Here is a 72,089-nt window from a genome sequence, read left to right as displayed (position 1 = left end):
ATTTACGAATAAAACAGGTAATCAAGGTAGATATGGAAAAGTAAGGTTGGTAATGCACCAATTAGGTTTCCACTTGACTCCAAATCACTTAATGTAGTATATAAAAGCAAAAGCGATAAAATTTGTAAAACACAAGGTAGGGTTAAATGCATCTGGGGCTTGCCTTCGTTGATGGAAAAGTCCGGTTCCTACGACGTTCCACAAGTATTCGATGCGACCTCAATAGACAGATTAACCTCCTTCGCAACTTGATTAACTACCATGTGTTCACCTTTGTTCACTACATGTAGTAACAATGCCATGTTTAACATGATGCGGAATATGAAACATGATGCTCGATGATGGATGCAAAAATTAACAATTCGAATACAACTTTCCTTCGCGGTACAGTTACAAGTCAAACTAACCAATTCTTTTTCGTACTACTTACATCAATTGCCAAAGATCATTACCAACTAATGACCCAAGGACATCACTCAATCAAAAATTCAATCAAAACCTAAATCATTAAAAGTTACTATTTGCTTTTACGAATTAATTATTTCATTAAGAATTATGAAATAAATCAACTTGTTCCAATTGACCTCAAAATTTTTGTAAATGTCATCACATGATAACTAAGTGGCAAAACAATTTTCATAATTTTTGGATAAATAAATAAGCCTAGAAAAATCATAGAAATTCATTTATTAATTAATTGAGCAATTTTTATCACATTCAAAAATACTGTAATTCAATATTTCATATTTTTCCTAAATAATATTCATCACAGAGAGGCCACACAAAAATTTTCATAATTTTTGGAGCTCTAAATAAATCTACACAAAAATAACAAAAATAGACACTATTCATTCAAATCTGAAAAACAGAAAATCCATTTTGAACTGCACAGTCGCTGACATTGGGTCCCACCTGTCATCCCTAACCTCTTGCGCTGACCATGGCGGCGACGACGCTGACCGACGCTAACTCGCTGGCGGTGAGTCCAACAGCGACGGCCAAGGTACCAAAACGTTCACAAAGACAAGGCGCACTTACTGATGTCCCTATTAGCACTAATTACAGCCCTACACTAGCTCAACACCGGCCATGGCGGATGCGATGGCACGGCGATGCTACACCTGTGAAACAAGACCGGTAACGGTGAAACAAAGAGTCCAGGAAGCATCAGTAGCTCACCACGAACACATTGGAGTCAAAGACCGGGCCGAAGGAGCAACAGCGACACGGGTCAACGTTGACAGCGGCCACGACGGAGTGAAGCTCGTTGGTGGTAGTGTTCCTTTGACTGCAATGGGCAAAACAATAAATCAACAGGGTATTTAGCACCACGACATCGAGACAAAGTCGTAGGTACACCAATCAAGGGCAACGGCTCACCGAAGGGCTCTGGCCACGATGACACGCCCGCGGCGGTGAGGTTGCCGACCACGAGGAAGAAAGGCATGGACAGTGGGTTCTCAGCAATTTCAGGTGACCAAGGTTGGCTAGCTAGGTTCGCAAGGAAGAGACGGAGCTGGGACAGCCTTTACCGAGACGGCAACGGTGCTAGGTCGACGGTGAGAGCTCGACGGAGCTACGGCGGTGGTGACGGGAAAAGCAGAGGAGTTGAAAGGAGGAGAACAGCGACGGTGACTGGCTTTATAACACAGCCAAGGACATAAAGACAACACGCAGAAGCTTCAACATGCCAGCGCGGAGCCAAATGCGGCCGCAGGCATGCCTGGAACCGAGAAGAAGGTCGCCGGCGGTGTAGCTTAGGCGGTGAACACTGTTCACAGAAATTATAGAATTGCCATTCATTTTCAAATTCAAATTACTCTCAAATTTGTATAACAACTCAAAAATCTCCAAAAATAAAAGTTGTTCAAAATTCAAAGTTCTACAACTTTGCTTTTATAACCAACCCCTAATTCGGACTACATTTTGAAATGAACTTTCGAATTCAAATAGGGGACATTTAACGAATTACGCCTTTTCAAATTACTTCAAATTTTTCATAACAACTTTGAAAACTCCAAAAACAAACTTTGTATAACTTGACAAGCTCTACACTTTTGCTTTTGGGCTCAACCCCAAAATATGCTTAGATTTTGAAATGAGTTTTCAGGGTAGGATTTAAATATTGAAAATCAGGGTTTTCTTGAAAATTCAAATCCAAACCAAATTTTAAACTTGATTCAAACAATACAATTCAACACATACCACATAAATATAAACTTGTTTTAGTGAATGCATATCAAAGTTTGCAATATGACCAAATGCCTTGCAATGCATATGATAACATGTCCTATTTTTAGTATTTAAACACCCGGGGTGTTACAATCCTTCCCCCTAAAAGAAATCTCGCCCCGAGATTCAAAGCCATAGGGTAAGTAATGGAAAAGGAAATGTGTTAGTTCAAAACATCCAAAACCTATCTATAAAATAGCTGAGGTCCCTTTACAAAACACAATTTGTAACAACCTAGCTCAACTAACATTACTCTATATTGACACAAGAAACTCTGGAAATTTTTCTAACAAGTAATCTTCAGATTCCCAAGTAGCTTCTTCTTCTGAATGTTGATTCCATTATATCTTGTAGAACTTGATTGTCCTTCTTCGAGTAACATGATCTTTCTGATCCAAAACTCGGATAGGATATTTGGAATAAGTCAAATCTGGTTGAAGTTCCACTCCTTCAACCTCAACATTCTGCTCAGGCACTCGAAGACACTTCTTCAATTGAGAAACATGGAACACATCATGTACAACTGTGAGATGTTCTGGTAATCTCAAGCGATATGCCACTTTTCCATACCTCTCCAAAATTTGAAATGGTCCAATATATCGAGGTGCCAACTTGCCTTTAACACCAAAATAGGTAACTCCCTTCATTGGTGATACTTTCAGATATACAAAATCTCCTTTGTTAAATACCAATGGTCTACATCGTCTATCCGCATAACTCTTTTGTTGGGATTGAGCTATCTTCAAATTACTTTGTATTTGCTTAACCTTGTCTTCTGTTTCTTTCACAAGGTCAACCCCAAAGAACCTTCTTTCTCCAGGCTCAGACTAACTTAGCGATGTTCTGCATCTACGACCATAGAGTGCTTCAAATGGAGCCATTCTAATGCTTTCCTGATAACTATTGTTGTATGAGAACTTGGCTAAAGGTAAGCATTCGTCCCACTTAGTGGAATAGTTAAGGACACAACACCTTAACATATCTTGAAGTACTTGATTGACTCTTTCAGTCTGTCCATCAGTCTATGGATGATAAGCTATACTATATAGTAGGTTGGTACCCAATGAAGAATGCAATTGTTTACAAAAGCTGGAGACAAACTGTGTACCCCTATCAGACACAATAGTCTTGGGTACTCCATGGAGACTCACAATTCGCTCTAAATACATCTTTGCATACCGTATAGTGGGATATGTGTTCTGAACTGGAAGAAAATGTGCTGACTTGGTTAGTCGATCTATAATAACCCATATTGAGTCAAATCCCTTTGATGTCTTGGGTAGACCAACAATAAAGTCCATACTTATGTCCTCCCACTTCCAAGATGGAATAGGTAATGGTTGTAATTCACCAGCAGACCTCAAATGTATAGCTTTCACCTTTTGACAAGTATCACACTTTGCTATGTATCTAGCAATCTCTATTTTCATTTTAGTCCACCAAAATCTTTGTTTCAAGTCATGGTACATCTTGTTACTTCCTGGATGGATAGATAATCTAGTAGCATGTGCCTCTTCTAGAATTGACTGTCACAACTAAGGAACCTTTGGTACCACCAGGCGATCCTTGAACCATAACACATCTTCATCATCTATGCTGAAGCATTCTGCTTTTCCATTCCTGACCCTTTCTTTGATATGGGCTATACCCTTGTTTTCTTTTTAAGCAACAATAACTTGATCTCGAATAGTGGCTTCAACAATTATGTTGGTCAAACTACCTTGTTGAATTACTTCTACATTCAACTTCTCCATTTCTTGACATAAGGTCAAACCCATTGTTCTCACTGCCAGACAATTGCAATAACTTTTGCGACTGAGGGCATCTGCAACCACATTTGCTTTACTAGGGTGATAATGTACTTCCAAGTCATAATCTTTAATCAGTTCTAACCATCTTCTTTGTTGCATGTTCAACTCTGACTGAGTAAAGATATACTTTAAGCTCTTGTGGTCTGTATAAATATGGCACGTATTACCAAGTAGGTAATGCCGCCAAATCTTCAGAGCATGGACCACAGCTGCTAACTCTAGATCATGAGTCGGATAGTGTTCTTCATGTTGCTTAAGTTGCCTAGATGCATAGGCAATGACTCAGCTTTCTTGCATCAACACGCATCCAATACCAATACCTGAAGCATCACAATAAACATCAAATGGCTTCTCGATATCTGGTTGGGCAAATACTGGTGCAGTAGTCAACAGTCTCTTTAAAGTCTGGAAAGCCTCTTCACAATCAGATGACCAGACAAACTTGACTTGGTTCTTCAACAATTCAGTTATGGACTTTGATACTTTAGAGAAATCTAGAATAAACCGACGGTAATACCCCGCCAATCCTAGAAAACTCCAAACTTGATGAACTGTGGTTGGCGGTTTCCAATCAAGCACATCCTTCACTTTGCTTGAATCAACTACAACGCCTTCAGCTAACAAGACATGTCTAAGAAATTGTACTTCCTTAAGCCAAAAATCATACTTGTTGAACTTGGCATATAGTTGATGTTCTCTCAAGTGGGTCAGAACAATTATGAGATGTTCCACGTGTTCTTCCTTATTCTTGGAATATACTAGAATGTCATCAATAAACACCACTACAAACTTGTCTAGCTCAGACATGAATACTAAATTCATCAGATACATGAAATGAGCTGGAGCATTTGTCAAAATAAAAGACATTACCAAGTATTCATATAATCCATATCTTGTGGTAAATGCCGTTTTGGGAATATCTTCAGGCTTTATCTTGATTTGGTGATATCCTAACCTCAAATCTATCTTGAAGAAAACTTTAGCTCTGGCCAATTGATCAAAAAGCAAATCTATCTGAGGTAAGGGATACTTATTCTTGATGGTCACTTCATTCAACGGACAATAGTCAACACATAACCTCAGGGTCTCATCTTTCTTTTTCACAAAAATTGCCGGACATCCCCAAGGTGATGAACTAGGTTGGATAAACCCCTTCTCAATCAATTCTTGTAACTGAGTCTTCAACTCGGCCAATTCCTTGGGTGCCATCCTATAAGCTCTCTGAGAAATTGGAGCTATTCTAGGTTGCAATTCTATGTTAAACTGGACATCCCTATTAGGTGGTAGACCGGGTAAATCTTCAGGAAACACATCCGGAAATTCATACACTATCGGGATATCTCTAATCTCTTTGACAACAGTTGCACAAACCTTGCCCACTGATCTTCTTAAGGATGGAAGTTGGATGAGAAGTTGAGAATTACTATCTAGCAAACTCACCCTTATAGTTCTATTCAAAGCATCTATAACAGCCTTATGCTGATACATCCAATTCATTCCCAAGATTACATCTATATCCTGATCCTTAAGGATAATCATGGTAGTGGAAAAAAATATACCCACCCAAGTTTACGGGTACCTAGTATACCATTTCCTTAGTACATAGACGTCCCCTAGGCGACTATATAAAGAAATTTTCCTTTGTTGACCCAATAGAAATTTCATGCTTTACCACAAATGTTCTATTGATGAATGAATGAGATGCACCCGAATCAAAAAGTATAACTACAGGGTGATTGGCAATAGGAAACATACCCATCATCACTGGCTCCCTTCTGGAATTTCCCAGCATGAATATAGAACACCTGTCCTGTCTTCCTCTCATCTTTGCCCTTCTGAGCATTCTGATTGGGGTTCTTGTTTGGTGCCTGACCCTGTTGTTGATTGATAGGGGCCTTCTGATAATTTTGATTAGCCTGTCTAGGATACGGACATTCCCTAGAGAAATGACCGGTCCTTCCACAATTGTAACACAAATAATTGTGACCCTAGGATGTTGGAGCATTGCCACCAGGAGCATTGGTCTATTGTGAATTCAGGTAGGTTATAGCAGGACGGACATTTGACTATTGCCCGGCTTGGGACTGCGGTGGATGATAAAGAGGACGATTATGATTTATTGGATGATAAATCACCCTCTGCCTCTTTTGATTTCCCCCAAAAGATCCAGACAGCATACTCTTTTTCTTCTTAAGCTCCTTATGCTATCGATACTTTGCCTCTAAAGCAATTGCAATATTTACTGCCTCATGATAAGTGACATTGGTACAAGTTGTCATCATAGTCTATAGCTTGGTATTCAGACCTCTCATAAACCACCTCTTCTTCTTGGCATCAGTATTGACATGTTCAGGTGCATATTGTAATAGGTGATTGAATCTTCCCACATACTACATCATGGTTTGATCCCCTTGCTTCAAAGCAAGGAATTCATTCAGCTTCATAGCCATAACTCCTTCAGGGATATAATGGGCTCTAAAGGTAGTACGGAACTCAGCCTAAGTTATTGGAATGTTAGCTGGTTGCATAGCCACTAAGTTTGCCCACCAAGCACTTGCTGCTCCTCGAAGTTGCTAGGCGGCAAACATAGGTTTCTGATACTCTGTGCATGGAATAAGATCAAATTTCTGCTCCATGGTTCGAAGCCAATCATCAGCCTCCAATGGTTCATCTAACTTGGTGAACATTGGTGGTCTTGTGTCTATAAAATCAACATATGTAGCCTCCTGCCTGTTATGATGGCAACCACGGTTTCCTTGCATCTGATTCTGATTACTTTGAGCTATCTCATGAAGCAAACAAGAATTTTCAACCATCACATTGACAAGTGCGGCTATAGCATCAGCCAGATTTGTTGGAACTGGTGGCGGATCTAGAATACCGTTCTCATCTTGTGAAGTTCCCAGAATATATGAACCCCGCGTACGACGCATCCACTCATAACAAACCAAACTTTACTCACAAGTCTTTATTGAATTGCACAAAAGCTTACTCCAGACACATTACATAGAGTTTACTAATATAAACACAAACCCGCATGAACCTAAACAAAACTACTTAACTTAACTAGAACTAATTATTATACAACTCTACTCCTTTCCTCGATTACTTCAAACTTCAGGCTCGGTATCCATTCTAGAAATATTACCGCCTTCATTGTCACTTTCATCGATCATTACTAATTCTTCAGGATCTTCTTCTTCTTCCTCTTCTAATTCATCATCATCGGCAAGGATGACACCAGGGTCCATGGCATCAGCTTGGGGTTCATGATTTGGATCTAGTAGATTGCTTAGCCTATGAACTTCCTCATGCAGATAAGTATTATGTTCTTCTAAATCTTCTACATAGAATTCTAGCTCATGAGTTCTAGCTCTAGCTACATTTTCTCTATGCTAGGCTTCATTTCTCCCATCCACCATATGAACTAACATACTCTCACAGTTCCTATGCGTAGTGGTGAGACGCCTCAATTGATCTTGTAGTTCTCCTACTTGGATAGTATCCAAAGTTCTGTCTCTTGTAGCCTATGCTAACTCAGCCGAAAGCCTCTATATCTCTGCCTAGGGATTAGGCCTAGAGCTGCTACTGCTAGCACCATCATTCCTAGGGTCAAGTTGGTGACGAGGAACTCCTTTGGGTCCAGTGGACTTACAGGGCATCATCTTGGTACGAGCCATACTGTAGGAAGCCAATTTAATCCAAGTAAGACCATTTGATCAAAGTCTAAAGAGTAGCTAGGATGGATTACATTACTCAAACCAGACTCACTACTCATCTCCAGACTTAGAGGTGAAGGAAGTAACGAGTGAATTAATCATGATGCATGAATCGTTCTTATGAACCAAAATCATCAAAGCTTATAATGCACATAAACAACATTTGTTTTTTATACAGGGCATAGTAAGATTACTACTCCACCACACAACACCTTTTTAATCAAATAAGGAATGGTGAGAAAGACATAAGATAAGCCAGAAGCAATTTGGACCAAATTAACAAGTTAAGTTTAGTCATCCCAAATCGTTTTGAAATTTTTGTAAACCAATACAACAAAGACTTTGTAACGATCGTGCTCTGATACCATTCTATGGTAGAACCTCCTAAATTATAGGACCCACATGCACTTGTCACTGTCCAATGACCTTTGACAACTATGCATATGTTCCTAGTAACTTAAGAAGTCTGTCGGATGTCCTCGGGGAACCCCGAATCATTCATGATTTCTGAGCAGGATCACATTATAGAGTCATTGCAGTATTACAACATTTATTCAAACATATACATCAGAGTAAAAACAGTGGAAGTCTTATGATAACTTAGTTTACAAACCAGTGGTAATGCACCAATTAGGTTTCCACTTGACTCCTAATCACTTAATGCAGTATATAAAAGCAAAAGCGATAAAATTTGTAAAACACAAGGTAGGGTTAAATGCATCCGGGGATTGCCTTCGTTGACGGAAAAGTCCGGTTCCTGCGACGTTCCACAAGTATTCGATCCGACCTCAATAAATGGATTAACCTCCTTTGCAACTTGATTAACTACCATGTGTTCACCTTCGTTCACTACACGTAGTAACAATGCCATGTTTAACATGATGCGGAATATGAAACATGATGCTCGATGATGGATGCAAAAATTAACAATTCGAATACAACTTTCCTTCGCGGTACAGTTACAAGTCAAACTAACCAATTCTTTTTTGTACTACTTACATCAATTGCCAAAGATCATTACCAACTAATGACCCAAGGACATCACTCAATCAAAAATTCAATCAAAACCTAAATCATTAAAAGTTACTATTTGCTTTTATGAATTATTATTTAATCAAGAATTATGAAATAAATCAACTTGTTCCAATTGACCTCAAAATTGTTGTAAATGTTCACCACATGATAACTAAGTGGTAAAACAATTTTCATAATTTTTGGATTAATAAATAAGCCTAGAAAAATCATAGAAATTCATTTATTAATTAATTGAGCAATTTTTATCACATTTAAAATATATTGTAATTCAATATTTCATATTTTTCCTAAATAATATTCATCACAGAGAGGCCACACAAAAATTTTCATAATTTTTGGAGCTCTAAATAAATCTACACAAAAATAACAAAAATAGACACTATTCATTCAAATATGAAAAACAGAAAATCCATTTTGCACTGCACAGTCGCTGACATTGGGTCCCACCTGTCATCCCTAACCTCTAGCGCTGACCACGGCGGCGACGACGCTGACCGACGCTAACTCGCCGGTGGTGAGTCCAACAGCGACGGCCATGGTACCAAAACGTTCACAAAGACAAGGCGCACTTACTAATGTCCCTATTAGCACTAATTACGGCCCTATACTAGCTCAACGTCGGCCATGGCGGATGCGGTGGCACGGCAACGCTACACCAGTGAAACAAAGACCAGTAATGGTGAAACAAAGAGTCCAGGAAGAATTAGTAGCTCACCACGAACACATTGGAGTCAAAGACCGAGCCAAAGGAGCAACAGCAACGTGGGTCGACGTTGACAGCGGCCACGACGGAGTGAAGCTCGTCGGTGGCAGTGTTCCTTTGACTATAGTGGGCAAAACAATAAATCAATGGGGTATTTAGCACCATGGCATCGAGACAAAGCCATAGGTACACCGATCAAGGGCAACGGCTCACCGAAGGGCTCTAGCCACGATGACACGCTCGCGGCGGTGAGGTTGCCGGCCACGAGGAAGAAAGGAGTGGACAGCGGGTTCTCAGCAATTTCAGGCAACCAAGGTTGGCTAGCTGGGTTCACAAGGAAGAGACGGAGCTGAGACGGCCTTTACCGAGACGGCAACGGCGCTAGGTCGACGGCAAGAGGTCGACGGAGCTGCAGTGGTGGCGACGGGAAAAGCAGAGGAGTTGAAAGGAGGAGAATGGCGACGGTGATTGGCTTTATAACAAGGCTAAGGGCACAAAGATGACACACAGAAGCTTCACCATGCCAGCGTGGAGCCGAACGCGGCCACGGGCGCGCCTGGAACCGAGAAGAAGGTCGCCGGCGGTGTAGCTTAAGCGGTTAACACTGTTCACAGTAATTACAGAATTGCCATTTGTTTTCAAATTCAAATTACTCCCAAATTTGTATAACAACTCAAAAATCTCCAAAAATAAAAGTTGTTCAAAATTCAAAGTTCTACAACTTTGCTTTTATAACCAACCCCTAATTCGGTCTACATTTTGAAATGAACTTTTGAATTCAAATAGGGGACATTTAACGAATTACGCCTTTTCGAATTACTTCAAATTTTTCATAACAACTTTGAAAACTCCAAAAACAAACTTTGTATAACTTCACAAGCTCTACACTTTTGCTTTTGGGCTCAACCCCAAAATATGCTTAGATTTTGAAATGAGTTTTCAGGGTAGGATTTAAATACTAAAAATCAAGGTTTTCTTGAAAATTCAAATCCAAACCAAATTTTGAACTTGATTCAAACAATACAATTCAACACATACCACATAAATGTAAACTTGTTTTAGTGAATGCATATCAAAGTTTGCAATATGACCAAATGCCTTGCAATGCATATGATGACATGTCCTATTTTTAGTATTTAAATACCCGGGGTGTTACATTCATCCCATAGGCTGCAACCTTAAGAGTTCGGGCATGGCCCGTGAGGCTCAGCTGATCATAATCATCAGTAGAGGTGGGGTGCGATCGGTCAAAATGTTGAAGCAAAGTTACATAAGATAATTAAAGGAACAGACCACTCTTTCATTCGAGTAAAAAAGTATTTACCATATGATAGTAAAAAAGAGGTGGTATCATACCCCCGTGGAGCCCCCGAGTGACCCAGGCCGAAAGTGTTTGGGCCAGGGTGCTCTATAGGAGCAAATGTTGAATGAAAAAATGGTAAGACCGAATTTTTAAGGGAAGAAATGACGTAATTGTTCGATGTTTGAAGTGTTGGTGAGAACGTTGCCGTTGTCGTCCTTTAGTCGGTAGGCTCCCGGTCGGATAACTTTGGTCACCGTATAGGGTCCTTCCCATGGCAGAGAGAGTTTGTGCTTCTCCTTGGTCAGGTGGGTCCTTCAAAGCATGAGGTCTCCAGCCTTGAGGATCCTTCCTCTGATTTTCCTCTTGTGGTACCTGCGGAGAGTCTGCTGGTAGCGAGCGGAGCGAATGACAGTCATCTCATAGGCCTCCTTGAGTAGGTTGACCATGTCTTGCTGAGGCTCTATGGCTTGGTCATGGTCGAAGGCCTTCACTCTAGGGGCGCCATGGTCGAGGTCGGAGGGCAGCACTGCTTCAGCTCTATAGGCCAGGAAGAAGGGTGTGAACCCTATGGATTGGTTCGGTGTCATTCTCAAGCTCTAGAGGATCGCTAGGACCTCTACATCCCATCACCCAATGTACTTGTTGAGTTGGTTGAAGATGCATGGCTTAAGTCCTTGGAGGACCATGCCATTGGCACGTTCGACCTGACCGTCAGTACATGGATGTCTGACCAAGGCCTAGTCGATCCTGATGCTGTATCAATCACTGAAGTCTAGGAACTTCTTCTCAGTGAAGTTAGTCCTATGGTTAGTGATGATATAGTTAGGAACATTGAACCATTAGATGATGTGGAGGAAGAATTTGACTGCATCTTTCGAGTGGATGTTGGTGATGGGCTTCACCTCTATCCACTTGGTGAATTTGTCCACTGCTACGAGTAGGTGAGTGAAGCCACCTAGGCCCTTTTTGAGGGGTCCTACCATGTCGTAGCCCTAGACCATGAATGGCCAGGTGATGGGGATGGTTTGGAGCTCCTGTGCCAGCAAATGAGTTTGCCGAGCGTAGAACTGGCATCCCTCGCACCTGCAGATGACCTCCTTTGCATCTCGTAGTGCGGTGGGCCAGTAAAAACCTTGGTGAAAGGCTTTTCTGACCAGTGACCTCGGGGCCACATGCTGTCCACAGATTTTGGCATGGACCTCAAGGAGGAGTTGTTTCCCTTGGTTGGTTGGGATGCACTTCATGAGTACCCCCGATGGACTTTGCTTGTGGAGTTCATCACTGATGGTGATGAACGTCTTGGCGCATCGAGCAATCCATCGAGCTTCAATCCTTTTAGGTGAGAGAACCTCATTGAGGAGGTAGGTGAGTAGCGGTGCTCTCCAGTCAGTTTGATTGAGTGCCAACATGGCGATGTCAGTGGATGATGTTGTCATGGAGGCACTGGGGTCAGAGCCCTTGAGCGCTGGTTTGGCATCGGGGTCGAAGCCCCTGAGTGCCGCATTGGCGTCGAGGTGTGTCTAGATCAGACCTTCTAGGATGTGGGCGGACGGCTCATGGAGGTCATTGATAAAGACCCCACTTGGGGATGGATCCTGCCTGGCGGCCAACTTTACGAGAAAATCAGCGGCATCATTGTCCTTTCATGGGATGTGATGTAGCTCGATCCCCTAGAATTTTTCCTTGAGCTTGTGCACCTCTTGGTAGTATGCTACCATGAGGGGGCTTTTGTAGGGGGACTCCTTCATCACCTGGTCGACGACTAGCTCCTAGTCACCATGAACATAGGGTCATGTAGCACCAAGCTCGATGGTGATGCGTAGTCCATTGATGAGGGCCTCATACTCCACGACATTGTTTGAGGCTAAAAAGTGGAGGAGGATGGTGTAGCAGGGCCTACTCCTGTCCGAGGAGATCAGAACCACTCTAGCCCCAAGCCAGGCGCCATGATGGACCTATCAAAGTACATCGTCCAATACTCGTGGGTGACATCTGGGGTCGGTAGCTAGACCTCCATCTATTCAGTGACAAAATCCATGAGAGCCTAAGACTTAATAGCAGTACAGGGGATATACCTGATGTCGTGGCCCATGAGTTCGAGTGCCCACTTAGAGATCCATCCTGTGGCGTCATAGTTGTAGACGATGTCTCCTAGCGAGTATGAAGTGACGACCGCGACTTCATGGTCGGTGAAGTAGTGCAGGAGCTTTTGAGTCACCATTAGCATGGCATATAGGAGTTTCTGCACCTGGGTGTACCAGACCTTGGGGTCGGTGAGTGCCTCCCCAATGAAGTATACGGGCCATTGTACCTTAAGGTGATGTCCCGGCTCCTCCCTTTCTACAACTAGGGCGACGCTCACCACGTGGTTGCTTGCCGCAATGTAGAGGAGGAGGCATTCTCCCCATTTGGGAGCAACAAGGATTGGGGCCAACGTCGGTGATGTCTTGAGGCTCTTCAAGGCCTGCTGTGCTTCCTCAGTCCAGACAAAGGCGTCCATCTTTTTGAGGAGCTTGTAGAGAGGCATCCCCCATTCACTGAGCCAGGAGATGAATTGGCTTAGGGCGGCCAAACATCCGGTGAGCCTTTGTATGCCCTTGATGTTGTGTATGGGGCCCATGTTGGAGATGGCCATGATTTTTTAGGGTTGGCCTCGATATCAGGTTTAGACACGATGTAGCCGAGCAGCTTCCCCTTTGGAACCCCAAAAACACATTTTTTGGGATTCAGTTTGATGTTGAACCTTCAGAGGTTCATGAACATTGCGGCCAAGTTTGTGATCAGGTCGCAAGCTTGAGCCGTTTTGACCACTATGTCATCAACATAGATAGCGATTATTGGTTTTAGCCGCTCGGTTTGATTAGGCTAATTCAGCAGGTCAATTTGATCGGCAAAGCATTGCTGCATGCACCTTTGGTAGGTGGTGCCAGCATTCTTTAGACCAAAGGGCATGGTTACATAACAATACGAACCATATGGGATGATGAATGAGGTTGCAAGCTGATTAGACTCTCTCATTGTGATCTACTGATAGCCTGAGTAGGCATCTAGAAAGGAGAGGATCTCGTATCCCAAGATGGAGTCAACTATCTGGTCTATGCATGGTAAAGGAAAGTGATCCTTTGGACATGCTTTGTTGAGGCCAGTATAGTCAATGCACATTCTCCATTTCTCAGTCATCTTTTTATTAAGAATAGGATTAGCAAGCCAGTCGAAGTGGGATACCTCTCTGATGAATTCAGCTGCCAGGAGTTTGGTGACCTCCTCACCTATGGCCTAGCGCCTCTCGCTGTCAAAGCGACACAGGTGTTTCTTGGTGGGCTTTGAGCCTAGGATGAGGCATAGTGCATGCTCAACGACCTCCCGTGGTATGCCTAACATGTTAGATGGTTTCCATGTGAAGACATCATGATTGGTGCATAGGAAGTTGATGAGCTCGCATTCCTATTTGGCTAGGAGCTAGGTTCCGATCCGCACCACCTTAGTTGGATCAGTGGAGTCGATCCCCACCGCCTTAGTTTCCTCGAGTGGGCAGAAGGTCATCAAGGAGGTTGGTTTATTGTAGTTTGGGACTACTAGGGTTGATGACTCCTTGAGCAGCGGGAGCTCGGAAGAGTTGATGATGGTAGTGGCGAGCTCATAATGCTTGTGGTCGCATGTGAAGGCATGCGAGAAGGTGCTATCCACAGTGATGATGCCATTTGGTCCTGGCATCTTCAGCTTTAGGTTGGTGTAGTTGGGAACCACCATGAACTTGGCATAGCATGGGCGCCCCAAGATGGCATGGTAAGACCCCAGGAAGTCCACCACCTCAAAGGTGAGAACCTCTGAGCGGAAGTTGGCTCGGTCGCTGAATGTGATAGGTAGGTCAATCTACCCAAGTGGGTATGCCTGCGCTTTTAGGATCATGCCATGGAAGGGAGAGGTCGCGCGGTCAGAGCTCCAATTAGGGGATGGGCATGACGTCGAGGGTGTCGATGTAGAGGATGTTGAGGCCGCTGCCTCCATCCATCAGCACCTTAGTGAGGCACTTCTTGTGGACAATGGGGTCGATGATGAGTGGGTAGCATCTTGGTTGGGCAAAGTGGGATGGATGGTCCCTCTGATCAAAAGTGATCGGAGATTCCGACTAGCAAAGGAAAAAGGGGATGGCCGTTTTGGCGACGCACGCCTCTCAGTAGCGTACTTTGTGCTGGCACTTGGAGTAGACGGCATCAGATCCCCTAAAGATCATGATACATTCCTTAGGGTCGGGGAAGCCATCCCCATCCTTGCCCGCTACACCTCCACTCTTGGTTGCAGCCTCCTTGTCTTTTCCTTCTTTTGACCCACCGGCCTATCATAGGAAACGCTTGAGGAGCTTGTAGTCCATGTAGAGGTGCTAGATGGGGTGAGCGTGGTTGGTGCAAGGGCTATCCATGAGCTTGTTGAAGTGGTTAGGCTGGCCCTATTGGGGCTGCTTGCCCACACGATCAGGTATGGTGACCAACACAGAGTTGGCCGGTCGGCGTTGATCCTTCTTGTTCTTTTTGCCCCTCTATGTGGAGGGGCCCTCATCTTGGTCCTCATGCTTGGCCTTGCCTTTGTCTTGGCCTCCATTGAAGACCGCTCCAACTGCCACCTCGCTAGAGGCGTGGTTCATGGCGATGTCGAGTAGGTCACGGGTGGTACGAGACTTGAAGCAGCCAAGCTTGTGGATCAGGGACTCACAGGTTGTCCTGGAGAGGAATGTGCTAATAATGTCTGCATCAATGACATCAGGTAGGGAGTTGCACCGCTTTGAGAACCTACAGATGTAATCCTAGGAGTTTCGATGGTTGACATATGTCCCCTAGAAGTTTTTGATGAAGATCCTCTTGAGGTCCAGGAGGAATTTGAGCCATGCTCAAACATGTTCCCCCACGCAGATGGTGAGGTAATGAACGATGAAGTGATCATCATCCACTCCCCTAGCTCGGTAGGTGAGCTAGAAGTCTTCGAGCCATATATTAGGATTTGTCTCTCCGGTATATTTGGCGATGTTGATCGGCGGTCGAAAGCGTTGTGGGAACGACACTCTCTGGATGCGCCGACCAAAGGCTCATGGTCCTAAGCCATCTGGGCTAGGACTCGGTCATTGGATCGGTGACCATGCATGGGGTTTGTTTCACTGGTCCCCTTGATGGTCCAGCCAGAGCCCGTGTTGTCTGCTCTCACTGCCGCCTGATGGACGTCATCATCATGCTGGGACCAACACCGGTTGCTAATGATGCTATGAGCATTTAGGCCTGAGGCATTCGCGCACAGGCAGTCGGTGTGGAGTAGGTGCTGGGTTAGGCTCTAACACCGCTACGCCCTCCTATTCCACACCTAGCGGCTGTAGTGCTAAACGGATGGAGTGATGCGTCTGGTGCATCCCCACTCCCCTAGTAGGGAGAGAGGTCATGAGTCGGTGGCACGATGCGGAGCTTTCTGCCTATTGAACAGCGGCAGTCCCAACTAGTGCCCGAAGGTTCTGGTGGATCACCTGTTCTTGGGGGTTCGACTCAGGAAGACCGCACAGAAGCATCGTTGTGGTGGCAATGTTTTGGCCTGCCTGAGTGAACTGTGGGGGATTGTTCCCCCATCCATGATGTTGCGCTAGACCTAGTGGGCATGACCTCAAGTGCCGCTCACTGGGTTATGCACACAGGGTGCATCATGGTGCACCAAACGTGCTGGTGTAGGTGGCGGCTGGTTCTGCTGCCTTTGTCGTAGCTCCTCGCCATGCGCCTAGGCACATGTGAGGGCATCCGCGTGAGGGTCAGAATGGGTGTGGGTCTATAGAGACTCCGCCACCATCGGTGGCTGCCCTAGAGCATCTACCATAGTGCACTCATGGGACAAAGGGTGGCTAGGTGCCACAATGTCACCGATGCTAGAGCCATCGCTCTCACCATCATCATCTATGAGGTCATGAAAAGAGGTAGGAGCATAGCTCACCATCCCCATGAATTCAGATGTGAGGGGTTGGCGCCAGCATCCTTCAGAGCCCCCGGGCATACATGTCCATGGGGGACGCGAGGCCATAGGGAAACCAATCGTATGGTGGTCCTGGCAGAGAAAATAGGGTCCCTCCAGAGAATCAATCAACGACAGTAAAGAGCAAGTAAATAACAAAGCGTACATTACTCATAGTTGGGTTTGAGCCTTGCACGGGCTCAGAGTGAAGCGTAGGCGCCTCATCATTGAAGTCACCGAGAGTCCCAAAGCTAACAGAGGATGTGCCCCCTCTGATGGGCACCAAAACAAGTGCCTCCTTGTGGAGGTGTAGTACACCGAGCCGGTCGGCGACGAAGTCCAGGATTTCAAAGAGGAAGACCTGGGATGGCTCGAAGATGGGTAGAACCCACATCCCAATAGGTGGGAGTGTGGAAAACTCTAGCGAGTCGAAGCTCGTCATATCACTTGAGCCTGCCATGGTGAAGGTGGCAGAAAGGTTAGCCATCTAATGACCAAAAGCGTGAACATACGATGTCTTCCCCTTGGACAGCGCCAACTGTCGGTGCAGAAAGTGACCAATACGTAAATATTTGTAGTTTTGCCACACATTGTGATCAGATGTGGCCTAGCACTCAATGACACATGGTTTATACTAGTTCAGGCAACATGCCCTATGTCAAGTTTGAGTCCGTCAGTGACTTTATTCCTAAGCCCAGGTGCTCGAAGTTTGCTATGGGGTTACAAATGAGAGGGAGAAAGATGGGGGTTTCATGAGGCCCGGTCAGACTCTGGACTGAAGGGCCAAGAGTGCGGGAGCTCCTACATGCGCTAAGTATTCAAGCATGTGCTCTATGTATCTGTGTGATTGATCTTCTCATAGGTTGCTCGATCCGCTGGTGGCTAAATCATCTGAGAGTTGATCCATCAAATTGTTGTGTGTTGGGAGAGAGCACATCCCCTTGTATAGATGAAGGGGAAGACCTTACAAGAGAGTGAGAGAGAGAGTACGTATGCTATTAAGTCTTGTTGCCCACGCCATTGGGTACGAGATGATGGTAGGCGCCCATAATACTATTTATGTCAGATGCATGTGGTAGGTTTTTACCTGCATTCACCATGTATGGAAAATGACGGTGCCCATAACATTGTTGATGCCTAGAGGCATGTGGGGGGTCTTACCATGTTTGCCTAGTATGGGGATTGATGGCGCCCATAACACTGTAGGGCAAAACATCAGCGCCCACAACACTGCTTGGGTTCTAACATGCCTGGAAGGTTGTAGGGCACCCTTCTAACATGTCCTATCGATACTATCCTATAGGTGCATAGGGTATGGTCCATGGTATTGCCATTTGACTTGAGTGCCCTGCTTTACTTGCTCTGCCTATTTCCTAGGTTCTCACCGAGCGGGCGTCCCTTGGTCGGTTGGTCCTAGTCAGCTCTGACTATGCTAGTCAGAGAAGAGCTGTAAGCAGAGGTTCAGGTGTATCCCTAGTTTGGAGACATGGGTTGGAGTCAGAAGTAGAGTTGTCTAGGCCTTTTAGTCGAAGAAGTGGGTCGAAGTCGAAAGCGAGCGACGTTCCTCCTTGGCCAGGCCTTCCGATCGGACAGGCAGGCTGGGGTCAGAAGGGAGCACTGTTTCTCCTCATCTAGGCCTTTCGGTCAGAGAGGTAGGATGGAGTTAGAAGCTGAGGCCTTCCTCCTAGGCCTGTTGTTAGGTTTTTGGGCTAGCCTAGGAGTTGCACATCGTTCGTAACGTCGTCTATTGGGCCTGAGCTTTGGTTAGGAAGCTGGTCCATAAGGGACCCTAGGGTTTATGAACCCGACACCATTTATAGCTATAGCTACACTATAGTAGGGGTTCAAAAGCCTAATTATGGGTATGGAAAGGGGCTGATGCACAAACCTAGGGAAAGGAAAGGGGTCGGCAACCCCCATCCAAAAATCTGTCTCTAAAGAGACAGCCGGCTCCTCATCTAAGCCCCTTAGATTTAAGAGAACCAATAAGTCATCTACCTTAAAATCATGCACTATCTTTAAGGAGGACAAAGAGCCTTCACCTCCTAAAGATCCTCAAATAACCTCGCTAAAGAACAAGATAAAAACCTACACGAGGATGTTAGATTCCTCAGGGGCTAGTTAGACGAATAGTAAGATCAAAGTTAAAGGCCTTGAGCACAAATTGGATGTTTGCATCTTTAGCTTTGGGCGTACACTAGGCAAGGTGGCAAGAGCTACAGGGGTAGAGCACACTCTTGATTAGGCGCATGATCTATCTCTTTCCTTAGGCAGCATGTCCTATTTTTCTTAGGTGCATATTTCATTAGTTATTTCATTTAGAGCATTTGTTTTCTTTCCAATCATGTAATGCGCCTCTTATTCTTATGATTGAATATTTTAGAATTATTTGTCTACACTTGTCTCTTGGATTCTTTGTTGTCAAATGGAAAATAAAGGCAGGTACAAGTGTGGGGGAGGCACCTCCAATTTGCATAGAATAAACAGCACACGCAAAAATCATGGTATGTAAAATTCTCTCTCGCTCTATTTCAATAATAAGAATTCTAAGAACTAAACTTAAACATAATAAAGTGATGCTCCATCTCCATATCTTCCTATGATTAAGGGTTTGTATACTTTTTATTCCCTACTAATATTCCTAAAAACTTGTGAACACTCATCATAGGGAACCCATTTTATCTAAGTAATTGACGAATGAGATATAGTAGGATGATAAGACACTTACTCATTCCTGCAAGGTGCTTGGGATTTATTCTACAAAACAAAATTCAAAATAGCATGTTCCTTGAATGACATACAAATACCTACCAAGGCCATATATGTTCATACATGACAGAAACCTTCCACATGTGTCTCTTTGTGTTGAGTTCGGTCAAATTTTATGACCCCTATTGAGAGATGTTTCATGCTCCCAAGATCAAAACTCACATACATGCCACATATAATAGGTATTCCTACACTAGGAATATGCTAAAACATGTTTTCATCACCATCACACAAATACTCCATGATCTAAAGATGTGATCCCCTTGTTAAAAGAGACAAAAGGCTATGCAAAGTATTGCAAAAAATATGATGAGACACATGAAGGTTTCCAAAAAAATAGGGACACATGAAGGTCCCAAAGTATAGAAAAAAATGATGATCACATGAAGGCTCATAGAAAAACATATATGCTAGCCATGTCTCCAAATAAAAAGCTAGAGAAGGAGATCATATCAAATAGAGAAGTGCAGTTCCACCAAAAAAATTCCACACACTTGCACTGTTTTGATCCTAAGAGTATGACGCTTCCCTCTGATAAGGTCTAGGATTTGACTTTACAACATATGCAAGGTAAGTGTGCCTCACAACATTCATCCTTACCTAAAACCCCATATAAGCTTTTTATAAGTAGGACAATCAAAAGAGAAGGCAAAAACTTTCAAATATGCCTTGGTAAGGAACCACTTACAGATTCGAGTGACTTGAGCGAATCATTCAAGGATCAAAATGTTATCATTATGTTTTCAAAATCATACAAAACCCAAGTTTCTAAGCATGAATAGAGTAAGGAGATTTGAATCCAAGCTATTCCAGTTTTTCAATTTCCCAAGATATTTTGGTAGACACTTGGAAGTTCACAAGTTATGGTGAAGCCTAGAATAACCTGTATATAGACTCCAAATCTAGGGGATGAACTCGCTTAGTCCTTAAACCTTACTCGAGTATGAGCAAAGGGCTAAGTATGGGGGAGCTTGTTGGCGATGCTTAAACTCAGTAATCCTACCACCAACATATAAACAAAATAAACAAATGTAAACACCTAAAACTAAGAATTAGGGATTTTACTTACACTTTCCATAAGTTTTGGTACAAGCAAGTTTTGCGGGTCACAAACATAAATGCATGGAGAAATTCACTAAAAGACGCTTTCCAATGTTGATTTACGCAAAGGAACGACAAAGGCGCCCATCAACTCAACTCAACCGGGGCAAAGCACCACCAGGGAGCAATCTAGGTCTAGCCTAAGGCTTGCCAAGTGAAGGCAGTGGACAACAGAGGTGGTCAAGGGGTGACCAAACCTAGGGGGCAGGGCGACCCCCTATAGATGCCTCCCTGCCTCTCCTCACTCTAGTGGTGGCATGCCTGCCATGTTGAGGCGGTGTAGCCTTGACCTCGCACCAAGAATAGCTTGAGGCACCACCATCCTACCTGTATAAATAGAGGGGTAGTGCTCCTCTCTAAAACACACAAAGAAGAAAGCAAGGAAGAGAGGGAGAGTTTCATTTTTGCTTAGCTTCAGCTAGAATAAGAGTGGAGTGAGTGAGGAAAAAGTTGGAGAAGTGCTAGGGCAGTCGACAACCTCCCTTAGTGTACTTGCTACACTTAGGGGAAGCATGTTGGAGCTAAGTACTCCTCCGCATGTACCTCTATGAATGACTTACTAATTGGAGTAAGAAGTTTGTGTTTAACATTGGTATTGATATACTAAGAGAGCTACCTTTGTTCATTATAAACTTAGTGGGTTCATTCGTCCGTTCTTGTGGTAGATACTCTAGTAGAAGGGCTCTGATAGAGACAGATAACCCATGCATGCACGCTAGAGTAATAGTCGATAGCGTAGACATGATGTCTAGGCTAGAAGCTATCTTTGTTTGCCTAGTTCCCCATGATTGAGGGGTAGGCGGCAGGTGGTGATAGCCCTAGTCCAGTCCCTCATATCCCCCATGTTCGGGTTCGACTTCGGCTATAGGCCTAGAGGTACCTGGTAGACCAGGTATAAGCCGATGCCCTAAACAAGTCTATAGTGTCCAAGTTATCTCCGCTTAAGATATCTATCCTTACAAAAACCTCACTACCCAAGCTACCTTTCTCTTGTTTTCTTTAGGTGAACTAGCTAAGAGACTTACACATCCATTCCTTTAGGAAAATACGATACCCTGAATATCTCTAGGCTGAAGTACTACAACTGGTGTATCTGTGCACTTAGGGGATTCCTCTACTTATGCTAAGAAACACCAACAGTCGACAACCCCCTAGGTTGACACGCCGAGCGACCCTCCGCATCCACGACCCCTGCATCGTGCTTAGGAAACCTTCTCTTAGGCCAGCCCTTAGAAGGGCTTGAGGCCACAAAAGGGATAGGGGTAGGGAGGAGATGGGCCCCTACGTCTCTAATTTATGGCGTGGAGCCACATGACCATCTCTCCCTATATTCGAGTCGACTGCTTCAAAGTTTCTGAGGTTGACCCCCTCTAGGGGAGAGGCATCTTAGCCCTCTGGCCACTATGGAGGCGGTTGGGCACCAATGGGATTAACGGCCGATGATATATGGGATGTCTCACATGAGGCATAGCCTGAACTCCACTTTGATTGGGGAGGATATCGAGTCCCACTCGAATTACCCATAGACCCCAACGAGGCGCATCCGCTCTGACCGTGGGGTTACTGGTGGACATGCCTCTCCCCGTGTGAGGTGAAACCAAACCCACCTATAACAGGGCATCATGATCCCTCGAGGTTGGCAAGGACATTAGGGAAAGATGGAGTCGGGTCCCCATGACCCCAAAAAAAGCTAGGGACAAATCCTGGCTAACTCCTCCCTGCATCCTAGGTCTCAGACCTAAGGCTAGCTCTAGAGACTCATTAATCGCCAAGGGTCTATGACCCTTTCGGGAGAGGACGACAAAGTAGATGGCTAGGGAAACACGATATAGTCTTCCTCAAGAAGCAATGCATGGCCCAAAGTGTGATCATGGCTTGGTCACATGGAAAAAAACCCAAAGTTCCAAGACCTATGAGCCACATGGACATTTGTAAAAAAACCTCATGACCACGAAGGAAGAGGTTGGGAAAACTATTTCTCATGTCAAAACCACGACCCTGGTCTCACGACCCGGGGGCTCACCATGGGCGCAAAGGGAACATACGGAAAGGGTCATTCTTCCACACAACTCTGGGCAGTACAAGAGCGGTCAAGCTGCTTCAGATGCACTAAGACACCGTTGCTGAGGCAGCATTGTCGAGGGCCCTAGAGGCACCTACTATAGGTATGGGAGGAAAAAGAGGTGAGAAATCACCTCCTGCTCCTCCTGGTAGCAACCTAGCCTTATAGTAGGGGCACGCAGGGAAGAAAGAATGGGGCAGGAATAAGCCCTTAGGCCACCACCATCATCCTTTGAAAAGCATGAAGGGGACACCATGGGATGGCAACACCTCCCCCAAACTTATGGCGGCTTTCCAAAGCTGTCTACAAGTACATGGAGAAACTAGAAGTTGTCCTTGGTGCTCATGCTCCAGCAACCCAAGACCTATGGGTCCAAGTAAGCGCTTGGATCATGAGACCCTATGGTTAGCCTCAGCACCACCCCAGTCCTTCCTCGCTCGCAAAATCCCTTCTGGCACTAGTTGTTGGAAGGGTGACGCTAGCTCTGGCCACCGTAAGAGACCCCAAAAGGAACACCCAACAAGAGCCACATGGTCCCCCCATTCAAGCTTTTCTATCCCATTTTGTCTCTCTTAGCAGAAGGGTGGGAGATGATTTAGTAGATGTAGTGACATATGATTCAAACTGGCGGGGGACCAATACTTATAGGCCCAAGGGGGATAGAGTAGCTCGAGACCCCTTCGCCACATGGTGAACTACTGAAAGGTCACAGACAGTAATAGATGTCCACGTAAGGACAAAAAAGTTTAGACCTCCCTGAAGGTAGGGCCAATGCAGCATCGGTGAGACCACAAGGCCCTGCCTAGGTCATGGACCCTAATGAGTGGCACATGGCAAGGCTCAGCAATCACACACCACTTCGATAGGACAGGATGGGGCACAATGTCCAACTATCATCCTAAATGCACCAAGCCCGCAAGGGGTCGAGCGACGAAGCTCAGAAAAGCCACGACTATGAACCCACTGCTCTAGGCACACACACGCATCAGCACTTTCACGGTCACTTCATGGTCATAAAAATGCCCAGGCGCTACTGTTGGGGTCATAACCCCAGGTGTCTCAAGGCACCGAATTAGTTAGCAGGCCACACGGCCTGCAATGCAATAGTCAGCAAGGGCCCAAATGATCGAGGCCAAGCAAGAGCCAAGTAGACTAGACTAGGCACAAAAGATGGGGTCAACCCTGACCCCTTCCACCTGCCTTAGTCACACGGCGCTCGCAAAATGCATGACCCCTCCCCATCACAACCCCCGGAGGGGATAGGGGGAGGTCAAGTGTAGCTAGGTGCACCTGCTCTGACAAGGGCAAGCATGCTGCACTAACCCTGCATGGACCGAGGGGACAACAATCACCTTGGCCCGGTCAGACATCCTCCCTGTGCCATGCCGCACCGACGAGATAACACCATACCATGGTGGCAATAGGTATGATACCCACCATCCAAATATGGACCAATTGGACGCTTGTACTGTAACAGAACCGTCCAATTTATAAGAGCACAAGTACAATATCAACCACTGAGCTAGTCAAACCATCACACTTGAGCCCATATAAATCCGGTAGTCCATCGAGTATCACGAAGGATCTCGAATCAACCAACATACAAGCAAAGATTATAAATGATTCAACATACAAGCCACATGTTTTAATAAGTTCACAAATAGTTTATCATACATCAGAGTTCCAACATAGTTATTACAACATCAGTTTAACAGTAGCAGAAGCAACATAGTTCTGAATGACATCAACAGTGGTTTAGATACATAGCCAGTTTCACCATCATCTCCAACCAAAAGCACAAGGGTGAGATGATATTTAGAATGACCATGCCCATGGTCCTATTCCTCATCCACTACAAGAGCAAAGCAGTGCTTATAGTGGTCATGGTACATCATGTTATCTGCAACAATAGGGAAATAAACCTTGAGTACAAGAAGGTACTCAGCTAGACTTACCCATCATAAACCAAAAATAAGAGACACCAAGGATCATGCAAGGCTTATAAGTGGAGCTGGTTGACATCCTTTGCCTACAAGACAATATTTATCTAGTATCTTTTAACTTTGAAATAACAAGTTTATTATTCATGTCCCATTCTAGATTAGTATCTATCCTATGTCAAACATGTTGTGTACCATTAAATCATCACAATAGTAACCATATCAAGTTGAGCATTTTCATAAGCCACATAACCAACACTTTCATCAATTACTACGATGAAGGGGGATCATGTCAAGTTCTCACTATCCAGAAGAGACGGCGATTTGAATCAGGTTCCTAATCAGCTAGGGAATTATTTCTAACACACACCCATACTCCCCCCCATCAGGGTTGCATCGGGTCACCTTTGGTACAATTTAGGTCCAAATCATGGGTAAGACCAGCGCCGCACCCTCAAAGATACTACCAATCTGCCAGGAGGCTCAGGACTCAAACCCACCATTGGACTCACGCCATTCGCTCTTCGCACATCCTTATTACCTCCTAGGGTGCGCACTTTAACTGCTTATGTCCTCGGCCTAAGTTGAGCTACTCGGCTTCACAGTTGGAATGACTTATTCCGGCCAACTATGTGAGAAGCATGCGTTCACATGACAAGAGGGCCTCCAACGACTGGTCCTTAAATGACATAGATGGAATCACTATAAGTCACCACATCGAACATATAAGATTCCACCCTAGTCTCCAATTGTTCAACATCACCAGGTTATGTTCCACAATAGCACAATATAGCCAACCACGATCAAGTCACCACCTATAGCTCGCAGGTGATAGGAAATCACCCGATTTCTACCGGTCCAAGCATGGCTAAGCATGAAGTTCAATCTAAGACCTACATAGGATTCAAGATAGATATTTCTAAACAAGGAAAGTATATGCACCAAGTGGTTCCAATCAACTCTTATAACCTAATGCATCAAACATAAAGGACTCAAGTAATATCTTGTAAACCATGGGAGACTTAGAATGCTCCGGGACTTCCCTTTCACAAACATGGCTGGCTGGTGGTCAGGGCACTCTTGGATATGATCAACTTTAGGCTCGCCTTCACCTAGAGCTTCTTGGTGCTGAACTTCCTGGTTCTCTTCTTGTGGATCGGCTTCGAGTTCCACCAACGTGATTTCTTCCGCTGCACCTATTGCATGCATATGCTTAAAGTAAGTATCATGGATGCATAAGAAGGATTATGAATGATATGACATGAGAATGTGAATGATTCTATGTTGATGATTATATCAAGTTACATAGATGATAACCAAGTTAAATTCTTATTTACTGAGTAGGTGCATATCTCTTCTCTAGAAATTTCAAGAATCCACACTAAGTCCATTTCTGAACCACAACACAGTAGCTACAAGTTTTTAGATCATAACTAGAGTTTTACTCAAACAATTGCTATGATCGAGGACTTTCTAGAAAGCTCACAAAATTGCCTACAACTTTCATTTAGTCATCACAAGATGATTTAATAGCTATCTAGGTTAAACAATTCAATCATCCAATCTATTCAGTAGACAAGCAAATTTGGATAGCAGACTTCTAACAGCTATAACTTCCAAACCGTTTAATCTATTACCATGAAAATTTGACACAAGTAATATCAGTAAGTTATCTACAACTTTGTTAATAACAAGTTTCATAGGAAATGTAATTATCATCATTAATTTATCAATACAACAGAAACTACTCCTACGGCCATCTAGCGGAATTATAAAGCAATAATTAAGTAGCTGCTTATAACCAATCAACTTCAAGCACAACTACCATTATCAACAGAGCATATGCATCACAAGGACTACAGAAAACATTATGTTTATGCCAACCTAATGTATTTAGATACCTTTATTAATTTCTTTATATAATAAGGTGATTTATGAGATAAATATTTCCAGTGCTCCATAAATTCAGAGAAAATTATAGTAGCATACAGATGACCCCAAATGTCTACTATGACATTTAATGCCAATTTGATAAGTATAACCCTCTATTAAAAAATGACAAGTTGCTAAGGTTTACTTTAGCAAAAATAGTTTAGTCTATTGAAAAGTGTCAAGCAACATATTTCATATTTTTCTTAGCTTCCCTAAAACCCGTTAACACTGTACAAAAAATTTGCAGGGCAATATGTTACTTATTTTTATCCTTATGAATTTCCTTAGAAAACACAATTTATTAAAATATAAATAGAAAGACCCTACTCCAATCAAGTTTATTGCAAGTTTAGTATTTTTCCTAGCTAGAGCATATCAACGCAAGATTCAGAAAAAAATGGAATCGCAATTTTATCACTTCCCTAGCTCAAGTTATGTATTTTACAAGATTGCAAATAATTTAAAAGCACTTATTTAGCTCCATTTAATTCTCTCAGAAAAATACTAGAAACAGTACATTTCATATTTTTATCAAATACTACACTTCATGATGAATCCAACAAAATTTGGTTCACCCTATTGGGACACTCCTAGCTCTAGATCTGAATTTTTGAAACATGCATTCAAATCTATGAAGACAAATTAGAAAATCAAATAATACACAGACTAATAGATGGGGCCCTGCTGGTCAGTAGGACCCACACGTCAGCAACTCCAGAGCAGAGGAGGTGCTCCGGCCAGCCCTATCTCACCAACGGTGAGATCACCGGCGATGACTGTGAAACCAATGTGTTCCCCACATCAAGACGCATCGGTTGGTGGTGAATATGCGACCTACGGTTCACTGGAGACAGCTCACCGGTAGCGATGGCAGACGGTGGAGGTAGCATGGTGGTACGCCGGCGTTCTCTAGGCATCGCGTGCTCTGGTGAGGTGTGCTACGACTACGTAGAATCCTAACAAAGCTATCTATGGTGGTTAGGGCTCTAGTGAGGTGGCGGTGAGCTCCGACCGCATGCATGCCGCGGCGGTGCCGCACAGAGCATGGTGGTGCTCCCACCGTTCTGTCTAGACGACGATGAAAGGCAGGTCTCTGTCATGACATACACAAGGTCTAGGGTCACTCAACCTAAGACACATGAGAGAGGAGGGAGATCATGGACCAGCTTGGCAATGGCGAGCTTGAGTGCCACTGGCGGCCATGGCGGACGAGCGCAGAACAGCGACGTGTTCCAGCGCAACCAAGCAGTAGCATCAAACATAGTTCCTACCTAAAAATATGGACCACAAAGCGGCTATAGACTAGAGAATAGGAAGGACAAGAGGTGCAGTGGAATGGTGTGGCCACGGTGTGCTGAGCGTGCGGCGGTGCTCCGGTGATGGCGCTGGTGGCAGCGAGGCACAATGGGGCCTTACCAAGGCATGACATGAGGTACTAGTAGTTTAGGGAGTTAGAGGTGGAGGTGGTGGAGCTGTTGGCACGAGGAGTCGCGTGGTGGAGCTAGCGATGGCAGCAAGCGGGCATGGCAGAGTGACAGGCGATGGCGCGGCGGCGCGGTGCTCCGCTTTGCTCTAGGCAGTGAGCGAGAGAGAGCGAGGTGCGAGAGCGAAATGGGGTGAGCAACGAGAGGCGCACGCCTTTACTCCCCATGCTACCCTAACCAACCAAGCTGGCATCGGCGTATAGATGCCATGTGGCATGCCTAGCCTACCCCCGATCGGCCACTGACACTGGCATGGACGCGGTCATCAGAGCTGATGATAGCGCCTGACGCAGCAACTTAGCGATGATCTAACTCCAAATCCGTTCAATTCTTAGAAAAAGCTCTATTAACAAAAGTTGTAGAGCTACATGAAAACTTGAACTTTGCTTTAGGGAGCAACATCTAATTCGCCATAGTTTTCAAAATCCAAAGCTCCAAAGTATGGTACATTGAAACTAAAAATCATTTCTAGACTTAGAAAAATTTCAAACTCAAAAACAGCAATTCTATTGCTACTTGTGAGCTATGTATGAGCATGCTATGCACTGAATTAGGTATTGACCCAAAAATAAAAGTTGTTACTCTAGTCAAGTACTACAACTTTTCTTAAGGGTGCACTGCCATGCAAAGTCTCTAGAGTATAGTTCAACTTAGGTCAATCATACAACTTGAAAATGAAAGCCTACACTAACCATGACTTAGAGGCCAAATGGGTCCAAGTCCTGAATACCAAAGTTGTTCCAAATGACATTCTAAACATGTTTAAGGTACTCCTAAGGTCCCACAAACATTTTATACATTGGTCACATGCAAACCCTAGCATATGTACAGCATTTAGTAACAAATACATGTGATATAAGCAATCATAAAGATAAACTTTGAGATGCTCATGCTCATGAATGATCAATGATGCTTGTGCTCATGCAATGCCAAAGCCAAATGCATGCTTAACACCTAGGGTGTTACAACCCTTCCCCCTTAAAGAAATCACGTCCCAAGATTTGCATGGCTAACCATCTCTTGTAGAAAATTAGATAGACCTCACGAAGCTAATCCTCTCGCTCCCACATAGCATCTTGCTCACTATGGTTATTCCATACCACCTTGTAGAATTTGATGACTTCGCTATGGGTCACTCTTTCCATTGTCTCAAGCACTCTAATAGGTCTTTCTTCATAGGTTAAATCCGATTGGATCTTGACACTAGCGGGTGCAATAGCTTCTTCAGGAACACGAAGACATTTCTTGAGTTGGGAGACATGGAAAACATTGAACATAGCTCTCATTTCTAGAGGTAACTAGAGTTTGTAGGCTACTGGTCACCTTCGTCCAATCATCTTATATGGGCCCTACATATCTAGGTGCAAGCTTTCCCTTCACACCAAACCTTTGCACTTTCTTCATGGGAGACACCTTCAGATATACAAAATCCCCAACTTCAAATGCAATGGGACTTCTCCTTTTATCTGCATAACTCTTCTGTCTCGATTGAGCAGCTTTAATATGTTGTTGAATAATTCAAACTTGTTCTTTAGCTTCTTTGACAAAGTCAATCCCATAATACCTTCTTTCACCAGGCTAGTCCAATTCAGAGGAGTCCTACACTTTCAACCATACAAAGCTTCAAAAAGAGTCATCTTAATGCTTTCTTGGTAGCTATTGTTGTAGAAGAATTTGGACAAAGGTAGCCATTTCTCCCATGAACCCATAGAAGAAATCACACAAGCTCTCAACATATCCTCTAGAATCTGATTCACTTCGCTTAGTCTGACCAGCTATCTAAGGGTGATAAGCAGAGATATGGATCAACTTGGGTACCTAGATGCTTATGCAAATGTTCCAAAAAATGATTAACCAACTATGGTCCTCGATTGACATAATGCTTTTAGGCACACCATGCAATCGTACGATTTGGGCAATGTACAACTCTAGCGTACTAGTCAAGCGGTCAACAATTACCCATATGGAATCATGCCCCTTTTTTAGTGGTTGGAAGCCCAACTATAAAATCCATACTGATGTCATCCCATTTCTAACTTGGGACAGATAATGGCTGAAGTAGTCTAGCTGGCTTCAAATGGACGGCCTTGAACCGACAAGCAATTATCGCATCTAGCAACAAATGCTGCAATTTCTTTCTTCATTTTTGTCCACCAAAAGCATGTTTTTAGATCTTGGTACATTTTACTACTACCTAGGTGAATGGATAAATTGGAAGAGTGTGCTTCCTCTAGAATTTGGTTTCTCAATTCTCTATCTTTCAGGCACTACAAGCCGATCCTTAAACCACAGCACACCCCTCTCATCTAGCCGAAAATGTTTGGTTTCTTTCTCTTTCATCTTTCTTTTGATATGGAATATGCCCTCATTAGTCTTTTGGAGCTCAATGATTTTAGACTCAAGAGAGCAACTAACAGTGATATTGTGTAAGACTGTTGGATGCAATAAGTTGAAACCATCTTCTAATAAGGGATTACACTGATAATTCTAGCTTAAGGCGTCTGCAACCACATTGGCTTTTCTCAGATGATAATGTACTTCTAGGTTGTAATCCTTGATCAATTTCAACCATCTTCTCTGCCTCATGTTCAATTTAGGTTGGGTGAAAATGTACTTGAGGCTCTTGTAATTAGTGTAGACATGGCAAACATTACCAAGCAGGCTAATGTCTCCAAATTTTAAGAGCATGGACAACTGCTACTAATTCTAAATCATGGGTTGGATAATTGACTTCATGCTTTCTTAGTTGCCACAAGGCATAAGCAATGACTCAGTCCTTCCTGCATTAGAACACACCCCAAACTGGTACCCTGATGCATCACAGAACACATCAAATAGGTTTCTCAATGTCAGGCTATGCTAAAATAGGAGCAGTAGTTAGCAACATTCATAAAGTGTGTAAAGCTGCCTCACACTCTAGTGTCCATACAAATTTCTCATCCTTCTGAAGCAACCTAGTCATGGGCTTGGCAATTTTGGAGAAAACCAGAATAAACTGATGGTAATATCCTGCTAAGCCAAGAAAACTTTGAACCTCATGAATGGAGGTTGGGGCTTTCCAATCAAGAACCTCCTGCACCTTGGATGGGTCCACTGGTGATTCCATCTTCGGATAAAACATGGCCTAGGAAAGGTACTTTCCTCAACTAGAATTCACATTTACTAAATTTAGCATATAACTTATGCTCTCTTCAGCCTAGACAACACCACTCTCAAGTGCTCTGTGTGATCTTCCGCATTCTCAGAATAGATCAGGATATCATCGATAAACACAACCACAAACTTATCAAGCTCGAGCATGAATACCAAGTTCATTAAATACATGAAATAGGTAGGAGCATTGGTCAACCCAAAGGACATAACTAAATACTCATAAAGGTCATACCTAGTGGAAAAAGGCACCTTAGGTATGTCCTCAGGCCTAATCTTGATTTGGTGATAACCTGACCTCAAATCAATCTTAGAGAACACTTTTGCTTTTGCCAATTGATAAAATAAGATATAAATGCAAGGCAAAGGATATTTGTTCATGATAGTAATAGCATTGAGTGGTCGATAGTCCACACACATCCGCAAAGACTTGTCCTTCTTTTTTACAAATATGACTGGACAACCCTATGGTGACGAACTAGGGCGAATGAGACCCTTTTCTAAGAGCTCTTGCAATGGGATCTTCACTTCTGCTAATTCATTTGGCAGCATTCTATAAGGTCTTTGAGAGACAGGCGTTGTACCTGGTATTAACTCAATCTTGAACTCTATATCCCGTATCGGGTGGTGATCTAGGGCAATTCATATGGAAAGACATCCAGAAATTCACATACTACAGGAATATTAGCAAGGCCATAGGTTAGATAGCATTGGCCACATTTTGGAGATCAAACTCCCAAGAAAGGGGTACTAGAAAAGCATCGTTATTCCTAGGGTCTCTCAACATAATGGTTCTAGTCGATGTATCGATAAGGACACCATGATTCTTCATCCAATTCATACCCAAGATCACATCTATACCCAATCCTGGTAATATCACTAAATTTGCAATATACTCTCGTTCACTTATTTGGATAAGTACATCTTTAACTATCTGATTGGTAGAAATGATTATTCTCAGATGCACTTATACAATAACCACCTTTGTCTACTATAAATATTTTCTGATCATACTCGGATGCAAATGTTGGACTCATGAATGAATGTGAAGCCCTAAAATCAAACAAAACAACTATAGGGTAATGGTTCACAAGAAACATACCAGCTATGACAACCTTGCTAGAGGAAATCTCTTCCATGGTGGTGTAATGCACATACCCTGGGCATGCATTTGCAGCTGTTGGCTTCTGATTGTTCTTCTTGGGGTAAGGGTACTCCCTCACCCAATGACCAGTCTTGTTACAATTGAAACATGGTTGATTATTAGGTGGAGCCTTCTAGTTGCCTTGTCCTACACCACCCTTAAGCGATAGAGCAATAGAGTATGCCCGATGATACCCTTTATTGGCTTGGCTTGGCTGGGCCTTCTTCTGAGGTGGCCAATATTTTGGAGCAGGTGGGAGATATTGGGTTCTTGCCACCCCTAGAGCTCTCTACTAAGATGCACCAGCTTCAAAGGTCCTCTTGCGGCTCTTAGATGCAGCATAAATATTATTATGATTCTCTTGTGTGAGCACATCACTCACAAATTCATTGTAGGTCTCACTCTTGTTATTTGCTAGTCTTTATCAACTTTGGACCTAGTCCTCTCTTAAAACTTGCAATCTTCTTAGCATCAGTATTCACAAACTTAGGCGCATACCTAGAGAGGTTATTGAAGGCATGCAAGTACTCAGTGAGACTTTTGGTGCCCTGAGTAAGCCTCATAAACTCTGTATGTTTCATGCTCATAAGACCTAGGGGGAATATGATGCCCCCTAAAAGTAGTCTTAAACTCATTCCATGTAACCTGAGCATTAGCAGGGAGGGTAGATAGGTAATGAGTCCACCAAATGCCTGCTGGACCATGCAACTGATGTGAGGTATATTCAGCCTTCATATGCTCTGTAACTCTCAAGAGACGAAACTTCTACTCAATGGTATTGAGCCATTCATTCGACTTGTAATGGCTCCTCTACCTCCATAAAGATAGGAGGTTTAGTGTCCAAAAAGTCCTTAAATTCACTATACTAATTTCGGTTCGGGTCACTGGTGTTAGTCCCATCCCCGTCCACGACTAGTGTTCTACTGCAAGCCCACATAGTACTTCCCACAATGATCATTGGGTCTTCAGGAGCTGGGCCATCATTTCCGCTAGGCGTGGGGTATAGTGGGGGTGAGAGATCATCATCACCCTCACGACTTGCTACTGTAATAGAACCAACCAATTTATAAGAGCACAAGTACGAAAGCAATCACCGGAGTGATCAAACTGTCACACTTGAACCCATATAAACCTGGTTGTCAACTGAAACCACGAAGGATTTCAAACCAACTTGCATACAACCAAGATCGTAGTGATTCAACATAACAAGCCACATGTTACATACATTTCACAAGTAGTTCACAAGTATCTCATACATCGGAGTTCACATAGTTATTACAACACGGGTTCACAAATAGCGAAAGCAAAGTAGTTTGAGACCATCACTCACACTTAGCTCAAATACAAGCTAGTTCCATAGTCATATCTAGCAAAAGCAACATAATAAGATAACATAGAAGATCATGCCCATGATCTAGTCTTCATCCCCCGTAGGGTGGAGACAATACTTGCAGTAGCCGTTATAAAGCACGTCATCTGCAACAAGAGGGAATAAACCCTGAGTACGAGAATATACTCAGCTAGACTTACCCATCATAAACCAAAAATAAATGACACCAAGGAGTATGCAAGGCTTTATCGGTGGATCTTGCTTGACAACCATTTTGCATAAAAAGCTTTAATGATACAAGTGTATAACTTAAATTATTAATTAAGTAACAAGTTATCAATATTAACCTGTCATCTAGATTAGCACCTATACTAGAGCAAGCAATTGATTAACTCCAAACATTAGTAACCATATCCGGTCTAATGTTGTAACATCATCATCATCATTATAACCATCAAGTTCAATTTAGTGTATCTACATTGCCACTACTTAGTCAAGTTCTCACTATCTGGGAGATATGACGATTCGAATCGATTCCTACCTAGCTGGGGAATTATTCCTAACACAAACCCAATCAACCTAATCAGTGGTTGCCTCGTATCACCTTTGGTACAACTCAGGAACAAATTCATGGGTCCTTCCAACGCCGCACTCTCAGGGAGTCCACTCTGCTAGGTGGTCAATCTCAGTTTTGGACTTATGCCAATAGCTCCCCACACATCCTTACTACCGCCAGAGTACGCGCTTTCACTTTTCGGCTCCTGGCCTAAGTTGAGCTACTTGGCTTTGTGGTCGGAATGAGTTATCCGATCAACTAAGTGATAGGCATGCGTTCAACATGGCATGAGGATGTACAATGAATCGGTCCTTAACCGACACAGACTGGGGATAGATCCACACCCTAAGACCTCCTTGCCTTGTTGCTTCTCTATCGACATCCCGCCTGGTCTCCATTCATTATTAACACATGGTAATTTTCCACGATAGCAAATATAGCCAACCGTGACCAGACATCATTCTAACTTGCAAGGTGACAGGAAATCACCTGACTTTACCGGTCTAAGCAAGGCTAAGCTTTGATTTGCTCCTGGACCTAAATAGGATTCAGGGTACGTGTCCTGGACAAGGAATAGATATATATACAACAAGTGTCTGCATCTAGTTCCTATCACTTAATGCATCAAACATATAAAGATACTCAAAGTAATCATTTTCAAAACATAGGAGATTTAGAATGCTCTAGGGCTTGCCTTTTAGAAAAGAGGAAGGCTGGTGATCAGGGACACTCAAGAACTTCTTCCTCAGTTGGCTCCTTTTGGGGCCTGCACCTCCATCTTCCTGAGCTTGCTCCTCCTCATCCGGAAGTCCTTGCTTGAATTCTAGAAGCGTGACTCCCTCCAGAACACCTATTGCATGCATATACATAGCATAAGAGTCATGCATGCACAAGAGATGGAAGGTGATGATGAAATGTACACCCATATATAGATGAACACATGAATGACACGATGATACAAGATTAACATCTATTTTACTGAGTAGGTGCATATTTCTTTTAGAAAACAAGAACTACACACTCACAAAGCTCTAACAACCTAAGATAAAGTTGTTCATCTTCAGTAAGAGATCTAGCACCTGCAACTAACAATTTATCTTAATTAGCCTAGCATCTAAATCATCACATCAACTTATATAAAGCAATCGAGTTATTCACTGCATTCACAGATTCAAGGCTACAGACAACAGCTGCTAGTTTAACTCATAACTGGAGTTGTACTAATCCAAAAAACATGCAACAAGACAATATGGAAATATTATGAAATTTTCTACAATTCATATTTAAACATTACAGCATGATTCCCAAGTTAACAAGGTCAAACTGGCATATTTATCAAATCTGGTCTAGAAATTCTAGAGAGCTACAATTTCTGAAGACCAACTTTGAACAGACATAACTCATAAACTATTTGACCAAATGCCATGAAAATTTAACACAAGCTACTTAAGTGAGTTATCTACAGCTTTGTTATGGACAAGATTCATAGCAAATAGCAAATTCACCATTTAATTTGCTTAACTCTAAAATCTGTCCAGAAAGTCACTATAAGTGAAGTATAGTTAAAATAATATTTCACTACATACAAGAATAGTCCCATGAGCACTACCAATGTTATCAGCAGTTAACATACATCAAATGAACACTAGAAAACATAGTGGCCATTCCTAAATAAATTATTTTCATGCCTTTATTAATTTATTTAGATAATTAGGTTAAATAATAAACACCTAGCCAAAGTGTACAAACAATTCCACAAAAATTACAGTAGCTTATACATGTCCCCAATAGGCTACTGTATAAATTTCATAGCATTTGATCAAGTATAACATCCTACACAAAAATGACAAGCCAACAGAGCTTAAAAGTATCATAAATAGGAAACCCTATTTAAAAGTATCAAACAACAGAATTCTTATTTTTATTAGCTTCATCATAACACAAGAACATTGCACAAAAAGTTTCATGCTCAAAGGATACATATTTTTACCATGAAAAATAGCATAAGGATATAGGGTTGCTTCTAAAGAAATTTGTGACTAAATTATTAAGCAAGCATAGGACTTGGAATTTTTATCATAGCTTAAGCATCTCAAGAATAGTCTACTATAAAAATTTCACAATTAATGGAGCACTAGAACTCTAGCTATGAAATTCACAAGTTTCTACACATATAAAGAGCAAATGTGTAGATTTATTTAATTCTCAAATTAATTTCATAGAGCAGGTCCACTTTATAATTTTACCACATTCTACACTTCATAAGCAACCCAACAAAATTTGGGTGACCTCAATTGGAGTCCTAGAGCTTCAAATATGAATTTCCCAAAACAAGTGAGAAATCTGTGAAAACAAACAACAAAAACCCTAATGGAGAGGCTGACAGGCGGGACCCGTGGGTCAGCCGACCCCACTTTCCAGAGAGATAGAGACAGGGGAGAGGTCCGGCCGACTGGTTTCTCACCGAATGCCAAGCTCGCTGGCGCTAGTGTCTACACTAATGTGATCTACTCTTCCACCCGTACTCGGTGATGGTCTTGCCTGGCCAAGCGAAGCACGGGAACTCCTCACCGACGTCCATGGCGGACAGCGGTGATGGCGTGGCGGTACACCGGCCAAATCTGGCCTAGGCTTGGCAATGTGATGGCTTCCTAGGCTTCAAGGATGTCCAACGGAGCTCCTGGAGGTAACTAGGACTCAGTGGAAGCTATGGGTGAGCTCGGCTAGCATGCACCGCTGAACTGGCAGGCGCACAGAGCTCAACGGCGAGATCACTATTCTGACTAAATGGTGGCGACACAGGGGTCTCCATCTTGCCAACAACTATACCTAGGGTTGCTCTATTCGGTGCATTCGAAAGGAGGATGAGAGGGTGGAGAAGTTGCTCTATGGCAAACTCACATGCCACGGCGGGCATGGCGACTACGATGGCGCCGGTGGCGTGTTCCAGCGGAACCGAATGGTAGCGTGGGATTAGTGTTGTACTAGAGTACTATGGCTAAGAGGCGGTTCTAGGATAGGGAAGAGAGAAGCAAGAGGTGTAGCGAGGACACGCAGCCACGGCGGTGGCCATGGCAGAACTCCGACGGGGACGCACCCGCGGTGGCGCAACAAGAAATGTGGTTCACCAAGGGCATGACTGTGAGCATGGCTAGATGGGAATGGTAGAGCTAAGCGAGGTGAAGCTGTGAGTGTAGTGGATTTGAGAATGGGGTGACAGTGAGCGCACGCGAGCATGGCGGAGCTACTGTGATGGCGATGGCAAGCGCAGGTGAGCAGCTGAGAGTGAGGAGGCGAGCGAGAGGGAATGGTCGGCTCAATGGTGGCTTAGACGCATCATTGGAGCCTTGCTGGCTATCGCTGCCTGACGAGCGGGCCCTGTGACTGGCATACAGCCACCACTTGGCATGCCTGGCTTGACGCCGATCGGCCACGACGGCATGAGCTCGGCGGCCATCAAAGCCAGCATCAGGGCCTGATAGCCGATTTCATCCCCTCCTAATTCCAAATCTATAGTGAGTTAGCAAAATCTCCTACAGAATAAAAGTTGTAGAGCTATGATAGAGCTATAATTGTTCTATAGAAACCATCAACTAATTCGCAAAGGATTATGAGTTACATCAACCCAAACATAGGTACATAGAAACTAGTGTGGCACCTAGGACTTAGAAAATTTTCTAAATGCTGAATTAGCACCCAAATCTGACTTGTGGGCCATGTTTAGGACTGTTCCACACTTTTTCATGACTTGACCTCTAAACAAAGTTTGTTCCATATATAATTTGCTACAACTTTGCTTTAGGTTGCTGAGCCATGCAAAGCTTCTAACTTGTAGTTCATAAAAGGTCAAACAAATTGGTTCCCTAGGTCAAACTAAACACTCATGACTTGAGGGCTTGATTAGGTGAAATGTTCTACACAAACATTATTCTATTAGGCATCCTAAGGATAGCTAAGGTATTTTGGTTACCAACATCACCCACTTACACTCAATCACACATGATCATAAGCATACATATAGGAAAAACATAAAATAACAAGTCATGTTTCACATGTTTCAATTGCACGTTTCATATGAAAATGCTTATGCACGAAAGAATGATGCTTATGCTCATGCAATGCAAGTGCAATTATGCAAGCCTAACAACTAGGGTGTTACAGCCCTCCCCCTTATAAAAATCTCACCCCGAGATTTGAAAAGCGTACCATTTTGAATAGAAGGTAGGGTATACATCTTTCAAATAATCTTCCCTGTTCCCACGTTGCATCGCTCTCACTACCCTGTACTCCACATAACCTTGTAAAACTTGACCACACGGTTCCGGGTTACTCTCTCTATTGTATCAATAACCTGCACCAGCCTTTCTTCATAGGATAGATCTAATTTCAACTTGATATTTCTAAATGAAACTTTTTCTTCAGGGAATGCGTAGGCATTTCTTTAATTGAGAGACATGAAAAACATTGAAGATAGCTCTCATCCCATAAGGTAACTCTATCTTGTAGGCTACTCTCTCACTCTTTTCTATGATTAGATATGGACCTACATATCTAGGTGCAAGCTTCCTCTTTACTCCGAATCGTTGCACACCTTTCATCGATGATACTATCAGATAAACATGATCACCAACTTCAAACTCAATGGGCTTCCTTCTTTTATCCGCATAGCTTTTCTACCTAGCTTGAGCAGCTTCCATATGTTTTTGGATAGTACGGACTTGTTGTTTAGCCTCTTCGATGAAATAAATGCCATAGTATCTCCTTTCTCCAAATTCAACCTAGTTCAAGGGAGTTCTACACTTGCGGCCATACAACGCTTAGAACAAAGCCATCTTGATACTTTCTTGATAGCTATTATTATAGGAAAATTGAGCCAAGGGTAACCATTTATCCCATGAACCTTTGGAAGATATGACACAAGCTCTTAACATGTCTTCCAATATTTGATTCACCCGCTTTGTCTGTCCAGAGGTCTATGGATGATAAGCAGAACTTCTAACTAAGTTGGTGCCTAACATCTTATGCAAATGTTCCCAAAAACATACGGTGAACTGAGGTCCACTGTCCGATACAATGGTTCTAGGAACACCATGGAGATGTACTATATGATTAAAATACAACTTAGCATAGTCACTTGGTGGATAGTCAATTCTAACTGGTATAAAATGAGCAGACTTGGTTAAACAGTCCACTATTACCCATATAGAATTAAAATTCTTTTGGGTAGGGGGAAGTCCAACAATGAAATCCATACTAATTTCTTCCCATTTCAATCAAGAAATAAAGAATGGTTGAAGAAGTCCAGCAGGCTTCAAGTGAATTGCATTGACTCTACAATAATTGTCACACCTTGCAACATAAGCTACGATTTCTTTCTTCATCTTGGTCCACTAAAAGCGAGGTTTCAAATTTTGATACATTTTGCTACTTCCCGGGTGAATAGATAACTTGGATGAGTGAGCTTCTTCTAAGATTTGGTTTCTAAGCTCTTTATCCTTCGGTACTATAAGTCTATCCTTAAACCATAGGACACCCTTCTCATCCACTTGGAAGTGTTTTGTTTCTTGCTCTTTCATCTTCCTCTTTATGTGCAACACCCCCACATTGGATTTTTGAAGCTCGATGATTTTACTTTCAAGAGAGCAACTAAGAGTAATACTGTGCAACACAGCAGAATGTAACAGACATGTCAAATGATAATCTTCTTCCAAGAGAGAATTGCAATGAGATTTTCTACTCAAAGCGTCGGCAACAACATTAGCTTTGCCCGGATGATAATGTACTTCTAAGTTATAATCTTTGATCAACTCTAACCATCTTCTCTGCCTCATATTCAATTTCAGTTGAGTAAAGATATACTTAAGACTTTTATGATTAGTATAGATATGACACATGTTACTGAGTAGGTAATGCCTCCAAATCTTCAAGGCATGAACAACAATAGCTAACTCTACATCATGAGTTGGATAATTGGATGCATGCTTCCTTAGCTGACATGAGGCATAAGCAATAACCCAACCTTCTTGCAAAAGAACACATCCTAAACCGGTACCTGATGCATCACAAAACACATCAAAAAGTTTCTCGATATCAGGTTGTGCCAAAACAGGAGTGGAAGTCAACAAAGTTCGCAAAGTGCAAAAAACAGTCTCACACTCCGGCGTCCAAACAAACTTCACATCTTTTTGAAGCAACCTGGTCATGGGCTTGGCTATCTTAGAGAAATCCAAGATGAAGCGACAATAATAGCCATCCAAACCAAGGAAACTTCTAACCTCATGCACTGAAGTTGGTGCTTTCCAATTCAAGACTTCTAGCACCTTAGTCGGATCAACCGAAATCCCTTCATCAGACAACACATGACCCAAGAAAGGTACTTTCTTTAGCCAAAACTCATATTTACTGAACTTGGCATAAAGCTTATGTTCTCGTAGCCTGGATAAAATAATTCTCAGATGCTCTGCATGTTCTTCAGCATTCATGAAAAAGATCAAGATGTCATCAATGAAGACAACTACAAACTTGTCCAGTTCCTCCATGAATACTAAATTCATCAGATATACAATGTATGCCGAGCATTGGTCAAACCAAAAGACAAAACTAGATACTTGTACAACCCATATCTGGTGGAAAAGCGGTCTTAGGCACATCCTCTGGTCTAATTTTTATCTGATGATAACTAGATCTCATATCAATTTTGGAGAATACCTTTGCCTTAGACAACTAATCAAACAAAATATGAATACAGGGCAATAGGTACTTGTTCTTGACTATCACGGCATTGAGTGGACAATAATCAACACACATGCGTAATGACTTGTCCTTCTTGTTCACAAATATAGCAGGACAACTCCATGGAGAAGCACTAGGTCGGATAAGACCCTTTTCTAACAGATCTTGTAACTAAACTTTAAGCTCTGCTAACTCATTGGGTGGCATCCTATAAGGCCTTCTAGAAATAGGTGCAGTACCCAGCACTAACTCGATTTTGAATTCGATCACTTGATCTGGTGGTAAACCAGGTAGATCATTAGGAAATATATCTAGAAATTCACAAACTACTGGAACGTCCTCAATTCTTAGGGTCTGGATAGCATTGGCAGTGCCGTGGAGGTCTAGATCTCTGGGAAGTGGCACTAAGAAAGCCTCATTGTTAATAGGATCTCTTCACATAACAACCCTAGTGGAAGTATCAATGAGCACTCCATGACCGCTCATCCACTTCATTCCCAAGATTACATCTATACCTAATCCTAGCAAAATTACTAGATCCAACATGTACACTTGTCCCCCTATTTCGATACTCATAGCCTGCACTATCTGATTGGTAGAAATATTACTTCCAGCTGCACTAATGCAATAACTACCCATGGATAGTGTAATTACCTCCTGGTTGTACTTTGATGTAAACGCTGGACTCATGAATGAATGCAAAGCACTGAAATTAAATAGTACAACTGTAGGATGTTGATTCACAAGAAACTTACCCATAGTGACCACCTCTCCTAAGGGTATGTCTGTCACATTGGTGTAGTTAACATGACCTTGATGAGCACCAGAATTCCCCTGCTTCTGATTATTCTTCTAAGGATAAGGACAATTCTTGGATCAATGACCTGTCCTACCACAATTCTAGCAGGGCCTGTTAGCTGGCGGAACAAAAGAATTCCCTGGTCATGTGGTTCCTTTTGGAAGAGGAACAGTAAAGGCCTTCTTGAACCCTGTCTTTGCCTGATTCTTCTTTTGAGGCAGATGGTACCTAATGGCTGCAGCCGGTGGGTGAAACTGAGTCTTAGCCACTAGAGCTTTAACCTAAGATGCACTTGCCTCAAAGGCCCTCTTATGATTCTTGGAAGTTGCATAAATATTATTGTTGTTCTCTTGAGTAAGAGCATCACTTACGAACTCATTGAAAGTAGCACTCTTGTTGTTCCCCATGGACTTTATTAGTTTGGGACTAAGCCCTCTCTTGAAGCTAGCGATTCTCTTTGCTTCTGAATCAACAAACTCTGGGGCATACCTTGCTAGATGATTGAATGCATAAAGATATTCAGTAAGAGTCTTGATACCTTATACCAGCTTCATGAACTCATTGTGCTTTATGGCCATCAAACTAGGAGGGATATAATGACTCTTGAAAGCCTCCTAGAACTAATTCTAAGTTATCTGGGCATTCTCAGGTAAGGTGGACCTATAATGACACCACCATATAGCTGTTGGTCCTTGCAGTTGATGCGAAGCATACTCCGCCTTCATCTATTCCGTCAGCCTAAGTAAACAAAACTTGTGCTCAAGCGTGTTTAGCCACTCTTCTGCCTAGAGCGGCTCTTCAGCTTCTTTGAAAATTGGTGGCTTGGTGTCTTGGGACTCTTTAAAATCATTATACTTATTTGGTTCTGGTCCCTGACATTGATTGCGACCCTATGCTTGATGTTGTGCTAGGGTACGCATGGCATCCCCCAAAGCACGCTGACCTTCCACAAGCATGGCCAACAGATCAGATGGTGTGGGCAGTGGTGGCGGTGGAAGATCATCATCACCACTACCCTCAACCCTGCCTGAACGCAGATTGTGTGACATCTGTAGAAGTGCAATAGTGAGTAATGATGGATGATGTCAGAAACATTACAGATGAATTGTAGAATTATGCCAAACTAAACTTATTGGAAAGATTAATTTCATACAATAAATAGAGGCATAATAATTCATCCTCATAACATCGCCAATATTTTACTCCACACATTCTCGCAATGCATACGCTTACATGCCAATTTTTTGCCAACATCAAAGCTACACTTTTATTAATGCTCACATCCACATGGAGCCACATGCAAGTCTCCGAGATTACATCAAAGTCACTAACTAAAGTTAAGTTACATGTTCTTCCAGAAGAAAGTAAAAGATACGAACTAGTGCATCTAGCTTAGTGCTACAGCTAAACTACACATCTTCATCGGTGTCAGCATCAATCACTCCTTCACCATCTTCATCCTCGATAGGATCGAGTTCCTCCTCTTCTTCATCTTCTTCAGCTTCAGGCATTACGACGACATTGGCATCTAATTCCATGCCATCATCATCAGCGAAGATCATCTATGGTCCTCCGACCATGGGGTACACTAGAATAGGGTGAGGAATCAGATTGATCTGATTATTGAGATGGTGAACGTCAATCTATAGTTCTTTGATCTGGCGGAGGAGTTCATTCTCTTTGACTTCAGCTCAAATTTCTGCCATGACCCTAGCATTGTTCCTAGTTTGTGCTAGATGGATTGTGTCATCTTGCTCATGAGTCAACTGCATGATTTGATCATGGTTAGCATCTCTTTCCCTGATAGCACGTACAAACTACTACCTACGAGTTTCCAAAGCAGTCATAAAACCACCTATCTCATTTTGGGCTGCCCTAAGCTCATTACCATATTTGCGTGCATGTTTCTTCCACTTGCGCTGTTCATTCTATGTCTACTAAAGGGTTGTCAAAGCACTAACATAAGTGCCCTGATGATCATAGAACATCTTCAGAACAACCATCATGGCACTCATGGCTGGTCCAGAACTCTATGCCCGTTCTGCCTCAGTCATAACTAAGGGATCATCCTCAAAGTTTAGCCAGACTGCCTCAAATGGGGCTACTCAAGGAATGAACTTAGCTGGTCCATTGATCAACTCATCACCAAACTCTTAACAAATATCAACTAGCACTTCCAAAGTTGCCACCTGTGCCCCTTCCCAAGGGGTTTGTCCATCAGCTTCAATGCTCCAACCAAGCCACTGGGGTCTGTTTGAGTGAGCCAGGACAACCACCTCAATGTCATACCATAGCAACCTTCCTTCAGCCTCCACTTGCTTCCAAGTATAACGAGGTGGCTCAGCATATCCCACTGAATGTAGCACCCTCCACAATAGGGTTGGAGTGCCAAACACATGTAGGAATGTGTTGCTCCTGGGCAGTAGTGCTGGTGCGGCCATCTGTAGCAACATTGCAATTTGGGTGTGAGAGGATTGTCTTATAGGATGAGAAATATATAACAGAATAATTAAAGATAAGGGAGGGAGTGATGCAAAAATATAATGGCATGAGTGAACATGATGCATGCACATTCCGTACTTCCTCACAAAACTTAGGAAAATTTTATAATTCTAGCGACATACACGGTGGCATACATACGTTCTCTCATATACATATCTAGTTGAGCTACACATTGCGTTGTTAGTGTACCTACAGACAAATTCATTGTAGCCCAACCCAACAAGAGAGAAATAAGCACACAATGAAAGCAGTAAACTAAGATACTCTCCATATATACATCCTCGGATATATATACTTCGGTATCCAAAGCTACCTGACAGATATACCCATAATTAAGTACCTTCATATATACATGTGTGTAACATGTAAATACTCCAGTAACCACAACTAACTCTCCCCTAGACCAACAGTTGGACGATCATGCTCTCACAACTCACACCTACCTAGGCGTAGAGGCAATTGATCCATACATTACCGACCAAGCGGATGGCATCCATACAATAGCACGTCGTATGGACGACGAAATAAAATGCAAGCAATTACCCCCCCCCCCCCACCAAAGTCATTACTTAAATAAACCACCTAAAAGTCCTTATTTGGGCATAGAGGATATGACCACTGGCACACTTAGATAAAATTTTAGATTTCAAAACACACCTATATATAAGTAGCAATAAGTTGTCAAAACTAATTTTTGCAAACAAAAACCTTTGTTTTAAATACACATATGACATGTTTAATGTTGAATCTAGCTCTGATATCAACTGTAACAGAACCGACCAATTTATAAGGGCACAAGTACGAAAGCAATCACTGGAGTGATCAAACTGTCACACTTGAACCCATATAAACCCGGTAGTCAACTGAAACCATAAAGGATTTCAAACCAACTTGCATACAACCAAGATCGTAATGATTCAACATAATAAGCCACATGTTGCATACATTTCACAAGTAGTTCACAAGTATCTCATACATCGGAGTTCACATAGTTATTACAACACGGGTTCACAAATAGCAAAAGCAAAGTAGTTTGAGACCATCACACACACTTAGCTCAAATACAAGCTAGTTCCATAGTCATATCTAGCAAAAGCAACATGATAAGATAACATAGAAGATCATGCCCATGATCTAGTCTTCATCCTCTGCAGGGTGGAGACAATACTTGCAGTAGCCGTTATAAAGCGTGTCATCTACAACAAGAGGGAATAAACCCTGAGTATGAGAATGTACTTAGCTAGACTTACCCATCATAAACCAAAAATAAATGACACCAAGGAGTATCCAGGGCTTTATTGGTGGATGTTGCTTGACAACCATTTTGCATAAAAAGATTTAATGATACAAGAGTATAACTTAAATTATTAATTAAGCAACAAGTTATCAATATTAACCTATCATGTAGATTAGCACCTGTACTAGAGCAAGCAATTGATTAACTCCAAACATTAGTAACCATATCCGGTCTAATGATGTAACATCATCACCATCATTATAACCATCAAGTTCAATTTAGTGTATCTACATTGCCGCTGCTCAGTCAAGTTCTCACTATCTAGGAGAGATGATGATTTGAATCAATTCCTACCCAGCTGGGGAATTATTCCTAACACAAACCCAATCAACCTGATCAGTGGTTGCCTCAGGTCACCTTTGGTACAACTCAGGAACAAATTCATGGGTCCTCCCAATGCCGCACTCTCAGGGAGTCCACTCTGCCAGGTGGTCAATCTCACCTTTGGACTTATGCCAATAGCTCCCCGCACATTCTTACTACCGCTAGAGTACACACTTTCTCTTTTTGGCTCCTGGCCTGAGTTGAGCTACTCGGTTTTGTGGTCGGAACGAGTTATCTGGCCAACTAAGTGATAGGCATGCGTTCAACATGACATGAGGACATACAGTGAATCAGTCCTTAACCCACATAGACGGGGATAGATCCACACCCAAGACCTTCTTACCTTGTTGCTTCTCTATCGACATCCCACCCGGTCTCCATTCATTATTAACACATGGTTATTTTCCACGATAGCAAATATAGCCAACCATGACCAGACATCATCCAAACTTGCAGGTGATAGGAAATCACCTTACTTTACCGGTCTAAGCAAGGCTAAGTTTTGATTCACTCATAGACCTAAATAGGATTTAGGGTACGTGTACTGGACAAGGAATAGATATATATATGCAACAAGTGTTTGCATGTAGTTCCTATCACTTAATGCATCAAACATATAAAGATACTCAAAGTAATCATTTTCAAAACATAGGAGACTTAGAATGCTCTGGGGCTTGCCTTTCTGAAAAGAGGAAGGCTGACGATTGGGACACTCAAGAACTTCTTCCTCGTTGGCACCTTCTTCTAGGGTCTGCACCTCCGTCTCCTGAGCTTGCTGCTGCTCCTCTGGAAGTCCTTGCTTGAACACCTATTGTATGCAGATGCATAGCATAAGAGTCATGCATGCACAAGAGATGGAAGGTGATGATGAAATGTACAGCCATATATAGATGAACACATGAATGACACGACGATACAAGATTAACATCTATTTTACTAAGTAGGTGCATATTTCTTTTAGAAAACAAGAAGTACACACTCATCAAGCTCTAACAACCTAAGATAAAGTTGTTCATCTTCAGCAAGAGGTATAGCACCTGCAACTAACAATTTATCTTAATTAGCCTAGCATCTAAATCATCACATCAACTTATATAAAGCAATCGAGTTATTCACTGCATTCACAGATTCAAGGCTACAGACAATAGCTGCTAGTTTAACTCATAACTGGAGTTGTACTAATCCAAAAGACATGTAACAAGACAATCTGGAAATATTATGAAATTGTCTACAATTAATATTTAAACATCACAGCATGATTCCCAAGTTAACAAGGTCAAACTGGCACATTTATCAAATCTGGTCCAGAAATTCCAGAGAGCTACAATTTCTAAAGACCAACTTTGAACAGACATAACTCATAAACTATTTGGTCAAATGCCATGAAAATTTAACACAAGCTAGTTAAGTGAGTTATCTACAACTTTGTTATAGACAAGATTCATAGCAAACATCAAATTCACCAGTTAATTTGCTTAACTCTAAAATCTGTTCAGAAAGTCACTATAAGTGAATTATAGTGAAAATAATATTTCACTACATACAAGAATAGTACCATGAGCACTACCAATGTTATCATCAGTTAACATACATCAAATGAACACTAGAAAACATAGTGGCCATTCCTAAATAAATTCTTTTCATGCCTTTATTAATTTATTTAGATAATTAGGTTAAATAATAGACACCTAGCCAAAAGTGTATAGAAAATTCCACAAAATTACAGTAGCTTATACATGTCCCCCAATAAGCTACTGTATAAATTTCACAACATTTGAACAAGTATAACATCCTACACAAAAATGACAAGCCAACAGGGCTTAAAATAGCATAAATAGGAAACCCTATTGAAAAGTGTCAAACAACAGATTTCCTATTTTTATTAGCTTTATCATAACACAAGAACACTGCCCAAAAAGTTTCATGCTCAAAGGATACATATTTTTATCATGAAAAATAGCACAAGGATATAGGGTTGCTTCTAAAGAAATCTATAACTGAACTATTAAGCAAGCACTGGACTTGGAATTTTTATCATAGCTTAAGCATATCAAGAACAGTGCACTATAAAAATTTCACAATTAATAGAGCACTAGAACTCCAGCTATGAAATTTACAAGTTTCTACACATATAAAGAGCACCTTTGTAGATTTATTTAATTCTCAAATTAATTTCATAGAGCATGTCCACTTTATAATTTTACCACATTCTACACTTCATAAGCAACCCAACAAAATTTGGGTGACCTCAACTGGAGTCCTAGAGCTTCAAATATGAATTTCCCAAAACAAGTGAGAAGTATGTGAAAACAAACAACAAAAACCCTAATGGAGAGGCTAATAGGCGGGACCCGTGGGTCAGCCGACCCCACATGCCAGAGAGACAGAGACATGGGAGAGGTCTGGCCGTTGGTTTCTCGCAGATGGCGAGCTCACCGGTGGTAGTGTCTACACTAATGTGATCTACTCTTCCACCCGCACCCGGTGATGGTCTTGCCTGGCCGAGAGAAGCACGGGAACTCCTCACCGACGACCATGGCGGACGGCGGTGATGGCGTGGTGGTACGCTAGCCAACTCTGGCCTGGGCTTGGCAATGTGATGGCTTCCTAGGCTTCAGGGAGGTCCAATGGAGCTCCTAGAGGTAACTAGGATTTGGTGGAAGCTACGGGTGAGCTTGGCCACATGCACCGCTGCACGGCGGCGCACAGTCGCCGTTCTGACTAATGACGGTGACACAAGGGTCTCCATCTTGCCAACAACTAGACCTAGGGTTGCTCTTTTTGGTGCACTCAAAAGGAGGGTGAGAGGGTGGAGAAGCTGCGCTGCAGCAAACTCGCATGCCATGGCGGGCATGGTGACTACGGCGGCGCGGTGGCGTGTTCCAGCAGAACCGAATGGTAGCATGGGATCGGCACTGTACTAGAGTACTATGGCTAAGAGGTAGTTCTAGGAAAGGGAAGAGAGAAGCAAGAGGTGCAGCGAGGACACACAGCCACGGTGGTGGCCATGGCGGAACTCTGGTGGGGATGCACCCACGGTGGCACAACAAGAAATGTGGCTTACCAAGGGCACAACTATGAGCGTGGCTAGATGGGAATGGTAGAGCTGAGCGAGGCAAAGCTGTGAGTGCAATGGATTTGAGAATGGGGTGACAGTGAGTGCGCACGAGCTCAGCGGAGCTCCTATGACGGCGATGGCGAGCGCGGTGAGTAGCTGAGAGCGAGGAGGCGAGCGAGAGGGAATGGCTGGCTCAGTGGTGCCTTGGACGCGTCGCTAAAGATTTGTTGGTTGTCGCTGCCTGACGAGCGAGCCCTACGCTGACATACGGCCACCACTTGGCATGCCCGGCCTGACGTTGGTCGCCCACGACGGCATGAGCTCGGCGACCATCAGAGCCAGCATTAGCGCCTGACAGCCCGATTTCATCCCCTCCTAATTCCTAATCTATAGCGAGTTAGCAAAATCTCCTAGAATAAAAGTTGTAGAACTATGATAGAGCTACAATTGTTCTATAGAAACCATCAACTAATTTGCAAAGGATCATGAGTTACATCAACCCAAACATAGGTACATGGAAACTGTGTGGCACCTAGGACTTAGAAAATTTTCTAAATGCTGAATCAGCACCCAAATCTGACTTGTGGGCTATGTTTGGGACTGTTCCATACATTTTCATGACTTGGCCTCTAAACAAAGTTTGTTCCATATATAATTTGCTACAACTTTTCTTTAGGTTGCTCAGCCATGCAAAGCTTCTAACATGCAGTTCATAAAAGGTCAAACAAATTGGTTCCCTAGGTCAAACTAAACACATCATGACTTGGGGCTTGATTAGGTGAAATGTTCTACACAAACATTGTTCCATTAGGCATCCTAAGGATAGCTAAGGTATTTTGGTTACCAACATCACCGACTTGCACTCAAGCACACATGATCATAAGCATACATATAGGAAAACATAAAATAACAAGTCATGTTTCACATGTTTCAATTGCACCTTTCATATGAAAATGCTTATGCTTGAATGAATGATGCTTATGCTCATGCAATGCAAGTGCAATTGTGCAAGCCTAACACCTAGGGTGTTACAGGTACCGGCCCCTCCATGAGTGCGAGTCATCTATAAAATTACAACAACAAGTGATTGTTGGATGATGTCAAGAGATTGCAGAAGAATTGTATTGTCATGCCATACTGTAATTACTGGAGAGAATCTCAAATTCATACAATAACACAAAGGCACAATAATTCATTTCTACAACATAACATCACTAATAGAACCACTTGTCGTACTCACAACGTGTTCTGTACATGCCAAATTTTTCTTGCCGATAACAACTGGGAATTTATTAAAAAGTGCAATCACCACACATATTACATGCACGGTTCCAATAACATCAAAAGGGATACATCATGAAATCAAAACCTACATTACGAGTTCATTACACAAGGATCGAAGATAAAGAGCTAATGCATCTAGCTAGATACTATAGCTAAGCCACTCCTTGGGGTGGTCGCTATCGATGTCGGACACACCATCATGGTGGTCATCCTTAAAAGGCTCAATCTCCTCTTTAGGCTCATCCTAGGCGTTCACCTCTATGCCATCATCCTCAGCAATCAATACATTGGGATCTTCTTCCACCGCTGGAGCTAGAGGAAGAATTGGGTTCACCATGTTGTTGAGACGATGAACATCTAGCTGAAGCTCCTCAATCTAGCGTATGAGTTCCTGCTCTCTACGATCAAACTCCATTGCCTACCTAGCAGCCTAGAACATAGTCTAGATCCTAGTTGCCTCCCTAGTATCAGCAAGGCGAATGACCTTGTCCCTATTAGCATGGATGTCTTGTAACTCAGACCTAGCTGCATCTCTTTCAGCAACATCATGGACAAACTGCCCTCGACGAGCTTCCAAGGCTATCATATAATTACCCATCTCATTCTGAGCTGCCCTAACTGCCCTTTGGTACCTGTGCACACGTCCTCACATCCTATGATGTGCATCCTGTGCTCTATGGAGCTCTTGCATACAACTGATGTAACTATCCTGGCGAGAGTAAAACATCCTCATAACTACATATATGGCACTCATGGTAGCATTACTACTTCCTGCTCTTTCATCCCGGTCTCTTACCAAAGCATTATTGCCTGGCTAGGTCCAAGCATTCTGTGATGCATCCACTCAAGGGAAAGATCCAATGGGCCCATTGACAAGCTCATCACCGAATTCCTGATAGATTTCGCTGAGAACTTCAAAAGTGGCCACTTGGGCACCTTCCCAAGGGGTCTGTCCATCTGACTCGATACTCCATTCTTGCCACTGAGGGTTGTCCACACGGGTAGCGATAGTGACCCGCATGTCGTACCACCGTTGTCCCTCAGTTACCACTTCGCTCCAAAAATAGTGAGGTGGTTCAGCATATCCGATAGAGTGCAGTACCCTCCACAGTAAAGTGGGAGTCCCAAACAGTGCCAAAAAGATGTCGCTTGCAACAGGGGCTCCTAGGGCTGCCATCTATAGCAAATGTTACAATTTAGTGAGACATACGATTATAGAAAAGAGTTACTTAACAATAAGATCTTACAAGGGGAAGGAACAATGCAATGACATGAATGAATGATGTATCATGATGTATGCTCGTTCCGTACGTCCTCACAAACTTAGAGAAATAAATCCTAACGACATACACGGTGGCATACATACGTTCTCTCAATATAATCATAACTAAACGAGCTACACGTTTTGTTGTTAGTGTACCTACAGAAGATTCATTTTAGCCCAACCCAATAGTTATATGTACAGAAAGGTAAATCTAGGCTCTAAGTTGAATATCAAGGATAGCAAGATATATATGAAAGCAGTAAACTAAATACTTCCATATATATCCCATATATATACTTCTGTATCAAAGCTACTCGATGATCAATTACACTACCCACAATTAAATACACACCATACACACATGCAAGCATGCATATACAACCATATCAAAGCTAGCTCTCCCCGACCGCACGCTCACTTCTTGTGGTCATGCCACTCATCAACTTACCTTCTTACCTAGCGTAGAGGCATTTAATCTATACATTACCACTCAAGTGAGTGGCATCCATACAATAGCATGCCGTATGGATGACAAAAGTAAAAAAAAACCCCATATTAGTACTTAATTAGCCACCTAATAGTCCTCAACTAGGCATAAACAAGATGACCACTAGCACACTATAGTTTTAAGTTCAATCTTCAACACTCTAAACTTATTACTATAGTTGTAGAAATTAAGTTTCTAAAACAAAAATCTTTGTTTTAATTACACATGTGATAGGTTTAGTGTTGAATCCTGCTCCAATGCTAGCTATAACAAAACCGTCCAATTTATAAGAGCACAAGTACAATAGCAACCACTGAGGCAGTCAAACCATCACACTTGAGCCCATATAAATCCGATAGTCCATCGAGTATCATAAAGGATCTTGAATCAACCAACATACAAGCGAAGATCATACATGATTCAACATACAAGCCACATGTTACAACAAGTTCACAAATAGTTTGTCATACATCGGAGTTCCAACATAGTTATTACAACATCAGTTTAACAGTAGTAGAAGCAACATAGTTCTGAACAACATCAACAATGGTTTAGATACATAGCTAGTTTCACCGTCATCTCCAACCAAAAGCACAAGGGTGAGATGATATATAGAATGACCATGCCTATGGTCCTATTCCTCATCCACTACAGGAGCAAAGCAGTGCTTACAGTAGTTGTCGTACATCACATTATCTGCAACAATAGGGAAATAAACCCTGAGTATGAGAAGGTACTCAGCTAGACTTACCCATCATAAACCAAAAATAAGAGACACCAAGGATCATGCTAGGCTTATAAGTGGAGCTAGCTGACATCCTTTGCCAACAAGCCAATATTTATCTAGTATCTTTTAACTTTGAAATAACAAGTTTATTATTCCTATCCCATTCTAGATTAGCATCTATCATATGCCAAACATGTTGTGTACCATTAAATCATCACAATAGTAACCATATCAAGTTGAGCATTTTCATAACCCACATAACCAACACTTTCATCAATTACTATGATGAAGGGGGCACATGTCAAGTTCTCACAATCCGGGAGACATGGAGATTCGAATCGATTCCTACCCAGCTAGGGAATTATTCCTAACACACACCCATACTCCCCCCATTAGGGTCACATTGGGTCACCTTTGGTACAACTTAGGTCCAAATCATGGGTAAGACCAGCGTCGTGCCCTCAAAGATACTACCAATCTGCCAGGAGGATTGGGACTTGAACCCGCCCTTGGACTCACGCTATTGGCTCTTCGCACATCCTTACTAGCTCTAGGGTGCGCACTTTAACTACTCATGTCCTCGACCTGAGTTGAGCTACTCGGCTTTACGGTCGGAACGACTTATTCGGCCAACTATGTGTGAGAGGCATGCATTCAACATGACAAGAGGGCCTCCAATGGCCGGTCCTTAAATGACACAGATGGAATCACTATAAGTCACCACACCTAACATATAAGATTTCACCCGGTCTCCAATTGTTCAACATCACCAGGTTATGTTCCACGATAGCACAATATAGTCAACCGTGATCAAGTCACCACCTATAGCTCATAGGTGACAGGAAATCACCCGACTTCTACTGGTCTAAGCATGGCTAAGCATGAAGTTCGATCCTGAACCTACATAAGATTCAAGATAGATATTTCTGAACAAGGAAAGTATATGCAACAAGTGGTTCTAATCAACTCTTATAACCTAATGCATTAAACATAAAGGACTCAAGTAATATCTTGTAAACCATGGGAGACTTAGAATGCTCCGGGGCTTGCCTTTTACAAACATGGCTGGCTGGTGGTCAAGGCACTCTTGGATATGATCAACTTTAGGCTCGCCTTCACCTAGAGCTTCTTGGTGCTGAACTTCCTAGTTCTCCTCTTGTGGATCGACTTCGAGTTCCACCAACGTGATTTCTTCTGCTGCACCTATTGCATGCATATGCATAAAGTAAGTATCATGGATGCATAAGAAGGATTGTGAATGATATGACATGAGAATGTGAATGATTCTATGCTGATGATTATATCAAGTTACATAGATGATAACCAAGTTAAATTCTTATTTACTGAGTAGGTGCATATCTCTTCTCTAGAATTTTCAAGAATCCACACTAAGTCCATTTTTGGACCACAACATAGTAGCTACAAGTTTTTAGATCATAACTGGAGTTTTACTCAAACAATTGCTATGATCGAGGACTTTCTGGAAATCTCACAAAATTGACTACAACTTTCATTTAGTCATCACAAGATGATTTAATAGCTATCTAGGTTAAATAATTCAATCATCCAGATCTGTCCAGTAGACAAGCAAATTCAGATAGCAGACTTCTAACAACTATAACTTCCAAACCGTTTAATCTATTACCTTGAAAATTTGACACAAGTAATATCAGTAAGTTATCTACAACATTGTTAATAACAAGTTTCATAGGAAATGTAATTATCATCATTAATTTATCAATACAACAGAAACTACTCCTGCGGCCATGTAGCGGAATTATAAAGCAATAATTAAGTAGCTACTTATAACCAATCAACTTCAAGCACTACCATTATCAGCAAAGCATATGCATCACAAGGACTATAGAAAACATTATGTTTATGCCAAACTAATGTATTTAGATACCTTTATTAATTTCTTTATATAATAGGTGATTTATGAGATAAATATTTCAATTGCTCCATGAATTCAAAGAAAATTATAGTGGCATACATATGACCCCAAAAGTCTATTGTGAAAATTTCATGCCAATTAGAGAACTATAGCCCTCTATTCAAAAATGACAAGTTGATAAGGTTTACTTTAGCAAAAATAGTTTAGTCTATTGAAAAGTGTCAAGCAATATATTTCATATTTTTCTTAGCTTCCCTAAAACCCATTAACACTGTATAAAAATTTGCAGGGCAATGTGTTACTTATTTTTATCCTTATGAATTTCCTCAGAAAACACCATTTATTAAAAGATAAATAGAAACACTCTACTCCAATCAAGTTTACTGCAAGTTTAGTATTTTTCATAGATAGAGCATATCAACACAAGATCATAAAAATTGGAATCATAATTTTATCACTTTCCTAGCTCAAGTTATGTATTTTACAAGATTGCAAACAATTTAAAAGCACTTATTTAGCTCCATTTAATTCTCCTAGAAAATACTATAAACAGTGCATTCCATATTTTTATCAAATACTACACTTCATGATGAATCCAACAAAATTTGGTTCACCCTATTTGGACACTTCTAGCTCTAGATATGAATTTTTGAAACATGCATTCAAATCTGTGAAAACAAATCAGAAAATCAAATAATACATAGACTGACAGATAGGGCCCGCTGGTCAGTAGGACCCACACATCAATGACTCCAGAGCAGAGGAGGTGCTTCATCCAGTCCTATCTCACTGGCGGCAAGATCACTGGCAACGACTGTGACACCAATGTGTTCCCCACATCAAGCCACGTCGGTTGGTGGTGAATACACGACCTAGGGTTCACTAGAGATAGCTCACCGGCAGCGATGGCGGATGGCGGAGGTAGCATGGTGGTACGTCGGCATTCTCTAGCCATCGCGTGCTCTGGTGAGGTGCTCTATGGCTACGCGAAATCCTAACAAAGCTATCTATGGTGGTTAGGGCTCCGGTGAGGCGGCGGTGAGCTCCGACCGTGGGCATGCCGCGGCGGTGGTGCACGGAGCAAGGTGGTTCTCCCACCGTTCTGGCTAGACAACAACAAAAGGCAGGTCTTTGTCATGCCATACTCAAGGTCTAGGGTCACTCAAACTAAGATGCATGAGAGATGAGGGAGATGATGGACCAGCTCGGCAACGGCGAGCTCAAGTGCCACGGTGGCCATGGCGGCCACGCGTAGAACGGCGACGTGTTTCGACGAACCAAGCGGTAGCGTCAAACCTAGTTCCTACCTAAACATATGGAACACAAAGCGGCTATAGACCGAAGAATAGGAGGATAGGAGGTGCAGTGGAATGGTATGGCCATGGTGAGTCGAGCATGCGGCGGCGCTTTGGTGATGGTGCGGTGGCGGCGAGGCGAAATGGGGACTTACCAAGGAACGACGTGAGGTAGTAGTGGTTCGGGGAGTTAGAGGTGGAGGTGGTGGAGCTCTTGGCATGAGGAATCAAGTGGTGGAGCTACGATGGCGACGAGCGGGCACGACAGAGCAACGATGATGGCATGGCAGCATGGTGCTCCGCTTTGCTCTGGCGTGGGCGAGAGAGAGCGAGGTGTGAGAGCGAAATGGGGCGAGCAACAGAGGCACCCGCCTTTACTCCCCACGTTGGCCTGACCGGCTAGGCCGGCACTGGCATATGGCTGCCATGTGGCGCTCATGGCCTACCCCTAGTCAACCACTGACACCGGCGTGGGCACGTCCATCAGAGCCGATGACAGCGCCTGACGAAGCAACTTAGCGATCATCTAACTCCAAATCCATTCATTCTTAGAAAAAGCTCTATTAACAAAAGTTGTAGAGCTACATGCAAAATCCCACTTTGCTTTAGGGAGCAACATATAATTTGCCATAGTTTTCAAAATACAAAGCTCCAAAGTATGGTACATTGAAACTAAAAATCATTTCTAGACTTAGAAAATTTTCAAACTCAAAAATAGTAATTCTATTGCTACTTGTGAGCTATTTTTGAGTATGTTATGCACCGAATTAGGGCTTGACCCAAAAATAAAAGTTGTTACTCTAGTCAAGTACTACAACTTTGCTTAAGGGTGCACTACCATGCAAAGTCTCTAGAGTATAGTTCAACTTAGGTAAATCATACAACTTCAAAATGAAAGCCTACACAATAACCATGACTTAGAGGCCAAATGGGTCCAAGTCATGAATACCAAAGTTGTTCCAAATGACATTCTAAACATGTTTAAGGTACTGCTAAGGTCCCACAAACATTTTATACATTGGTCACATGCAAACCCTAGCATATGTACAGCATTTAGTAACAAATATATGTGATATAAGCAATCATAAAGATAAACTTTGAGATGCTCATGAATGATCAATGATGCTTGTGCTCATGCAATGCCAATGCCAAATGCATGCTTAACACCTATAGTGTTACATGTATGATCCCACCCATCCATGATGAGGGACTCGATGGAAAGGCTATCTAGACCGACAGAGTACCCCAACCCCAACGATCAGGGCATGGCCCTAGGCCCCGCAAAGCGGCCAAGCAAATGATGACCTAGGGTAGCTACTTACTTCAGGTATGATAGCCCTAGGAACCAGGAGATGATGAAGGCCACGATGAATGCCGCATTGCATAGGATGGTTGACGAACCACCATCAAGGCTATAGTGTCGACACGGCCAGCATAGTAGCACCACGTCACATCCTGCCGCAACATGGCTAGAAGACCATGATGATAGCCACGATCGAACATGCACCATAAGATGGCGTAGCTTGTAAGCCAAGTTAGCTAGGCCCTCCCTTAGACTCTTGACCCTTCGGTCGAGAGAACCTCCTCTTTGTACAAGCCCTGGCCCCAAACTCTATATAAGGGTAGCCAAGGCACCCATCTCGAGGACAATTCACATCCTCCACCATTCCATTCATTCACCATTGTAGTAGGGCTCTTGGAGCTTCTCTTCAGGTAGCCCTTCATCTAGCATAGGTCCTTCCATCTCTTCCACCTTTCTTGCACCCCCCCCCTTATAAGAACTTCAGAGCGTTCAAGCGAGAAACACGCACTCGATCATCTCTAAGACTGGACATAGGGCTTCAGCCTGAACCAATACAAATCCTCATGTCTATTGGATGCTACCATCATCTTCCTAGAGCGGCGCGGCAATCGTATAAGTTTACTAGTTCGGTTTACAAAACACCGACATGTTGTTTCTATGATAAATATATTATACATGGCAGTTATGTTATAGCTAATTTTTAAAGCCATATTGTCGAGTCAAAAGTAGTTCTTATTCTTTACCAACTCTATGAATGATATGTTATGTACAATACAACTATCACTCCGATGTCATGCATGCATATAAACCTATCATGTTACATGCGTCAAAAATAGATCATGATAGTTATGGCTAATCAAATTATGTCATGTCCAAAGTGAAATAAAAAGATTTACCACATCCAATAAGTCATGCATGCATAATTAGATCTAGAAAAAAGATTTGTATATCTAAAAATTTCCTTATGTATCCTATTTTTTAAATTTCAAATTAAATAAATAAACATATAACCTATTACCTCTTAGAAATTAATAGATGATCCTAACCATCCAACCCAATTACATGAATTAGTCATAGTTATTTGGGAGTACCACAACAAAGCCCTCTAAATAAATACAACATTCTTGGTGTAACTATATACCAAAGTGTGCACACCATATTTGAGGACAATACTAATGTCTAATACACTAATCTAGTCATGTGGAGCATAAATGTACTAGAGTATCACTCCCTCCCTCTTCAAATATAAGGCATGCACTGTATTTCAAAGTTAAAACTTCATTACCTTTGATCAATATTTAATCTAATCATATGTGAAGTTTATTGTCCACAAGCAGTAACCTTCACTTATAGGAATATGCACATCTATGATGAAAATCTTAATGAAGATTGATTTCTATGATGATTTTTTTTGTTTCATCATGGTTCATTGGTGACGGTCCACATGTCCTGCCACTTTATGAAGAAATCAAATATAGTCTCAAAATTTCATCAATGAATGACACAAGGGTTTGTCTTAGATCACACATGCAATTGTTCCTACTCTTCTATGATGATCTGCTTTTAGAACTGTGATGACCAGAACTTCATCATTGAACTAATTACCCCTCTGTAATGAAAAGTGTCGACATAATATCATCGGTAGTCCTCTAAGGGATATCCCACGAAGGTAGATTGATCGGCAATGGTGCGCATAATCAAGAACAAGAAGGCAACAGAGACACAAGAGTTAGACAGGTTCGGGCTGTCTGCATGACGTAATACCCTACTCCTATGGTCTATTGGTTTGTATTGGCTATCGTATGGTATTGCGTGTGTTCTGAGGGGTCCCCTACCCGCCTTATATAGGCAGGGGTAGGGTTACAAGTCAGTTAGATCTAGGAGATAACCGGTAAGTAATAACAAGTTATAGGAATCATGGGATCGTAACATATCCTAACAGATTACGTCGTATCTTTAGGATATCTTCCCGATGTCTTGTGGGACGCACCGAGCAGCGCCATGCTCTGTAAGGCCTCGTCTTGTGGGCTGGACCACCCCTGGCAGCGCACCCCATGTGGTCTGTTGTGGGTATTCGAGGTCAAACCCCCCCACAGCTAGTCCCCGAGCGCCTTGCATCCGCTGTGCAACACCGTCTTGAGCTTATCCGAGCAGGTGTAAATAAAGCCGAGCAGTCAGACTCATGGTCTAACCACCCTAATGAGTCACTGAGCAGTTGTGGACCAGTAACCGACTAGCTTAACTATCCAGCCGAGCATGGTCTTACCCAAGTAAGGCTTGCCAGAAGGATGTAAGGAGCTCAAATTCAAAATAAAAAATTTCCTCGCAGTGGACCAAGTAGTGCCCACTTAGAGTTCTGACCACGAGAAAGAGAGATAATATTCTTCAACTTCAAAGTCATGGAGCCTTCTAGATTAAAGAAAACATACTCACCGCAAGGTGAAGTGTGCCCACTTAATCTTCGAGCATGATAGTAGGTGACGTGGTCACATGGTGCTAGTGTCTAGAAAGTAGAAGAAAGGCAGAAAACCATCCGAGCAGGCAACCAGTCCATGGGCTGAGCCCTAAAATGAAAAGCACACATTCACTATAAGGTGAAGTGTGCCCACTTAGTCCCTGAGCCTAACAGTAGGTGACATGGTCACGTGGTGCCAGGGTCAAAAACAATAGTCCCCAGTATGGTGAGAAATCGAATCATAATGATGACATAGTCCCTGAGCCACAAGTGAACCGATTACTCAAATCGTGGAGAAAAGGCTGGAGTAATGACTGTACAGTAGAAATTACTAAGCCTTGATGGTATTGCGGAGTGGTCGGCGAATATTCGGTGTGTAGTACCATGTTGCGTCGAAAAATGGGTGATATGGGCCATAGTTGCGTAGAAGTCCAGATAACGGCCCACCATGCCGCTTTGGGGAATTCGGAAGGGCGCAAATCAGCATGGTGCGGTTTCCCAAAAACCCTTGAATGCAAAAAATAGGTTGGGTGTCTTTATAACTACGTCGCTGCACTCCACACTCCCACCTTTGCCACTCCACCACTTTGTCTTCCTCCTTGCCCTCGTGCTCCCCCATTCGCATTCACACACACTCTAGATCTGAGGGATGGCATCGAAGAGGGGAGGTGGTAACACAAAGAAGGCGGCCACCGGGACGAGCCATGGCAAGGAATGGGTATTGTCACTCATGGGGGAGATGGAGCTCAATGAGATGGTGGAGGCAGGCATTCTTCCTGACCATGTCACCGCCAGATGGCATCCGACCGACGGTGAGCCCTATCCGATGTCACACACCAATGAAATTGTTGTATTCGAAGATTATTTGTAGCGCGGATTAGGGCTTCCTGTACATCCTTTCTTGCAGGATCTATTGGAGTATTAGAGAGTGAGCTTGTGTAATCTTCATTTGAACACTATTTTGCACATTTCTATGTTAACCACTTCTATGAGGTGTATCTTGGCATTCTTCCCCATTTTAATCTTTTCGACACTTTTTCTAGCTGAAGAAGAAACGAGGGGTGGTTCCAAAGTTGTTGGCGGTGTGTATCTATAGCTCTAGTGATGGGATGGCGGGCGAATACATCCTATGCCACTGAATACCTCGCTGATGGGGTGGAATATCAGGTGGTTCTATATGAAGCAAAGTGATCCTACCATCCGATGCGATGTCGGCCAGATTCTGGAGAATCAAAGGAGCTGGTCGGAGAAACCGACCAGTGCCGATATGGAACAGGTGAAGGAGCTCCTCGAGCTAATAAGGGGCATAAAGATGAGCAGAGTGGAGGTGGTGGTTAACTTCATATTGCTCCGCATTCAGCCCTACAAGGAGAGGGCTCATTCGGGCTTTGACTTCAAAGGAGATACTAATGGCACCTTGAGAGAGGATGAAGAACCTATCAAAGGAGGTTGTGCTACACTGGGTCGCTGAACTATTTGCTCTAAACATGTCTCACACCATGCCAGGGTAGCCAAAACCCTTCAACTGCACGAACTCACCTCCTCAGGTAAATATCTCGACTGTTGTTCCTAGTGCTTTTTATCCCATGCCGACGCTGAGTAGTGGACTGATTTGCTTGTGGAAAGATCCATTGGTAGGAACGAGCGGCGTACTTCTCGGGCATGTCGAGGAGTGATTGGCCGAAGGCAGTGGATGCCAGGCCGGCCACTCAGCCAGAGGAAGGTGCCATCAGCACCTCGTCTGAATCTAGAGGTGAAGGTGCTGGTCAGAAGGAGAGTTCTCCCTCGGTATCAGAGAAAGTTTAGGGGAAAAGGGCGACAAAAGATGAGTCGGCCCAAAAGAAGAGAAGAACAGCGGATGTAGCTCCCCACAAGCCGGTTGGCATCTCATTTGGTGGTAGTTAGACCGCTTGGACACAGAGTGCGGCGATATCTGAGTGGTTGGATGACGATGGGGCTCTAGTAGCTCCCCCTCCAAGCACTAAAGCATCATCACGCAACACGTGCGTAGAGGTGCAATCGAAGGGAGGGGAAGGAGTCCTCGAGCGGTAGGTGGAGGAGACGTCGACGGTGGGGGCCATAAGACCTCCAGCCTAGGACATGTGGGTTGACCCTAGAGTAGTGCCTAGGTGCTTAGGGAGGCAGCGCCGGTTCAGAACCATTTTATTGGGAAGCTGATATGTAAGTATCTTTACCTTGGGATCGGTAGCTATCCGATTTTTATAGTTGCGGTGATCGATGAGCTAATCTGATGCAGAACGGGGCACGTGGAGGATCTGAATCCTTTAGGCCAGACTAGCGAGCAGCCGGGGACTATTCACAGTGCGGAGACATTGCGGACAGACTCTGTCCTAGAGTCCCTAGGTGCTTGTTGGTTTGCGGAGGATTCAACCACCGCTGCTGATGGAGTTGGAGGTGGCGAGCGGTCGACAACAATGGCGGACGATTCAATGGAGGCACCAGGAGCAATGGTGAGAGCTGCCAAGTCTTCGAAGGTGAGAGCGGGAGCTGCCGACGTCGTGCCAGAATCTAGGGGCACAGAGGCCGACAGTGTTGCCGTCTGCATCTTCTGCAAGCGAGGGGAGGAAATCATGGTCATAGAAGAGGAGGACACCACTAGGGAGGTGAAGAGGCTACAGTCCACCCTTTCCACAGTTATGAAGCAAATTGAGGTTAGTATTGCATCAGCGGTGTCCATCTTTGGTGTTGGAGACTATGGTCCTTTATAATCTTGGTGCTTTGCAGGGCATAGCGCGAACTGCCATACAACAGCAATAGTTGATCAAAAGGATGGAGCCCCTCACCGAGGAGAACAAGAAGCTAAAGGAGGCGATGAAACTGATGGAGAAGAACGTCTAGAGGGCCTAGCGCAAAAGGGATCTTGCTGAATCAAACGCCAAGGATCTAGAGTACCAAAAGGGCATCTTATCCGAGCAGTTGAAGATCATCTTTGAGCAGCTAGGGCATACCTCCGAGCAGCTGAAAAGCAGCTCTAAGCAGTTGGAGCACACGTCTGGGCAGCTATAAATCATCTCTAAACAGAAGAAAGGTATTGTGGATCGGTGAATTTGTTCTGCATTGCCGAACAGTCTTGATGTTGTCAGTCGACCGTTACGTTTGTAGAGCAAGATGCAAAGCTCGGCTAGTACCATCATGTCATTGGTCAACTCTAAGAGGAGAAGGAAAAGGATTCTAGGCAAGCAGAGAAACTGACCGAGGATCTAGAAGGAGTAATTCATGGTCAGAGTAGTTGTCGAAATGATTTCTTCGTTCGACGGAGCCCTTTGGTGTCTACAGAATACCGTCGAAGAACCAAGGCATAGTTCGACATGCTGGAGCTGGAGGCAAAAATCCAAAGGGGAAAACTTGATGCCATGGTGGTTGGAGTCAGGCTGGTGCTCGACTGTATAAACATGGAAGTAGCTCCTTAGCCCGATGACAGGCCGCCCCTGTCCGAATGCCATCATTAACAGGTGCAAGGCGGCATGGGAGAACTTCTAAGGCTTCAACCGAGATGTCGCTGTCTCTATCACGACACGCCCTGGCGGTGGTCCGGTCTCACTACCCTGCAATCAATATTTGAGCGATAGGGGTCGGATTCGCTAGAGGGACGGGTGCAACAAAGGAGGAGCAACTGAAAGATGAGGTGGAGGATGCGGCGAAGAAGCTAGCCAACGATGTCAATCTGTTCAGCGAGGTAGACAATGATGGCCGAGCCCAATAGCCTGAGTGGAGAGGAACCTATATGGAACATCTAGAAAGGGGAGTAAGATGCACGAGGGCCTAAGCAAACATTTATGTATTTGCATAAATGTTGTAAGTAGACGACATGTGCATGTTTAGGCAGCTTGCTAGCGCTTGCAGTGAAAAAGAGATGTGTTGTTAACCCTAACGCGTTTATACATGGTATAAGTAGTGTCCGAGCAGTTAGTTCATTACTGGGCTCTTGGCCTTGGCTAGCCCATATCCCATAACATCGAGCACTAGAGCCCGTGCATGTGTAGGGGAAACAAACGTGACTGAGGAACCACAGTCGACCACCCATAATGCAGAGCGCTGGAGCCCATAGCATGTGTAGGGAGAGATCGGAGACATGGTTTTTTCTAAAGAACACAGAGCGGAACATGTGCTGCTCGATGGTTGGTGAAATATCTTAAAGATATTTTAGTATGGAGAAACGGGGCAAAACATTTATGGAGATCACGTATAATTGTTGGAGTTTGTTAAGGAGTAGCTTGGAGCTAGTAATCATAAATGGAGATTAAACTGAAGTGGAGAAATAATGGAGACAAATTATGGCGACAAAAATTTCATTCATTATGGAGTGAAGAGTACATATCTGGAGCGTTTCAATGATAGAAACGTATAAGTTGCTCGATGTACCATCAGTTGGCGATATCAATTCCCTCCATGTCACATAGCCGGTAAGACCCTGGTCGGGTAACCTCTTTGACCACATAAGGCCCTTTCCAAGGGGAGGAGAGCTTGTGCATCCCTTCGGTTTTCTGCTTTCTACGGAGAACGAGGTCGCCGACCTCAAATGAATGACCTTTGATACTATGATTGTAGTATCTTCGTAGGCCTTCTAGGTACTTGGCTGTGCGGACGCAAGTGATCCGGGGTTCTTCTTCAGCTCTGTCGACATCCTCTGTCCGAGTAGCTGCGGCTTGCTCTTCATTATAATTCTCTACCCTAGGTGCTCGGAAGGCAATGTCCACAGGGAGTATGGCCTCTGAACCATAGACCAAAAAATATGGAGATACACCGGTGTTGCGACTAGCTTGAGTGTGTAGTCCCCAGACCACAACTAGGAGCTCTTTGAGCCATCTGCCCAGATGCTTTTCCTCTTTCGGGTATAGTCTCTTCATGAGGGCATCGAGGATCATGTTGTTTGCCCGTTTGACCTGGCCATTGGCTCTAGGATGGGCAATAGAGACATATTTGATGGAGATGCATCGGTCTTCGCAGAAGTCCCAAAAATGGTGACCAGTGAATGTAGTTCTGAGGTTGGTGATAATGCTGTTCGGAAGACCGAATCTATGGATGAAATCTTCGAAGAGCTCGACTGTCTTCTTTGTAGTGGCCGAAACAAGTGGCTTGTATTCGATCCACTTGGAGAACTTGTCAATGGCGACGTACACATACCGAAAACTTCCTAACGCAGGCTTGAAAGGCCCGATCATGTCCAGTCTCCAGCATGCAAAAGGCAAAGAAGCTAGGATGGTTTGTAATTCCTGCGCCGGCACGTGTATTTGCTTGGCGAAAAATTGACCTCCTTCACAACGTCGGACGAGGTCTTCTACGTCGGCGATAGCCGTGGGCCAATAAAAACCAGCTCAGAAAACTTTGTCGACCAAGTTTCTAGAGGCCGCGTGATTGTCACAGGAACTAGAGTGGATTTCAAGGAGTAGTTTTGCACCCTCTTCTCGGGTGATGCATTTCTGCAGTATCCCTACCTTGGCACTTTTCCTCATCAACTTTCCGTCCACCAGCACGTAATGCTTGCTGCGACGGATGAGGCATTCAGTTTCAGTCTTATCGGCGGGTACGTCGGTGCTAGTGAGGTACTTGATAAACTGTTCCCTCCAATCTACGTCCGGCGAAGGTACTACGAGTACCAGTTTCTCGGTGGGGGATTTCTTGAACTTCCTTCTCTTCCATAATAGACGGAGTAAAGAGGTCTTGAACAAAAAGCCCAGGTGGAATCGCGGCGCGAGAAGAGCCTAACTTAGATAGGTGGTCGGTGAGTTGATTTTGGTCTCGTACCACGTGGTGGTACTCGATACCGTAAAACTTTCCTTCGAGTTTCCTGATCTCAACGCAGTATGTGTCCATCTTTTCACTGGAACAGGACCAATCTTTGTTGACTTGGTTGATGACCAGCGTAGAGTCTTCGTATACCATGAGGCGTTTGACGTCGAGCTCGACGGCTATACAAAGTCCGTGGAGACATGTTTTATATTCCGTGGCGTTGTTGAAAGCTGGGAAATGAATTCAAAGGACGTATCGGAGCTTGTCCTTAGTCGGAGTAATAAACAAAATGTCAGCACCAGCACCGTTGATGTTGAGGGCGCCGTTGAAATACATTATCCAGTGCTCGGGGCAAGCGACGGGGATGGGCTCTTGGATCTCGGTCCACTCAGCGATGAGGTCAGCCAGCGCATAGAATAAATGTTGTAGAACAGCAGACAAGGATCAAAATATTACCTTTTAAGATAGAAGTCAACAATAATAAATGTTTCAATTGAAAATTATAGTACAAAGCCTATCAATTTAAAACAGGGCATGGTGAAGACTGTAAAAGAGACATTTGGACATATTATTCCTAAAACACGAAGAACATCGAGGTGAGGTGCAGATGCTAGCAGAGAAGCATCTTAGCCTTATTCCTAAAACACGAAGAACATCGAGGTGAGGTGCAGATGCTAGCAGAGAAGCATCTTAGCCTTATTCCTAAAACACGAAGAACATCGAGGTGAGGTGCAGATGCTAGCAGAGAAGCATCTTAGCCTTAGTTTCTGCCAGTGTGCAACGCCTGGGCACAGAAAATCTACTTCCACACAAACGGCCGTTTCAGAGTTTGGTGATCCCTTAATAGAAGAGCACTTGACAATGAACGTAATTACGTTACTGTACTCGACTAACAGCAACACGCGGTCATTAGTAACCTCCTGTTCTCCGCTTGGGATATAAGAAGAAAAAAAAATCTATTGATGTCGTGTCTTGGAAGCAGCCATGCTTCGCAGTTCTTACACGAGTCACGCAGAGGCGAGATCCACCGGGCTATAGGAGTAGCCGATGCGCACAGCGCACGTACCTATGGTTCGCGCGATCGATCTCGTCTGCGGAGACGAAGCTGACGATCGAGGAGGCTGCTCTTGCCGCGCGCCGGGCGCAGCCACGCAGGGCCACCAGCCGGGAGAGGCGGAGCGCGGAGGGTGAGACCGGGAGGCTGGGAGGGGAAGCCGTCGCCGCCGCCGCCGCCGCAGCGGCGCCGCCTGCGGTGCGCCGTGCCAGTGTGTGTGCCTTCGGGTTTGGTGAGTGCCGAACGGTGCGCGGTACGGCGTATGGTCTGCCACGTAAGGCCTAAATAAAGCCTAGTTCCCCCTCGATGGCCCACGTGGGACAGTCCAGTTCGCTCGTTGGCCGCCGCCCCTTTCCTCGTGCTGTCGTCCTACAACGGCTCCTGTAGTCCCGTCTTCAACCTTTGAGTACAGGGTTCGGGGTCGAAGCCGCGAACCGCGTACCAGGTACCTCGACCCAAATCGAGGTACGGGGACGAGATGGGTCGACGTCCCATTTATCGATGGGTCACGCCCCGATTACAGCAGTGGTTCAAGAAGGGACGAGTCCCAATCCTAGATGAAGAGTGCACGGGAGGCTGGGAGCATGGGCAGGAGCACGAAAACAGGGTCTGGCGGCCAGAGTTACCCGAAGTGATTCGTTGCTCCTCGCGCCGGCGGCGCCGGCGGCGATGGAGAACCGAGCTCGAGATCGTCGCCAGCCCTCGCGCCTCTTTGCGTCACTGCCGGCGTAGTGCCACCCAGTCGCCCCACGCGCGTCGCCGGACCTCGCGCCTCCTTGTGTCGCAGCCAGCGCAGTCCTACCCACAGCCACGCGTGTGGAGGACGGATGACGATGAGACTAGGAGAGAACGAGAGTCACCGGCGGCGGCTGCTTTGGTGTATTTTACAGTGCGAATAGGGCATCACAAATTCACAAGGTGTAGATGAGTGGATGGGCCAGAAATTGCAGCCCATTTGTATAACGGGCTCAGATTGGGCTCAACTATTCTTTTGTTTTATTATTTTACTGATGATGAATAATATGTAACATTCTTTGCAACCTTGGTCCCAAATCAACAAGTCAACCACCGCAATACATACAAGACTCCATGCTTCGTATCGTGGTCGTCGACCCATATGCTTCGGGTTCATGTACCAAATATTTGCTTCTTTGTACAGCAGGGGTATACCCCCTTCATATCATATTTTTGTCGAGTGTCGACCCGTGACTATACCTGCTCCTGCTCTCACCGGAGGGGTGAGGACGGTCGCCCTATGGATCTCGCTTCGCCTCTGTTTCCAGGTGTGTGCGGGCTCGCTGTTGGATACCGATCGAGTCCCGTCCACGTCGAGGGAGTTCGAGGTTCTAGTAAAAAAAACCCTAGTTAAATACACCAATGGTTGTAGTAAAAAATTCCGGTGAATTTCGCCCTCTACGGAAATTTAATTAGGGTTTTCTTTACCTGCCCAGATTCACCAAAAAATTTGAAATTTCCGTTCTATGCGTGGGTTTCGATAAATAAATTCATAAATTTTTATTTCGGATAATGAAAACCCCTGGTGTATATAAAGGCGACAAGTGATGATGAAATACCCTGTCGCTACTCGCTAGTTACTAGCGTGGCTGCCGTGCAGGAGGCCGTGCGCGATCCTGTCTCGCGCCGCCTGCACTGCCGGTGCGGGGGGCGCGGCGTCGTGAGCGACGACGTCACCGTCGTCGTCATCGAGCTCATACTGCATGAGATCGGGGTCAAGCTCCTCGCCGGCGCGTTCGCAGACGTTGTGCAGCACGCAGCAGGCGGCGATCATGCTGGGGAGGTCCTGCATCTTCACCTCGCTGCGGCGCTGCAAGCAGCGCCACCGCGCCTTGAGCCGCCTGACCGCGCCCCGCGCCACACCGCGCGCGGCGGCGACCCGCTCGTTGAACGCGTGCTCCGTCCACGTCAGGTTCTGGTGCGCGTACGGCACGAGCATCCAGTCCATGAGCGGATAGCTCGTGCCACCGACTAGCCGCTGCTCCTGCCCGTGGCCCCCTAGGAGCCCGCAAAGAGCCCACCTGCCAAGCACGGCTGCGTCAGATAGCGACCCCGGGTCGATCCAGACGTCCGTGAACGCTCCGTCGGCGTCAGCAACGGCCTGGACGGCGACGGAGTAGGACGCCTTCTGGTTCCGCTCCGTGAGGCCGCGGTCGTAGTACGCGGCGACGTTGGCCTTGGGCGCGACGACGGTGACGCGCGTGGTGTAGACGGCGCCGATGATGCCAGGGAGCCCGTAGGCGGCCTCAAACCTGGCCGCAACGGTCGCGGCGGAGTCAGGCTCAGGCCAGGTGATGGTCGTGGGCCTGAGCACGGCGGCCAGGGCGTGGTAGACCTGGAGCACGATGCTGTGGCAGGTGGAGATGCCGAGGCCGAAGCGGCGGGAGACCTCGCGGAGGGGCTCCGCCGTGGCGAGGCGCCAGAGGCAGACGGCCACGCGCTGGCGCACGGGGATGGCAGTCCGCAGCACGGTGTCCTCCTTGGCGACGGCGCCCCCGAGCGCGTCGCAGAGCGCGCCGAACGTGGCGCGCGACATGCGGAAGGCGCGCCGGAACTCGGCGTCCGGGCACGACGGCCCGTCCAGGTGGTCCCACCACTCGGTGCTCCGCGTCCGGACCCACACCCGGCGGCTGGCCCTGGCCCTATCTGGCGCATGGGCCTGGCCGCTGCTGCTCTCGCCGGGAGCGTCGTTAGACTGCGAGCTGCTTCTCGTCTGCGGCTGCCGTCTCTTTCCTGTCGCGAGGTGCTGCCCGGCCGTGGCCCCGCCTTCGCCCACGGCCGGGAATAATGATCCTTGAACCACACTGCTAGGAATGGGATTCACCGAAAGGTCAGCAAAAACCTGCGGCGGCAATGGCATCATCATCGCGTCAACGGCCTGGTGGTGATCGTGTTCGTGGGCAGCAAATAAGAGCGGGAAATTAGCAGAGTCGGCGTCAGCTTCAGCTGCGAAGGGCGCATTAGGCTGTGACGACCCAACTCCGACGTCGTCGTCCATGGCGGCGAGGAGGAAGAGAATTCTGCGTCGGGAGAGGCGAGGAAGGTGGGGGAGCACTCGGCGTTGGCAGAAACCGCGGTGGAGGAGAACTCGGTGTCCGCTGTGGGAAAGACGGGCTGGGGAGACGGGAATGGCGCGAGGAAGGTGCCCATGCACCGAAGCTTCCCGTTCTGTGTATCCTCGTGAGCTGCCTTTGCTTGGGACCTGGGGAGGTGACTGGTGAGGTTTTATAGGTATCGGGCGGATGTGGCACTGTGGCCTTGTGGGTAGGAGTTTGAGAGGCGATGTGTGTGGTGGTGTCTGGTGTGGCCGCTGGCCGGTGGGTTGGTCGTATATATATAGTAGGAGAAAAAGTATGTCTAACTGTTCAGGTCCCGAGCCATTCTTTTTTTAGATGGAAAATAGTTTTTTATTAAACAATCGGTGCAGCTAAATGCCTAAATCGCTGGAGACCAGTATAGCTACAGTCAGGAACAAAGGCCTGTCAAAAGACAGATCTGTTTAAAGTACAGCTTAGGCCTATTACGGCTACTTGTGTGTACAACTGAATTACAAGGCCGAGGGCAGTGAGAAACAGAGGAAATAACAAAGTCACTCATCATTTTAGCTCTGATTTCTCTAAACATGGTGCTAAGAGCATATTTGTTAGAGCCTGGGTTGTTAACCGCATTAGCCACAGTCGCAGCATCAGCCTCCAAAATAATACGTTGAATGCCCAAAGATGCCGCGAGCTCCAGCCCCTTTATACAGGCCATTGCTTTATAGTATTGGGCGTTCATCATATGCTCTTCTGGACCAGCACCTGCTACCATGACTTGTCTACAACAATCACGGTATAACAAAGCCCCAACCAACTTTGTTACGCTACTAAATTTTGACCCTATTTCGACGCCCAAAAAATTACAATGCACTATTTTATGGCAACGCAGTCCCCCTATTGCCGTCTTTTTGGACAAATGTTACAAAACACACTCCTATTATAACACAATTTGTGGTAATGCAAATGGCGTCAAGTGGCAATAGGGTCGAAATCTAATAGTGTTATAATCTTCGTGAAAAGCTCCATCACAGTTGGGTTTTGTGGAATTCCTCCGGTGGGGTTCTCTATTTTAATTTACTTACATTATAGATTTTAGAAATGTTGCCTTGCAAAGCAAAGTTGCAGGCTTGCGTATGGTAAAGGACATCCTTAACCACTTCCTAGGCACTCTTCCTTCTCTCACCTGCATTCACCTTATTACGCATAGAGTACCAACACTAGAAATAAGATAATTTTCTGTTGCACATCAGCTTGATAGCCCCAAACTTTCTCCAACATATCTTCAATAGAGACTTGTGCTTATAGACTTGTTCTCGCCTCTTCTGAGTTAGGAAGCAGCCAACATAATCGCACATCTTTGCATTGGAAAAACAAGTGACCAAGATCTTCATCAAATCTTTGGCACAAATGACATAGTGTATCTCGATTCACACCTCTCCTAGCAATATTAATTTTAACTTGCAGGGCATTGTGGGCTAGCTGCTAAACAAAAACTTTCACCTTATTTGCAACATTCAACTTCCATATCCTTTTCCAATCAAAGCTTCTGCCAGGCCCAGATGAGGGTGAGGCATCAGCCCATTATCTTGATCCCTAATTTGATACCCAAGGCATAAGCCGATTTGACCGAAAATTAACCCTTTGGATCAGGATGCCAGGCCTGAAAATCCTCCATATCATCATAGAGTGGCATTGATAAAATAATTTTAGCATCTTTCCTCCCAAAAAGTATTTATTACTAGCTACTCATCCCAAGATCCAGTAATAGGATTAATCATATCAATGGCCTTCATGATCAAGATGGAGCCACGACAAGGTGTAATGATTTTTCTTGTGTGGTTCCGTGGAATCCAGGAATCCCTCCAAATGTCAACTGAAGTGCCACTCCCAATCCTCCATATTATCCCTTCCTTCAATAACTTCACCCTTTAAGGATGCTTCTCCAAGTATATGAAATGCCCCCCTCTTGCAGTAGCTTCAAGAATGGATTTACCAAGAAAGTACTTGGCACTCGGCACTTGTGTGCACAAAGTGTTTGGGTACACAAGAAGTCGCCAAGCTTGCCTAGCAAGCATGGAAATGTTGAAAGTATATACTCCATTTGTCCTTGAATAAATAGATTCTTAGAGTTGTCTTAAATAAAAAAAATTAAACTTTGACCGAATTTGTAGAGAAAAACGTTAAGATTCATGATATCAAAACAAGACATGGCATATGTAGGAATAGCTTGTGCCATTGCCTTAATCATGATTTCCTTACCAGCCTTTGATAGATAACCGGCTTTTTGTTAGATAGTCATACTATTAAGAGGGACAAATGTGTTTGCATGTCAGTCATCTAGTGCTACTTGAGAGGTCCTAATCACGTTGACACTAGACGAGTGGATATTCAAAATCAGTTTAAAAAACATGTGAAAACGATTTGAAAATGCTAACATGCGCTCAAGGTAGAGGTTGTCTCATAGGGCAACAGACGAGGTATTAGTCACCCTGCAGGCTATCAGTGTCCTACAAGGACACTACAGCTCCATCTGACAAAGGCTGTAGGCATCCATTGGAGA

General features: G+C 44.0%; 1 protein-coding gene and 1 long non-coding RNA gene across 2 annotated transcripts; both read right to left on the bottom strand.

Annotated features, from left to right (window-relative positions):
• Positions 1-52,445: 52,445 nt before the first annotated feature.
• On the bottom strand, positions 52,446-67,335 carry LOC136509998 (uncharacterized). Its single transcript, XR_010772584.1, has 3 exons — positions 67,103-67,335; positions 53,775-53,927; positions 52,446-52,693 (listed from the first exon to the last, which is right to left on the bottom strand). It is a non-coding gene; the product is annotated as an uncharacterized lncRNA (long non-coding RNA).
• Positions 67,336-68,064: 729 nt separating this feature from the next.
• LOC136510595 (protein ANTAGONIST OF LIKE HETEROCHROMATIN PROTEIN 1-like) lies at positions 68,065-69,489 on the bottom strand. The gene has a single exon (XM_066504997.1). It carries the CDS (start codon positions 69,487-69,489, stop codon positions 68,065-68,067), a length of 1,425 nt encoding a protein of 474 aa, XP_066361094.1.
• Positions 69,490-72,089: the final 2,600 nt, after the last annotated feature.

This window comes from Miscanthus floridulus, chromosome 16 (assembly GCF_019320115.1).
Source record: "Miscanthus floridulus cultivar M001 chromosome 16, ASM1932011v1, whole genome shotgun sequence".
In the NCBI taxonomy this organism is placed as follows: domain Eukaryota; kingdom Viridiplantae; phylum Streptophyta; class Magnoliopsida; order Poales; family Poaceae; genus Miscanthus; species Miscanthus floridulus.
The sequence above is the reverse complement of the archived record's forward strand: the minus strand, read 5'-3'. Positions and strand labels throughout refer to the sequence as shown.

Bases quoted from the DNA above. Each gene is read 5' to 3' on its own strand.
- LOC136510595 (XM_066504997.1), bottom strand. From the start codon at position 69,489: ATGGACGACGACGTCGGAGTTGGGTCGTCACAGCCTAATGCGCCCTTC.